We start from the raw sequence: 53,295 nt of genomic DNA on the forward strand, positions 1-53,295 counted from the left end.
TAGATTTCCACTCAGTAATACATCTTTGTCTGGTTAACGGAAATAAACAAAACGTATTACTGTTAATTATTATGTAACAAATTTGATCATTTATTTCCGCATGGTCATACAGAATTCAATACATTCAAAGAGAGAAATTAAATCCCCACCAAAATAAACAAGCATATTCTCAAATTACATTGTCAATTGGTTGAGTGTCATCCAGCACTAGTGTTTGGCAATAGAACCATAGCAAAGTAACAACAGAATCCCACATAGAATATAAATTGGTAGTAAACTTAATTGGTAGCACAGAATAAATTCTGAAGTGATCTTCCTGATTATGTAATACCAAACAGATTATTGAAATAGAAAATAGTATTCCCTCTGAAGTACCATGCATCAAATCAAAGTGTCTGTGGAAATAAATGAAATCATATCTCAGATGGTCCAAAAAGGACCTATTGAGCTCATTGAAACCTGAACAATTCTATCAGTCGCTGATCCTCTTCATCAAAATCATCCTTTGCTTTCTCCAGTTCTTCAAAACTCATACATTTATAACTGTTATCTGTAAATGAAGAAATATAACAATTGTAAGGACATTTTTTACTTGTTAGGTTGGTCAGAAATAACGTTTTCATTCACGCAAGTAATTATGTCTACCAGCATGCATCTCCTTGTGTAAGTCATTCTTGATGTACATGTTGTTATAATTGCAGTTAGCAGGTGGGCCAACATTTTCATTTAATCCCAGCCAAAGTTCACAATTGGTCTGAGTTCTGTGCTTTAGTATTGAATACTAAAGAGTTATGCCAAGAATAACTATGCTGTATACAACAGTTTTTACCAGTATAACTTCCATGGGACTGAACTACAACACTGATAGAGAAGTAACTGCTCTCTCATAGTCACTAGGTGGCACTGAGTTCCCACACCTTTAAGAACTAAAATGTTGCATTTAATACACTGTACTATAAGAGCAATATAAGAGTATCGATTACATAGATCAAAACTTACCTAATTGAACTGTATGTATCTTATAACAAATGTATAATTTGTGCTAGCTTTTACATATTATAGTTCTTACAATTGGAAGATATCAATTGACAAAAAGAGGTTATTTCTGAAGTTAGGATTAATCTAGAATATTTTTTTTTCTATGTTATTTGTAATTATTTTTTACAATGTACCCAAGGCACATAGCAAACAAAATAGGAGGTATCAAAGTATAAGATGTGATACAGTGCAGCCTATACTGTGGTTAATGGTAGTAAATTATCAGACATCTTGATGAAAAGAATGTGACATCTTTGTCCAGCAGAAGCACTTTCACAAGAAAGAGTTTGAAATAGAGACCTACCCTCCTGTTCTTTTTGACACTGTGAAAACAGTTCTTCAGGTTCATCAAAGGGGTCCTCTTCTTTGGTTATTATTTCAAATGCCCTTGGAACATCATTACACTCTGTGACTTCACTGGGGTTCTGTCAAACATATTGCTTTCAGTTTTAGTGTGATCTTTAAAGGCTGCAGTTCACAATCCTCCACAAATGGATACAAATGGTCTGATTTTGTCTAAATGTGTATCCTGTATCCTGAGATGAAAAATCTTGTTTTTGGACACAGTCCATTGCTTAAATTTTGAAGAGGATTTTTATTTCCTGTTTGAAATTTTCATTTCCTATATGCTGACTTTTTCTGAAAATGTTTTTCTTGCTGTTATTTTTCATAAAAACTAGATTGGTGTTTTGAACATGATTTTCCCTGATATAAACTTTGCCAACCGCATATTTGACTTGGGAATTGTAATGCAATGTCATGCTTTCCCATTTGGGAGATCAGAGCTGCAGGACGTCTGATGGCTTCAAAGCAGACAGCAACTGCAATGAACCTGGAATCTGTCACCACAACACTTCTATTATCCGCATCGCTAGCTTTGTATTTCCAGTGAACCTCATGCAACATATTGAAAAAGCCTTCCAGCGCCATCTAGCTCCAGACTGTTTTCAATCACACTTTTCACAGATTCTTTAGGATTCTTTTTCATAAAGGTGTGCATTTTAAATTTGTATTTAACGTTATTATTATGAAGTGTAAAGGACTCCCCTCTATCAATATGCATTTTCAAAATTATAAAGCAATAATCCATCAGGTTAACAGCTAATTATTTCCACAAGGCATGGATTAAAACAAGCACATCTAATTCCTTCCTTTTAAGCAGAACAAGTTGTGTTTTCAGTTGTATTTAAAAGTTAGGGACAAGTATTGCTGTCGTACAAGATATAAAAACATATTTATCCATGAAATGTACACAATGACTACACATTGTATTTACTCATCTCTTCATAGTGTCCAAAGTAATTACTTTTCCCTGTATTTCAAATATAGCCTTTTTATGATTCATATTTGCCATCTTTCTCCGAGCTCACAGATGCTTTACTCCACTGTACAGCCTGTGGTTTATGACAAAGAATATAATTTATGCCTGAGTTGTGGTTAACCGTATGTGTTTTCTCATCCAGCCGCAGGATGTTATTTCACACATCTTTTAAAGCCACATGTGAAATGACAATTGACAATCCTTAATCATAACAGATTGTATTTATACACAACCTGTCACTGTGTGAGGTGTCAACAACGCTCTGATCAAGTTATAAAGAAACAATACCAAAATATTGTCTAGTGTATGTGTTGTATACATTATTGTGTTGGGAATTTTTTAAAATAATAAGCAAGAAAGAAAGAAAGAAAAATAACTTTTTAAAATAAACAATGATTATGCAAACTATTGATATTCTTATCCTAATTTATAGTTTCTAATAAATTACATTAGCAAAGTTAAATCCTAATATTCTTCTCCAATTAAATAAAATCCACCCAGCTGTATATTTCATTGTTTTTCATTATATACTACAAGAGTTTCCAAAAGGTTTCCAATAATAATAGTTTACTCCTTACATTCAATTGTTATAATTTAGCATTTTTTTAGCATTTAGCATTCCATTTTTTTTATTAAATACTTTTTTACCTGCATTCCTTGATAAAACTATTCTGTTTCTTAAATCTAATAAATAAATAAAACTCAAGGAAATAATAAAACACACCCTCCCCATAGAGTTCCTGTTGTTAATAATGCTGATAAAATGTTTACTGCCAAACTTAGATTACATCTGAAAATAAACAATAATTATTTCATAATTTTAATATCCACTAGTTTGCTTATGTAATTATTATGTGATTATGAGTCTTCTGAAGCATGAGGCGTGTGTGTTGACAGAAATGTGCCCTTGGACTCGCTGTTCTTGACCCCCTGTAACAGAATTGAGTTTCTCCTTTTTACAAGCTCAGATACAACACTGCACATAATCCTCAATCTAAGGGGCATTTTTGGTCTATCCAAATCATATCCTATGTTTGTTTAAATATTTATATGTGTATGCAGTGGATCGTGACCGTGGTGTCATGCCATTGAGGCACAGGGAGGGGATGTTTTTTAATAATATTTAACACCAGGTCAGGGAAGTAACATAAAGCAGATGCTGGGGGCAGGCTAAAAAACAAAATCTGTTAGGCTTCATACTTTTATTGCAACCAACTGTAAGCTTTATTTGATTAAAAAAAATAAAAGCACTGACCAGCCTATTACAATTTAACATTTAAGTTTAATTTAATATTTTTGGGGGGAATATGATCAATGTGGTGAAGTTGGAAGATGGTTGCAGACTCTGTTAAGGTATTGATCTGACTTTTGTTTATCCTAATTTGACATATTTTGGGGGGTCCTTAAAAAAGCAGGGATAACTGTCCTTTATAGATTATATTGTGCTGTGAAAATCCCTTCTCTCATTGCTCCTACCTGCAGCTCCTCTGCCTGCATAGACATGGTAACCTGCTGTTCAATGCCTAGTCCTAGTTCCTTTGGCTGTTTAAGAATATGAAAACATGTTAAGTTGAACACTTGACACATTGTATCATGTTTTTTTTAACCAGTACACTACTTCCCTATACCACTGTATACATTAAATCATAGACTTAAATCATAAGTATGTAGTGGCAGAAAGCTTTTGATTAGGTTCCACACCAAAGACTGATCCTCAAATTGGAAGCTGTAGGCATTCAGGGTAATGTAAGTAGATGGATTATGAACAGGTTGATGTCTAGGAAACAGAGGGTGTCGATTAGAGGAGTCGCTTCTAACTGGAGTGAGGTTGTTAGTGGAGTTCCACAGGGATCAGTACTAGGGCCTTTGCTGTTTCTAATCTCTGGGATAGTTAGCAAACTTGTCAAATTTGCAGATGATACTAAAATAGGCGGCTCAACAGATACAATCTTGGCAGCACAGGCTGTTCAAAGGGACTTGGATAATATTCAGTTGTGGGCCGACACCTGGCAGATGAAATTCAATGTGGACAAGTGCAAGGTATTACATGCAGGTAACAAAAATGTCCACTATAATTACACTATGGGAGGAATAGAACTAGATGAAGTAACGCATGAGAAAGACCTAGGAGTCTATGTGGACTCCTCACTTTCTCCATCCAAACAATGTGGGGAAGCAATAAAAAAGGCAAACACAATGTTAGGGTATATTGTCAAAAGTGTAGAATTGAGAACAAGGGCAGTGATGTTCAGACTGTACAATGCACTAGTTAGAGCTCATCTGGATACTGTGGACAGTTCTGGGCTCCACACTTCAAGAAAGATATCGCTGCTCTAGAGGCAGTTCAGAGGAGAGCAACCAGACTCATTCCAGGTCTGAAGGGAATGTCCTACTGAGAGACTGAGGAACTGAACCTTTTCACCCTGGAACAGAGGAGACTACGTGGGGACTTGATCCAAGTCTTCAAAATCATGAAGGGCATCGACCACATCAAACCAGAGGAGCTTTTCCAGATCAGCAGGGACACACGCACCCGGGGACACAAATGGAAATTGGGCTTCAAGGCATTCAAGGCAGAGAACAGGAGACACTTCTTCACACAGAGAGTCGTCACAATCTGAACAAACTCCCCAGCAAAGTGGCTGAAGAGACAATTTGTGAACATTTAAAAACAGACTGGATAGGATCCTTGATCACTGAGTTATTAATGGACACCAAATGCGCACGATGGGGCGAATGGCCTCCTCTCGTTTGGACACTTTCTTATGTTCTTATGTTTTAATCCTCCTCAGTCCCAAACTCACGTTAAATGCCGCAAATGGCAGACATCACTCACCTGGTCGGAGCAGCAGATGTATGTATGTAAGATAATGGCGATCATTTGACTGTTTGCGCTTAAATACAAACACACACACGTACGAATATATACACACAACAACCGTCTTAAAACAAATGACAGTAGAGTAGGGCTGACTTTTTGACAGAATAGAAAAATCCTTACATTTATGTGAATCTTAGCCTTGCCATTTAGTACAATACTATAAATTAAAATGTATGAAGAATTGAATTTGAAGAAAAATGCGTTTAAATGCACACAGTACCTCGGCACACCACGTTCATCGCCTGGGTCAAACCAATACTAAGGGGGAAGCGTGTGGGGGTAAAATGATCATTTGGAAATTGGAAATTTGCACCTGACCTGACTACATTTCGCATATGCACATTTTGAAAATTGTAATGGATAATAATAAATGTAATAAGTCTGTGTTTTTTTTTTTTTTGAGGGGGGTATAGTATGCTCCTTCTAAATTCAAAGTGCCCCCCCCCCCGCATATGTCATATGGGTCAGGCGTCTGTGATATATATCAATCTACACCACTTTTCTACTTCTCCAGGTAATTCAATTAAATGCCTTGTTATTATTCAATTTTGAATATTCAGTTAGTAATTAGGAGAGATGCACAAAAGCACGTTGTATTATTATTATTATTATTATTATTATTATTATTATATTAAAATATTCTCAGCAGTTTTAGATCCACCACATTAATATCAGGTGACTGCTCCCCCGATGGAGTTTGCAATATAGTATTGATTGAATTTCAATTTCACAGGCATAAAAGCCTTTGAGAGTATACTTTTTTTTTCAGACAGGTATCCCCTGACGTAGTAATAAATCAATTCCCAAATGCAAAGTATATTTAATCTCCAGTCACAATTATGGTTCAGATTTCTATGAGCTTGTAAGTGTTGCGAGGTTTCCAAAGTGCTTCTTCATTTTTGGCATATTGTTTCCTTTGTTTATTAAGGTCACAGAACAACCAGACAGCGATAGGACTGCACTGTTCTAATTGAAACAATAAAGCAAAATCAATATATTCCCCCAGATTATCAATATTCCGTTGTTACACTCAGGCATCTCTACGTATACATTGTTGCGTATTTACCTATTATCAGGGGTGTAAAGTAACGAAGTACAAATACTTCGTTTCTGTACTGAAGTACGTTTTTCGAGTATGTGTTATTGGTGGCTACTTTTACTTTTACTCCACTACATTTATGATCAAAATAATGTACTTTTCACGGCACACATTTCCACAGACCACTGCGCTACTGTTACTCATCGCTCACGTCACTCACACGGTCTACCGTTTGGGGAAAAGACGTATTTTGATCGGTCTTCACACGGTAGAAAGGCGGGTCAATTTGACCATTTAGGTTTGCCGTCAATAGTTTGACCACAACGGGAAAAAAGCGTCACCGCGCAGCTGCACGGAAAGACTGTGCGCCGTTAGTAATGGCGCAGCGGAACAGCGGCGCAGGCGCTCACTGCGTGTGAAGTACTATTGTATACGAGAAAAGGTCCCAAAATCATGTCCATGGTGGTGTTTGCACGAATGATTTTAAGATGGCATGCCTAAGTGTAACAGAGGTAAAAATTACATTCATTAAAATGCGAGTTTCACCAAAATTAGTCCAGTATTTGCATTTTGTTTTCTATTGTAAATCTTTTGTTATTAAAGAAAAGGTTTTGGGCGACCTCTTGTGGGTACAAAGGGTAACCGACGGTTTTCTGATGCAACTTCTGGTCTTCAGCAGAAGCATTGCTGTTCTTGCTGGAGGAGAAAACATGCCCCAGCTGGAAGTTGCCTAATTATTATTTTTTGGTATATTTTTACCAGATGCTTCAAAACACGCAAAGAAAAGAAATAATAATAAAAACCAGATAAGGAAAAACAACTCTTCTGGTCTGCAGTGTCGTCCTTTGGTACTGACTGGGCCTACAGAACCATAAAGGCTACATAAGGACTACATCAAATTTTATAATTATAATGAAAAAATGATTTTGTAGCCACACTCTCACTTATTAGGTATTTATAGCCCAGATGAAGACACAGTAGTGTCGAAAGGTGTTGTTATTCAATAAAATGAAACTTTTGTAATACAAGAGTCCTGTCTAATTATCTAGTAAGTGAGAGTGCAGGTACAAAATGAGTTTTTAATTATATATTTTTGTCTTATTTGGCCCAGCACCTCATGAAAGTGAAGACAGATGCTTTTAAGTTATATATATATATATATATATATATATATATATATATATATATATATATATATATATACACTCACCTAAAGGATTATTAGGAACACCAGTTCAATTTCTCATTAATGCAATTATCTAACCAACCAATCACATGGCAGTTGCTTCAATGCATTTAGGGGTGTGGTCCTGGTCAAGACAATCTCCTGAACTCCAAACTGAATGTCTGAATTTGAAAGAAAGGTGATTTAAGCAATTTTGAGCGTGGCATGGTTGTTGGTGCCAGACGGGCCGGTCTGAGTATTTCACAGTCTGCTCAGTTACTGGGATTTTCACGCACAACCATTTCTAGGGTTTACAAAGAATGATGTGAAAAGGGAAAAACATCCAGTATGCGGCAGTCCTGTGGGCGAAAATGCCTTGTTGATGCTAGAGGTCAGAGGAGAATGGGCCGACTGATTCAAGCTGATAGAAGAGCAACTTTGACTGAAATAACCACTCGTTACAACCGAGGTATGCAGCAAAGCATTTGTGAAGCCACAACACGTACAACCTTGAGGCGGATGGGCTACAACAGCAGAAGACCCCACCGGGTACCACTCATCTCCACTACAAATAGGAAAAAGAGGCTACAATTTGCACAAGCTCACCAAAATTGGACAGTTGAAGACTGGAAAAATGTTGCCTGGTCTGATGAGTCTCGATTTCTGTTGAGACATTCAGATGGTAGAGTCAGAATTTGGCGTAAACAGAATGAGAACATGGATCCATCATGCCTTGTTACCACTGTGCAGGCTGGTGGTGGTGGTGTAATGGTGTGGGGGATGTTTTCTTGGCACACTTTAGGCCCCTTAGTGCCAATTGGGCATCGTTTAAATGCCACGGCCTACCTGAGCATTGTTTCTGACCATGTCCATCCCTTTATGACCACCATGTACCCATCCTCTGATGGCTACTTCCAGCAGGATAATGCACCAAGGTCCAATCATTTCAAATTGGTTTCTTGAACATGACAATGAGTTCACTGTACTAAACTGGCCCCCACAGTCACCAGATCTCAACCCAATAGAGCATCTTTGGGATGTGGTGGAACGGGAGCTTCGTGCCCTGGATGTGCATCCCACAAATCTCCATCAACTGCAAGATGCTATCCTATCAATATGGGCCAACATTTCTAAAGAATGCTTTCAGCACCTTGTTGAATCAATGCCACGTAGAATTAAGGCAGTTCTGAAGGCGAAAGGGGGTCAAACACAGTATTAGTATGGTGTTCCTAATAATCCTTTAGGTGAGTGTGTATATATATATATATATATATATATATATATATATATAGTAACATCCTGGGGAGTTTTGAGATTCAAACCCAGTCTCCTGCACCACAGTGCAATAAATTACATTATAACAAATGTGATCACTGCAGGGGTACATATTTTATATTGTTTATTTTGTTGTGTGTTTTATTATACATTTGTGTCTCTGTGTGTGTGAACAGTGCGTTTGCTAAGAAAACTCAAAATAGGCTATTATATAAATCTCCCAATGCTACCCTTTGTTAATATTGAATACAAATGAAAGTAATTTCCAGATTATTTACTTCAAGATAATTTTTTTCTTCAAGATACAATTGAGGAACCATAAAAATAAAATATCTTGATAATTTATGGAAAATTAAATGTTGGATTAAAACATTAAATGAATCTCTTGCGTGCCTCTTCATAAGGCTCACACACAAACACAAGCACATTCACTTTATTACTAAAATCACAATTTACTTTTACTTTTGGTACTTGAGTACTCTTGAAAGTAGCTACTTTTTTTTACTTTTACTCAAGTACTGTTTGAATGGAAGACTTTTTACTTTTACTGGAGCAAGTTTTCTGCTTGTATGAAGCTGGACTGCATCCTCTATTGTAAAATAATAATATTATTTATTAACTCTACTGTAATTTGTCTGAAAACATCTGTAGTCACAATTTTAATACAGCATTGTTTCAGCACACCTTGAAGGAGTTAGCAAAAGACACACAAACAGATTTTGATTTCATATAGAAAGTTGGCACTCTGCCCCATGAGGGCAACATGTTGTTTCCCATGATAGCTGTGTGCAATTACTGATTTTATGGACCAAAGTAAATGCCACACAACATGATTCAGTCTGCCCCTGTGTTACATAAATACTGATTCACTGATCATGTTTGTAATCTAAGCCAAAGAAATGCTAGCATTTGTCAAATTAAAGAAGGGAAAAAGACAAATGCATAATTTGAGAGAATTGTTTTTTTTATAAATGTCTACTGTCTATATAACTGTCTTCGCAGTAAGACAGGTAGTTTAATTTTATTTTCCATTGATGGGTGATGGGTTCCTTGGTTTATTCTATAATTAAGGGAAAATCAGCTGTATAATGAATACTCACAGGTTTCTTATGTATGAGGTGACTGTGAGAAAAACAAGCTATGTCAGAATATGTTGCCTATTCATAAATGTATTAGTTGATCAGACTGATCAGTAGCCCAGAATGTAAGGCAAGGTAACTTTATATATGTGGATATGATACAAAAAGCATAGGAAACAACACAGTGTCCACTCTCCTGAATATTTTAGACTGCAGGGACAAAAAATATAAATTAAAATGTTAAGAAACAAAACAAAAATGCTTTTCTGTTGCTGATTGTGTTTATGTTGTTTGTTATTCTTGTATGAATTCAAAGTCACGCCCATTCTCGGAAACTACACCACTTCTCAATTTTCATTTTTATTATTTCACTGTCTTCCTGGTCAGTAACCCAAACTATTATGTTTGAAATCTCATCACAATATGCATAAATATCGCTTGGGATAGAGGGAATTGCTTGCAATTTCAGACTGTGTTATGCAACTGACAGTGGCAAATGAAACACTAGATACTTATTACCAAGGTTTGAGAAGTCAGTCTCAAGAGTTGGTTGCACTAGTTGCTTGGCAGGCATCAGGCTTTAACTACATATTTGTTTTAAATGATACAGGGAGAAAAGCTGAATGCTGATGGCAGAGATGTGCACAATGTGTTATGGAATGATCCTGTATGTCACATTAGTGTCACAGCATTTACTTCGGTTTTCTCGCAGTGACAATGTTTGTGTTGTAAACAAGCCAATTCAGTATGAAGTCATGCATATGAGCGTTACTCCTCAGATTAATGAGTTTTTTCCCCCTCTTTCAAATGAGACTTCTCCTAAATGACTCTGTAATGACTTCTGTTTCAATTTACAAACTAATACCCTTGAACTCCACTCATGTCAAGGATAATATTGCCTGAAGAACAGTGAAAAGCACATTACTTGAAAATGTCTCCTAGGAACTACTTTGGAACTATCTGATATTTTCTGTGTCTCACTCCCATGTGATGAAGCAGAGGGTCATAATGGAGATCCAACCCCAGTATATGGCCTTTCCAAATCGAGAAAGTAATTTAATGTTTAGAACTGTAAAATTAAAATGATACATTAGTATTTGGGACACATATCATGAGCAATATATCAGACCTTTATCCAACTAATAGGCTGATATAACCTATCTATTGATCAATCTTTAGCATTCACCACATTTTGTTTATTCACCTCAATTTGTCATTCTATTACCACTAAGTACATGCATTAGAATGTTGATTAACAGAAAAGTATATATGGCTAACATTAGTCATGAAATCTTTGTAAGTAATGATTTATTCAATATTATATGTACCAGGAATACAGATACTCTATATATTTCAAGATATATATGTATCACACATCCAAGAATTAATCCCATATCAATTGATGTATATACAAAAATACTAAAATTGAAAAATCTGAGTCATGTATAAACTTCAAGACATATGCATACAATGTTAAGTGAAAATAATAATGAAACGTTGTGCACAAGGAGCACAGAAGTGTTTCATGAAGGAAAAGTTCTACTGCATAACATTTTGCTGTTAAATGTAATGCTCAGATGGTTAGCCCAGAAAGACATAATTTTTTCAACCCTCTCAATTTGTTCTGTGGAAACTTCACAACATGGAGAAACAATTATTATTTCAACCTCTATGTGATTTGGTTATAGCCACTGACAAATATATTTGATCATTTTCAATTTATTGTGCTTTATTTAAAAATTCATTCAAAGACATGCCATTGCTGTTTTCTGTTGCTAAGACAGTTGTCTAATTCCAAAGTGTGGAGAAAAAGGAAGGTAAATATTTGGAGATTTTAAAAAGTTTATTTCTATACTATGCTGGTAGTTCTGTTTTAGTCAGTATTGCTGTGTATACAGTAGATTTGTTGTTATTCTGCTGTCTATGCACCAATTCAGGAGCTTTGGCCACACCTTAATGGTGAGACTGAGATGAGAGGATTTGTAAGGAGTGATTTTGATTTGGCTCAGGGATTGATGACCAGACCATGTGGACAAGGTATCGGAACCCCCCTATTGTATGGAATAGCCAGAGGGTTTGCTACAAAGGTGTTGTTTGGGAAGGACAGAGGAATGAGGAGTGACAAATGCTGGGAAATATTAACGACACCTCTCTCAAAATTTCATTTATAACCAATAATGGTGGCACAATTTTGTATGTAAAACATGGCCAAGTTCTAGAAGCACCGAAGGACAAAATCTCAAATAATTGTTCAGTGCTAATATTTTCCCACTGAGAATTATGTCAACTTGTTTTATATATTTTTGACCAAACATAAAAGGTTAATTATGCAAACATGATTCCCCTTGTAGCTAACAAAGTCAATTTACTTGGACACTGCACGGAATGCAGGTACGTTCAAAGTTTCAGAAGAAGTTTCTGGAGTTTTTCTGCTAAGGGACTCTGTTGAGGACTCTCATTCATCATTCCTAGCATCCCAAGAAAGGGAAGTCCGATTTATTTGAAATAGCAAGATTAAATACATGTACTAGATTTATATGATTTGGAACAACATTGTGCTAAAATCATCTCATTTTTTTTTAAATGGTGGAAACTTGGCAAATGTTTGATGAAAATTCATTTTTAGAAGAGTCTGTAAAAGCACGGAAAGGTGTCATGTTGTTGAAGGAAGAATGTATACTTCTAAAAAACCTTTGAAAACTACATATGACCCACAACTGTTTAAAACACCGCTTTTAATTTCAATAACTTATATATATATATATGTGTGTGTGTGTGTGTGTGTGTGTGTGTGTGTGTGTATTTGTGTGATTGTATTGCATGTGTGTTAAAAAGTAACAGGTTCAGATTGCGGCCAAACATCATCTTGAAATAACAATCCTTTACTATGATCCTTCCCTTGTACAATGAACACAGTTTACAGTAATTACTGCATGCACAGATATGCTGACTGTTTTGGAATTATCTTTAGTTAATTTACTACAGTGTGACAAAAACTACACCAACACAATAACAGAACATTTTGTGATGCTCCTTTTAATTTAAATAATAGATTATAGTTAAACAAATGGTACTTTAAACAAATATATTTATTTGTAGTTGTTTACATTCAAATTTAATAAAGAACAATACTAAAGAATTTTAAAGCTGGTTTGGTCCATTTCAGCTGGGATTTGCTGTGTGGTTGTGAAGCATTCCTTTCCCATTTATTTTATCTACAGGGGTCCAACTGTCAACAGTTCTGGAAAAATAGAACATTAGTCATAGATGGATTGAAATTCAGCAATATTTAATTTCTCAAATATCCTTTACTTATTTTTCATAAAACTATAATTTACTTAAAATAAAAATGCAAAATGGAAAGCATGTGAAAACATATCTATATTTTAATGAACAGCCTTTCTCTCAGTTCTGAAGGTGTAATTACTGCTGTAACTTAAACACAATTAAAGGTAAGTTATTAAAATGACACAAATGCTTCTCACACATACATTTTGCACAGTGTCTTTAACTGTGCCCTTTGACTCAATTGCTATCTTGCTTAATGTAAATTACATTCATGATACAATTGGGAAAAAAAAAAAAAAAAAAACTTTCTTCAGGTCCCTGGCCCCAGGACCATCCTATAATTTGTAATTACTCTTCCTCTATATTCAAAACAGAATATATTTCTTATCCCTCAGAGATGTAATAGATGTAATTCTCCTCCACAACTGCCAAATATTTGACACAAGGGCCACAAATGTCCCATAAATATACTAAATAATAATGAACTCTCAAGCAATATATTAAAGCAGTCTCATTAATGAAAACCCAGGGGTCCATAATGTGTGGCTTTTGAATTTCAAATGTAGCTTGCAACCAGGACTATCAAGATATTCATTATATTACAAACATTGCACACTGTGAAAAAAAATAGTTTAATGTTTTGCATTCAGTGAATACTCATAATAATACCCTAATATCTGTATAGATCTGATATATTATTGGTAATTTGAAGCTGCTGAACTATGTGATTCCCACTGGGACACCTTAAATAAGATGTATTTATTTAATCACATTCACTTTTATTCTGAAACAAACAAACTAAACAAGTAAATACACATTTTCTTGAACAAGCTATTCTAGGGCAGACATGCCTACCTTTTAGACAAAGGAAGTTGATCTTCTTCCGTTTCTTGGCTACAAGTCAAAAACACAATATTATTGTAGATTTGCTCAGTCAGACGGCATACAGATAGATCTCTTAATTGAATATAACTGTAATAAAGGAAAGGGAATTGCAGTTGATGTTCATAACGCATTAAGAAAAACCTATTATTTTGCATTCCTACCCTTTATTTAGAGATTGAAAATTTCCCTGTCGATTTAATTAAACTCCATTCCCTTCTAATTCAAAGTACACAGTGGTAATCAAGTATTGCAATTAGAAGAATATCTCTCTTGCTGTGTATTCAGTTGAGTTGAAACTAACAGGATACAATGGTTGGGTCATTGTCATGTGAATGACAGTGGGAAAAACAAATCTCCACTCATTGGTATTGTACCCATTGCTGTGAATTACATACAGAATAGTTTGTATGGTCACACCATGACTCTGCAGAGTAAAGAAAAACTTGACAGTCCCACCCCTTATGGTCTTATGGTATTGGGATTAGGTATACCAAGATTACTTTGTGATTGTGTGTATAGTGCTTATTTAATTCTCAATGGGGTTCAACCTAGTAGCAATATCTCTACCCCTCTTATCAATGGCATTATGTGCACTCTATAAATGTCAAGTAAATGCATTCAGAAGTTACAGAAATATTATTTTCTGATGTTATTGCAAGATTATATAATTACTTTATGATTCACACCCTGGTTATACAGCATTAATAGCAGTAATGAACATGTTACGACAATGTTATAACATATGTACTTTGAAAGGCATATAGATTGATGGGTGCTAGCATTTGCTTTGGATCACAGTAATACCTCTAGTTAAGATATACTGGTGCAGAGAGTGATAGGTCTTATGGAAACTTCAAAGACTCTATAATATACCTAGTTGCATCTTAACAATCTGTCTAATGTGACAGAAACTCCTGTCTGAAGAACAGCTTATTTGCAAGTATGAGCTAGTTTCTGATCACTGTGACCCGCAGCCCTCTGCCTCCAACAGGCAACAGGTATTTCAGATATGCCTTTAATAATAACATCTACAATTTCATCTATTTGTCACTAAATGGTCTTCATCACTGAGATTTCCCAGGGGATGTCAAGCTTCAGTCTCATTATCCAGTAGATTTCTGTCCACAAGTAGGATTGCTCTCTAGACTCAAACAATGAATTCTGACTTTAATTGCAAGTTAATGAGTTTCTGAAGGATGACATTACTGTATCTACACTGAAAAACAAATTAAGAGTTACAACCAAATGATTACAATCTGAAAATGAAGTGTATGCATCTTAGATGTCTTATAAAGTACAGGATATTCTCATAACCATAAAAATACTTCTACTTATATTAAAAATGCTTTTGACATACTTTGATAGAAATAAGCGTGTAGTAGCATCACACCCACAAGCACAATTTCAAATCGTAGCTGGAATGTGTAGTCATCGAATTGTGTACAGAAACTGGTTCCCCACAAGAGAATATGCCCTCCACTAATTCTTAATACAATTTAATAATGTATTCTCCATTAACATAGCAGCATAATATCCATGGTGTTATCAAACTAATTAAAACCATATTAAATGATTTAAGAATATTGGAGTCACAGTCACGATTTTCATATGTGGTCAATTCAGCCAACACCAGTCTCTTCACAAAAGATTCAACACTCCAGAAAGACATTCAGAAAGCGTAATGTTTTGTAGATAATAATGAAGTAAGGTGAAAAAGATTGTTAATCACTCTATGTTACAAACCCAATGAGGAGTGTAGGCCAGCTGACTACTGACAGCTGATACAAGGGCAGAGAGGGAACTAGGTAGAGCACCTGTCACCTGCAGAGAATTGTGGGAAATATGGTGACTGAAGGAAATTTGCAAAGGGTGGACAAAGTTGAGACAGGTGCAGAACACAAGCCTAGGGATGGAGAAGCAGGGATCATGTGACCAGCTTTAAAAGATTTTAGAAAAGGCAATGGAGACTGGCAGACCACCCGCAGTCAGGAAGTGAAAGAGAAACAGGCGGCCGGACTGAGTGTGGAGGAGCCTATGAATGTGAAGAGGTGTTGAAGAAACAAAGTCAAGCAGGAAGAGGCAGTCTCCAGACAGACAGAGACGTGAGCCTCGAAGGTAATTCATTGAGATACCTGCTAGTGAGGTTTTAGAACATCGACAATAAACTGTGTGTTTGAAAATGGCAAAACAGTCAAGATTTTGGATATCAAAGTAGTGAAGTAGAAACTAATGCTCTGTGGCCTAAAGGAGCCGGTCCAAGGCAGCAGGAGAAGAAACCAACTAACTTAAACATACAAGTTACAAACATAAAATTCCTTCTTGGCTCCGTAAGGCTTAGTAACAAATGGGTGCAATGGTAGAAAAGTCAAGCAAAGACAAATTAAGCAAAACTCTGCACTGAAGCACTGCTGAAGCACAGAGGCCATTTGGAAGTGTGGGCAACTGGAAGAGTGTAAAATGTCAAGGCCTGTCGGGTCATGTCCCTCTTTTGCAGTCGGTTGCATTGACAGAAATGTTCACTGTGACACACATGTGTCATCTCTCTTCCTTAAATTGGAGTCTAATCTTCAAATGTGTCATCTTTTCACTTTTCAAGTCATATTGAAAATGTGCTTGAAAGGGTAATAGAAATATCTGAAAATATCAGACATTTGCCAGGTAAATTTAAAATGTTACTGCTGGCTTTAAATTGAAAGAAATACTGTAGTAAAAATTATCTAAAAAAAATAAATATATATATATATATTATACTAACAATATGATGATGATGATTATTATACCAGCAACATTCTGAAATAAAGCTTTTATGTGAATAATATTGTGTGGAAATAACTATTTTGAAATCAGTCTACATCATTGGAAAATTGGAAAATCATTGGCAATCAGAAACCTTCATCTCAATAAAGATAATTAATTGACCACCTCCTTACCTACTGGATACATTTAAGTTAAGTTAATTAAAATAAATTAAAAAACATAAATGAGAATCACTCTTGGCAACTTGTTGTCCTGGAATTTAATTTAAGTATTGCAGATTGCTGTTCAGATGTATATTTAATTACCTCTCTTGAGAAAAGCAAATAGGAGGAAAGAAATGCCAATGGCCATGTTTAGTAATTGAGAATATGGCATATTAATATAACTTTTTTAAACAACCGTGTGTTCAAAACGGATAACTTTTAAAAGGGAAAGGGATAAAAACTGAGTGTAAAATGTTTTGAGAGTAAACTATCAATGTATTAGACATCTAACCATAATAATAATGATAATAATAAAAGTAATAAAGTACCGTCTCCCTGAGGTGAACTGATTGGCTGATTGAACTACTGAAAGTACAGTCTGCTGCTGCATATTTGCAGCCAGTCAATCAACCAGTCAGTCCTCCCCAGAAATCAGCACTCCAACTGCATAGTCATTAAAAGGCAGAGCAGCCTAGATAGAAACACAGACAGACAGGCAGGCAGACAGGGCAGGCAGTCGGGCGACAGCTAGATATATAGATAAATAAATGTCCCACCCTAAACAAGAAGTATCCTCTGCTTTGAATGCCCCCCGGTCCTTGAAGATCATCCTGAAAAGCAAGAGTACATGTTGATTTCAGCTTTAAAACATCATGTCAGAAGCTCCATAAGAACCTTCTTTACATGTAACCTTTCAGCCTTTGTAAAGTTATCATACTGTTCACAACGTTTATGATTTCTCTGTTTAAACTGAAGAAGAAAACAATCATATTCTGTGTCAGGTGCTTGCTTTGGTCCTATTATATTATAGATGTAGTTGTGGTCGTGTAACAATGACAGGTGTAGTTCATTCATTCAGTAAAGACAAAAATGCAATATCTAAACAGGAAACGTTAAGCAACAAGATAAAACAAGTATAAAACTTATATAAAATTATAAGAATAATTTTCTATAGCTCATAAAATACAATTACCAAAGATGGCACTCTTTTCGGCGAGACATCTTACTACGCCAATATACATTTACATTCTCTATCAATTAGTCATGTTGCTGTTTATAGTTAGTTATACTTATTGAAAAACTGCCAGCATAGTCTTGCTAATTGACAGACCATTGCAAAGAATCTGCCTTTGATTGTGTTGTGATTTCATTCAGGCCTACTTTCTTAATAAAGAAAGTAAATGATCTATTATGGATGTGGAAATACCCTTGACAGAAAATATAAAACACATGCACAAACAATCAAGCTGCTTATAGAAATCTGAAAATGGTGACCACACCAAACCAACTCTGTAGCTCAGATTGAAGTCGACTGAAGACAGATCTCTCACTAAGTGCCCATTATTGATTGAGACACAGTGTGATGCCTGCATGACTAACCACTTGTAATTGACTTTACTGTTTGTGATTTTAAGCCATTCAGAATATCTTAATGAAGACCACATGATACAATTATAATATGATAAAATAATAATTTGTTTACAAAATTCAGTGGAATAACAATGCAAAATAGCATTATTTAAATTATTTACCACTATTGACATCCTGGGGATTATTGATCAGTAATACTAAGGTAATTATTTAAAACCGAAACACTGTGATGCATCTCAGAAGACTTAACATTCTGTTTTTGTGCACCGTTTGGGAAAATTACGTTTCTTAGTTTGGGGTGATTTACAAGTATGCAAATGTATGGGTCTCTTTCAGTGTATTTCCAGTTAACTTGTATCACATGACCAATGACATCACTGCCAGTGCTCTCTGGCACTCTCACTCCCACACCTGACTGGTATTCATGATATGAAGCCACCTCCCCCTTCAAGAATAAAGATAATGTTTAGTTATATGCCTCCATATGTGAACTATATACGTGTGATTAAAATGGAAAAGAAAAACTTAGAGATAGAAAGACACAGTTCCCCTACAAACCACAGGGCAAAAACGCACCAGCCGATTCAATCTCTATCTTGAGTGAAGGTATTGCTCAGCAAGAGTCACACCAGCCACTGTATAAGAGCAACGACTACTCAGTAACTTTCTGATGCAGGTCTAGACAAGAGAAATCTGTGTCTGTGACAGGACACCATAGAGCAGTGGTTTTCAAACTGGTCCTGGAGTACCCCCTGCCCTGCTGGTTTTTGTTCCAACTGAGGTCTTAATTGCTTAATTGAATACTTAATTGACCCAACAAAGCAATATACCATTCAATTAAGTAATTAAGACCTCGGTTGGAACAGAAACCAGCAGGGCAGGGGGTACTCCAGGACCGGTTTGAAAACCACTGCCACAGAGAAAGTTCAAAGCACAGTTACTGAATGGTAAAATCGTTAGGAAAGAAATAACTGGTCCACAATTCGGTCCTCAGATGTATCCTTCAAGCAAACTTTGCCTCAGATTTAATAGTCAAACAGTCAATCCTAACATACCAGCCCATTCACTGTTAGTTAGGCAGACTGACGCCCCACTCCAACAACATGTTCTGACCCAATACTACATTTTGGGTGTATACAATAATACTACAAAACATGTTTGTCATGCCACAGAAAGTCTATAAATATGCCATCAGCATTTGAATTAAAACAAAATAAAGCAAATAGAAAAATGAAGAAGCTTTTATATATACATTATACATTTGTCTTTGGGAGCTACATATCAGAACCTCAATGGAAATGAGAAACAAATATATTTTCACAATTGTGTTCAGTAGATGAGGTATATAATAGTTACAATAAATATTTTTTTATTATAACAATTCCTTAGTTGTAAAGTTCTATAAATTATTAATTTCCATGGGGGAAATTGTCAACAAGATACATGCACATGAAAATCACAGGCTACACATTGGAATTAAAGTAATTAATGACAGTCCCCCTGTACTCTCTTTCAGGTTCCATAACACAAAGACATAAAAAGGCTGATGGTTTAACCATAGGCCATGTGCTGCAAAGACTATCAACTGAATGATCCAGATCATCAAAGATATTCATTAATTTGAGGATTTTTACACTGGAAGACTTCCTGCAGATTGTTAAAATGACAGTTAAATGTATTGACTTATATTGTACTTTCAGATCAATATCTGGCTTTTGCATGAGCACACTTTTCCAGAATTTACCCCCCTTTTTGTAAAAAAATTAATGCAAAAGCTAAAGTTAAAAAAAAAAATCCCCATTTAAAATATGACTAATCATGTTGTCATGGAAGAATATAGTGTGTTCTGTTTGTGTTGGAGCTTCTTACTGCTTTCCTGCCTGCTGGACCAATCTTCGCTAATAATGATGCGTAGAATGGAAATTACAGCTAATGCAGAAGTCCCATTAACGGTTCAGTAACAATGTGAGAAATGCAAGCATGACCTGGTTAAGGACATATACCACCCCTGCTGCTGGTGTGTTACCAACAAGCATTTTACATCACAGCCATGCAAGCATCAACTATGTAACAAAGACTTATATTTTAGGGAATGAAGGACCTACATTGTTTTCACAAGATTCTTATAGGCTTGGTCCACAATTTTATCTGGGAAGCACTGAATATCAGCATTACCAAACATGCATTGGTTTATAAGCACACATTTGCTTTGAGTTGACTAATAGTAACTTCTTCTAAACCTTCAATATTCCTCTCACACTTAAAACACACCGTCTCCTTTCTGGAAAATACTTACACAATACAAAATAATAGATTTTATTATTTACTGCATGTTTACAAATCATTGACAAGGGCATTAAACAATGCAATCTGTGAAATTCTGCCTTTTTCTTTCTATTCTCTTTGCTGCAAGGTTACACTGAATTTGTTTTGAATTGTTATTATTTAGAGTATGTAGGCTACAAGTGTAAAAGTGTTAGATACATAAAAATAATAATAAAATCTGATGACAGAATATGAGTGAGCACAGTTCATATAAATTAATTATTGGCAACCCCTTATTTAGTCATGGTAATATTATGGTATATTCATAAATTAAGTAAAATTAAATGCCATGTTTCATAAATCCACACTTCGGTATGACGCTGTTATTTTATTTTATAGTCTTGTCTCCTTTCCATTTGAAAACAAATCCATAGACAAGTGGTTTTACATTTACTTTAATGCACTACTGTAATGTTTTAGAATCCAAGTCAATGCATTCTGTCAGGGAAAACATTACTGTAGTCCATGAGTTTGGGTGAGAGTTCAGCTCAGTATCGGGGGAAGGGGTAGAAAATGGGAGCATGCATAAAGTTACATACGTCACTTCTGAATCTCTTCAGTCTTCTCACATGGAGCTGAGGAACAAGTTGCAGCAAAGGATGCAGGACAGAGGACTGAGAGGACATGAACAGACACATAAACAGCAATGAACTGCTACCTGAGAGATGGCAGGGCATCTCTCTCTCTGCACTCCAGAGACAAAACAAAGAACAGGACGCAGAGCAGGGACACATTATAACCATCACAGGGTATTATTATCCATAGTCGTACAGGACACATGCTGGTCCTGGGTGCAAGCCACAAACGTTTCAGGATCACTGGCATGCAATACATAAATGCAAAAAAAAGCACAGCACCCTCTTAATAGCTATATGTTCTGGCACACGAAAGGGTAAGGTTCTTTGCAACAGATGTTCTAGATCTTGTGGCCTTTTGTCACCCAAATACGATCTAAAATAAGACAAAATCTATGTAACTAAGCTCAGCTAACTTTGATATTATGTAAACGTCATATCCTGAAATTCTGATCTTGTTGTTTTCAAAGGGAATTTCAGCTGACTACCGATGGATTCTCCTTTGATCTTCAATGCAATTTGAATGCCTCAATTCCTTTTGAACTAATTTTAGACCTAATTATACCAATTTACAGATATACATTAATGACCAGGAGTAAAAATGAATAAATCACAACATTTAGAGAAAGGCCACAGGCAATTTAATTGATATTCTCCTGGTATCACGTTGTCATTCATTAGTATGTGTTGGGCATTTTAAAGGGCCGACAATGTTGAATTTTGACCTAAATTAAAAAGAAAATATTTGTTCATTTTAATTGGATGGCAGCAGTGATTGTACCCTGCACCTTTACACAATCTAACTGTCTTCTGATCTGTTCAGTGTTCGTAGTCTCTAGGCGGAGAAACACAGGGTTTTATTACAATTCTAAGGAAAAAGAAACACCTTTGAAAGAACAATCTTGACCCTTTCACACTGTCATACAGAGCTCAAACAAGTCAACGCCAAGCATGCAGATTAGGATTTCATGCTTCATGGGGCAGTTGGAGCAAGGAAAATCCCAGCATATGGCAATGCATTACAATACTAAGGATCACACATACTAACATGCAGAATAAAAGAGAAGCATATTAGAAGGGGGGAATGGTAATCTTGAAGTACAAAAATAAATTAATAGATGAATGCTGGGAGTACTTTGAAACAAACACAGTGACTGGCATTAAACCGTGAAATTGTGAATTGCATGTATTTGTTTCAGTTTAAATTTACTTAAAAATTTAAACTTTTTGTATTTGACATAAAATGCCACAAATACAAGTCACACTTTAAACTCTGCTCTAAAAATATCCCTATTTAATGTTTATCAACTTTACAGGAAACAGAATACGGCTTTCAAGATGATACCAACAAATCTGTCGCTCAAAAGAAAAAACCTGAATTTGAGCTAAGGACCACCGAGCTTGGTTGTACAGATAATGATTGATTCCTGGGATCAAAATGGTTCAAAGACTGGGGTTGAAATGTTTTGTATCTGGTAACTACCCTGATAAACAATGGTAGCACTGCCAACTTGATAAGATTGACTAAAACATGTTTCATCAGTGGAACTATAATCCTTTATTACATTATTTTAATATTACATTTCCAGTTAAATACTTAGGCTTTTGTTTTATTATGATTATTATAATTATTATACAATGGAAAAGGGTAGTACACCTTTTTCACACAAAAAGCATTTACCAACCATAATATATTATAAATGTAGTCTCCACCAACAACAAAAATTCTAAACATATTTGTTTATTACATAAACAAACCAGTGAAACTAGATATATTCAATTGTTTAATTAAGCAAAACACAAGCTGATAAAACCACCCACTATGCTGCTTTGGCTGTGTAGATAGAATATGCTTATCCTTTTGATCTTAAATATCAGAGAAACAACCCGCAAAAAGATACTGCAGCTTTCTACATAAGCGAACACACAATTGATAGCATGGGCTTCGTAACTTACCACAATGTCTGAGTTTCCTGAGTTGAGGGTCTTAGTATAATGAAATAAGAACTGCACAAAAAAGTTGAAAATGTGGTTTGTTTGTGTCTTGTATTGACAGAAGGGTGTGCACCGGTTTAAACGTTATTAACTCAGAAAGGACACAGTACATAATGGCTTTGAACCTGCTCACCCTTTTAGTGTGGTCCCTTGCTTTTAAATCCTGCAAAGAAAAAAAAAAATGTCTCAAAAATATTCTCTGTATTATTTTCTAGCAAATTCAAGCATATAAGAAATAGACACATATCTATACATTTGTCCAATTGTATGCTACTTCTGCACTATGCTTGGGCTCCATGTATCCATGTTTATGGTATGTCTTTTAGGGTTGCCTGATCATCAGTTTTTTCTTTCTAGACACAGCCTGCATCTTTAGCAAGCAAGCCAAAGCAATGTACATATTAGCAGCCATTTCAATCATGTAACATAATGGATATGACTGAGTGCTACAAACCCAGCAAGCGTCAATGACAGTCTAGTGTAAAGTAGATCTGTTTGTATGTGCACTTGCCCTTATTAACAAATTAAGAAGCGTAATTACACAATATAGGATTACCCAAAGGCACACTCATCCTTAGTAATGAGTTATTGCTTGCTTTGTAAGTCACATTTATATAAACCTGCATAAGCTCGGAGGATTTAATTAGCTGAGAAATAATAATTATGATGCAGTGTAGAATTAGAGGCATGCTGACCAAATATTGCAAATTCTCAATTAATTGTGTTTTTTTATAAATAAACATTGTTGCTGTGAAGATCCCTCGCAGTTTATTGCTTTGAAGAAAAGGGAGACAAATTAGTACTGAAATATTATTTATTTGTTATTGATAAAGCAGTAAGCTACAGCTCTTATTTATATATATACCCCCCTGCATTACTTCTGCTCATAACACTTTACAGCTGCAAGCAGTGTCAACTCTGTTTTCTCTGTGAAAGTGCCAGTCATGGATGTCCAAAAACAGATTTTCCCAATCATCTGTCAACATGATAACCTAAAGCTGGAGATTTAGAGTAGGGGCACTATGGGGATGCTAATTAGCCTTCCCTATCTGTGGAGCTGCCAATTACAGATCTGCCTGTATGCAGGTCTCCTCTCAATCTTTACTAAGTGGTGAATGTAAGTGGTCAGCCAGAAGAAAATAATTGCCGCTGTTAAACTGTAAGGAACTTTCATGGATATTTCTGTTCCAGGATTTCAATATTATTTCTGTAATAACAACATCTGTTTCCACATGACCAGAAATTATATGAATGTGCAAAACAAATGCATAACAATATTTTTAGTTCTTTGTTTGTTGGTTTGATTCTTTAATATGAATCTACACATGTTTTTTTTTTAATAATTCCTTGGAAAAGTGTCAGCTGAGTACAAACAGTTTACAAAGTCTCTCGGACCTGGTTATGCTAAGATGTTGTTCCTCCAGCCAATACTGTCGTTCAAATAGCAAGTGAACAAAAATCAATAATAGTGGGTGTAACAGGTTCATTCAGATGCACAGAAAGAAAAATAAAGAGAAGAAGGAGAGGGAGAGATGGAACACCCAAGATTGTTCCCACAATGATTATTCTGAATGGTGAATGTATTCCTCTTTGAATGTATCTGTACAAACTCCAACTTAATTCTTTTACATTTCTACTGTGGCGGTGTATACCTGAGATTTATGAATTCCCATAACCAAGTAGCAAAGTTCTTCCAATGCACTGGACGCCTAGCAACAAGACACAAACCACAAAAGGGATTTAACAAAATAGTTTCATTGACTGTATTCTCTCCAAACTGGAAATAGAAGTTTTCCATGACCAAACCAAACTGCCACTCACCTGAGACTGGAGGTCTGTAGAGAGGAAAGGTGAACACACATCATCTATCTACGAAAGAAATGAGCTGTTGAAATTCTCACAAGGTTTAAAGTGATTAAACAACTGCTGCTGCAGACAATAAGACATTTCATACAGGTGGAACAAGCAATCATTATTTGTAATTAGCTTCTGTCTGTTTGGAACAAGCAGAAAAATATATAATTCACTACTTCCCCTATAATTGTCCACTAATGGAAATGCTTTTTATGCCTCTCTTAATGTGGAAGTCAGCCCATGGATAAGGTCACTGGTGTTTGGGCAGATATGTGGAATAAAGTCTGGATCAAATCTTTTAAAAACATCCATAATACAATATTAATACCTTTATTCTTTAAGTATTTTAAGTACTTTATTGAAAACATTTACCATCTCCGTAGAGTGTAATAAATGTCCGTTGCTGGAAGCTGACATCAAAAAATAAATGAGTTACATTATAAGGTTAAGTGTACTGAAAGCATTAAAGCTAGGGAAAATACATTAATTTCTGCAGCATCTGTGAAATGTGTGATTTTGTCTCAAAGTGGATGAACTTTCCACTAGATCCCTGAGCACCAGACGGAAGAACAAGGAGACAACTGTCAAGGAAACATCTTTAGTTCAAGCACTAAGCTCTCAGGCAAATGGAGCCTTTAATCTGAGGATACTACTTTTGTCACTTAAAGTACTGCATTGAATGTACACCGATCAGCCATAACATTATGACCACCTGCCTAATATTGTGTAGGTCCCCCTTTTGCCACCAAAACAGCCCTGACCCGTCGAGGCATGGACTCCACTAGACCTCTGAAGGTGTGCTGTGGTATCTGGCACCAAGACATTAGCAGCAGATCCTTTAAGTCCTGTAAGTTGCGAGGTGGGGCCTCCATGGATCGGACTTTTTTATCCAGCACAGGGGTGTCAGACTCCAGTCCTGGGGGGCCGCTGTGTCTACTGGTTTTTGTTCCAACAGGAGAATCCAATTACTTAATTAATGTCATTATTTACTGAGGCAGGCTTATCTAAAACTTACATATTGTATTTTTATAGCCGATACCTTACAATTTGTTGATTACTCAAAACATTGAATCCAGAGTCTGGAGAGAAGTGTTAAATTAATTAAGTTAATTGTTTAATTAGACCAATTAAGGAGCCAAGACCTGGGCTGGAGCAAAACCCAGCAGACACTGCAGCCCTCCAGGACTGGAGTCTGACACCCCTGGTCCAGCACATCCCACAGATGCTCGATTGGATTGAGATCTGGGGAATTTGGAGGCCAAATCAACACCTTGAACTCGTGATTCATCAGACCAGGCCACCTTCTTCCATTGCTCTGTGGTCCAGTTCCGATGCTCATGTGCCCATTGTAGGTGCTTTCGGCAGTGGACAGGGGTCAGCATGGGCACCCTGACTGGTCTGCGGCTACGCAGCCCCATACGCAACAAACTGTGATGCACTGTGTGTTCTGACACCTTTCTATCAGAACCAGCATTAACTTTTTCAGGAATTTGAGCTACAGTAGCTCGTCTGTTGGATCAGACCACACGGGCCAGCCTTCGCTCCCCACGTGCATTAATGAGCTGCCCATGACCCTGTAGCCGGTTCACCGCTTTTCCTTCCTTAGACCACTTTTGATGGTTACTGACCACTGCAGACCGGGAACACCCCACAAGAGCTGCAGTTTTGGAGATGCTCTGACCCAGTCGTCTAGCCATCACAATGTGGCCCTTGCCAAAGTCGCTCAGATCCTTACGCTGCCCATTTTTCCTGCTTCTAACACATCAAGTTTGAGGACAAAATGTTCACTTGCTGCCTAATATATCCCACCCACTGACAGGTGCCATGATAACGAGATTATCAGTGTTATTCACTTCACCTGTCAGTGGTCATAATGTTATGGCTGATCGGTGTATATGCTGCTAATAGACAGTGCTGCAGAATTTCTTTCCAAATTCATTCTCTTTTAGTTGCTACCCATGTCTTCATAATCCCCATTTTAACAGGTCCCTCCTCTATATCTCATCATGACCACTATGGTGAACATCCTACACACTCTCTGGCAACATAGTTCGGCTCTCCTATAGCTCGAGGATGCTTGTGTCTGGTGCACCAGCGAGAAATCAAATAAATCATATTTAATCTATTTAACTGAATGTATTATGTTGTATTTAGCTTTTATTTAAACAGGAAGAAACTTGAGATTTAAATCTATTCAAAAGGGACCATGCCAAGTAGGAAGCAATACAAAAAACAATCACATTATCTACATATTAAGCAACATTAACAAAGACAACAACATTAATAGGATTAAACCATATTTAAAACAAAAACAATGGTGGTCCAACAACAACCTTGAGAGCATTGAAATGCATTGAAAACATGGCATATATTCAGAGCTCTCACTTGATTTGGATAGGTACAGCCTACCATAGTGAACTGTTTTCATTTTACACATTGAAGGGTAGCCCAGGAGATTTACACTCACCTCATTCCAAAGCTGTAATTCATTTTCTGCCTGTGGAGCTTTCAGTAGTGCTGGAGCACCTACAATTACAAACAGCCAAAACAAAAGAACTGTTAATGTTCAACATCTTAAAGATCACCAAAGCATCATGGTCAACGGATGGATGGGTGGATGAATGGATATATAGATAGATAGATAGATAGATAACATCTACGCTACCATTCAAAATTTTCACCTTTTGTTGCCTTATAGCATGATATTAAAATGCATAAAATAGTTTTTATTTTTCATTAAACTACACATCCTACGCCACAATGTCAAAGTGACACACAACAAAATGTAAATAAAGTTCAAGGCGGTGTAGACTTTCTATAGGCACTGTATATATAGATATATTATGTAAAGTAATGTCAAATATATAATACATTCCAACTGGTAAACTAATTATTACTTAGGTCAAAAGCACAATTGGCTCTGTAATAGCTGTGAGGGTAAGAAGCATGGTGGAGTGAGGCTGCAACGCACTTGATCCTGACATTTTCATGAGGGTTTCATTAGATCTCTGCTGACACTAATTGGACAGTAACAACCAAGAAAACAGAATAAGTGAATCCTCACTCTCTTTTACAAGCCCTGTTACTTCATCGTTAAACCCTGAAGTACCCATTTACATCTCAGTTTGTGCACTGACAATGTCAGCAAATTAATCAATCTTTATGTTCTAAGCCATCCATGACTCAACGATAATATGCTAGTTAACTCATACTTAAATCACAGTTTTTGCATTTGAAATATATTTAACATGTCTATATTGGCAGGCTGTGCTATATCATAAAATGGATATAACCCCTAATGTCTATTTTGTGGTCATTTAGCCAATAATGCTAAATACAGCTGTTCATTCAATTTTTGGCTTTTTAAATAAATGTAGTACTATATTAAATGTTGTTACTAATTATATAATGTTATCTGTCTTTAAAAAATAGTTCTGAAAAAACATCTCATGTCTCATTACATATGCATGTCTATATCAACCTATAGGCATCCACACCAACAATATGCATATAGAATAACCTGATACTGAAAAATTACATTACAACTAGACATTTTCATAGAAATACTGGGCAAACACAAGTTTCAACATAAATACAGTATACAAAATGTTGCACTGAAATTGCTAATCCATAATAAGATATTCTTCCTATTAAGGTGTTATGATAATTAACAACAACAAGATGTGGGTAGTTCAACTTCACGTAAAGGCAAAACAAATGTACTGAAATCAATGTCAGAAGAAGCCAGACGTGTTTATTTTGTATGTGATAATGACTCCAAACATGTTGTCACCTTTAACATGAATTGTTTCAAACATAAAGGAGAACAAGAGGTTCTAAACTGATCAATGGCCGTGCCAGTCACCTGAGCTCAGTCAAAATGAGAGAGAGAGAAAAACAACCATAAAAGAGATGACAGACTGATTATTAATTCAAAGAATAATAATTTCATCCTCACCTTTCAGCCAACTACTATGGAATCCAGTTCCAGTTCCAGTTCCAGTTCCAGAAAGCATTAAAGATATAGCTTACTTATATAACTGGGAGAACTTAAAAATAAACGAATGATTGTTGTCCTTTTCTCATGAAATAGTACAGACAAAGTAGAGTAAAAGTTCAAAGTAGAGGCAAAGCTTTACTAAAAAAAACTATATTTTGTATATCTCAACATGCAAACACTTATGGCCCATTACATTACAAATGTTTGCCTCATTGCACCTGTTCAGATTATTGGTATCATTGCAGTCCAACATCAATCATCGCTGTCTGTTGTCCCATCTCTATTTCCATTTCCTTACTGACGGGTCTTACTACAATTTGAGGGATCTTACTGTGACTTTTGCTGAAGATTACAGTATCTGTCTGAAATTGAGAGAGGCTCTCTTTTAAAATAGCTTAAACGGAATACATTTCTTTCAAATCACTCCTGCACCCCATTTTCTGCTTGGTCCAACTAAATATCAATACAGTGCAGCCAGATAAGTTATTTTTTCTTCAGAAGTAGTGTTGCAATGAACATGAAATAGTCTTCTGGTTGAGAATGAACGTGGTGCATTAAAATGGTTTTACCGCAATGATTAGTCATGAGATTATATTGGCACAACAACTACACGTTACCAGAAAGTTCAAGAAAATCAATCCCATTAAATTGAAGAAAGGTAGAGTGTGCTGACATTGGTGTATTTTAGTTTACATGTTATAATTATGCTTATACAAAATATCATATTAAATCCTTACAAGGATTATAATTTTTAGAATAACAATTCTCTGTGCAGAAATATTCTGAAATGTCAAATAGTTTCACATTTTAAAGTTGAAAGATTAGACAAACTAGAAATGTGTAATAAAGCAATAGACACAAAGAATCAATTCACCTTAACTAGATTACGTATTCCAAAAGTCATAGAAGATTAATAGTACAGATGTATATCTGAAAAATAGTTAAGTCAAACACTTAGGTACAAAACAACAGAGTGAAAACAATATAACAAAATTCAAGAAATATGTCTTTAGTATGATCTGGGTGGTGACTTCTAAAAAAGTGTAGAATCAAGGATGACAGTATTGTAACCTTGGAAATTACACCTATTTATAATGACCAAACTAATGCTTTAAATCCCAAGGACAATGAAAAATAAATATGCAATTGCAAAGATCAGTATAATCTCTCCTTATGCTCTTATGCTCCTTCATCTTGCTAGCTGCAATTCATGTATATTTTATATGCGGAAACTGAATCTACATTTTTTCATGGTTGTGGATCATGGCTTACAAAACATGTTAACCTTCTGCATTTCCTTCAAGGCTGATGTTTATTGCATTGGTGAGTTCCAAGGTTGTGTAACTTATACTGGTAACTGTGTATGAGGCTTGGTAGCAGAATTCAATGTTTAATTATTATGCTGTGAAGCGCTAGTGTCCAAACATTTCAACATTCCAAGGAAGCATGATTGTGAATTCAAACAACAGGCATTTTACTAGGCTTTTGACAGCTTAACAGATAATTGACAGGCTTTTGGTATGTCTATAAATGAACCATATATTTTCACTGATATATTGCATTTCCCATGTTTTAATATTCATACATATACACATACACAATTATATACATATAATTTACAGATAATCTATGTGTATTTTGGTGCATTTTATATATATGAACGTTCTTTGTTGATGGAATTGTCTTGGATGGAATTGAAGATTTAAACATATACTTCTGATTATGATTGTACTAGTTTTTCGTTTCTTTTCTCACTGAGGAATTGTACTTTCTCCTCATAAATTATCATATATATATAAACACACACACACACACACAGATATACAGGGGCAAGACCAAATCAAAACTTTGACGCACATATTACAAACTTGTACACTACCGCGTTTTTATGTATATATAGTAGAAAAGCATTTCTTACAATACATTAAATAGACAGGGTACAGGTAGGTAAGTCAAACCTTTGATTTGGACTAACCCTAGCTCCGGATTAAATCAAAACTTTGACTGACAACATACATTTTAGCGGCTGCATGTATGAGACATTTGCATATATTCACAGCAGCATCTTATACAAAATAAAGCTGCCAATCAGAACAGGTTTGTAGTTTTCTATTAGCAGGTGTGTCTATTTATAAAAAGTTAAATTTTTAAGTCACAATATATTACAATTCCCAGCAAACACAGTATCTGTTAAATATAAATATTGTTTAAGCATTAAGGCCATTCTAGTTTAAGTAGCCAAATTGAATTTACCTATAGAACGTCAACAATGAAATACATAATTACATTAGGCATGAATAAAATATCTTCTACATAATAATAAATCCTTAAATATGACTTAATATCATTTGGATCAATTAATTACAAAAGTTAGCATGTAGTGCATTTCATATATCTTGAAGTGCTGTACCTGGATTATACAACCTATACACCCCTATTGGAGCAGCACACCAGGATGCAAAAAATACAAACTCTCATTACTCCCCTCACAAACGTCTACAAAAAAGCAACACCTAGATGCACCTGTGTTGCTGTGCGGTGCCCATATAAATCCTCCAACCTTACACTTTCACTTTTGCGCACAGCGAATGGAGGACGCAACACCCAATACAATGCACAAACTTCGTGCTTCAGTAATTACTCGCTTTCACAACTGTACATTGCACTGGGACTCACTTTTGCAGGCTGGTATCGTCGAGACGAGCAGGAGCAGCAGGGTCAGGCCGGCGGTGCAGGGGGGGCTCCTCATTGCGCGGCTGCTGGCGCTCTTGCAGCCGCTGCTCGCCGCCTCGCCGCTGTGGAGAGGCTTGTGTTGGCAGAGAGTTGGCTTCATGCTCAGTCGCTAACAGATAGTTTTCCCAGTCGCTGCTGGTGCCGTTGCGTTGCTCTCACAGTCTCTGAGGCTCCTGTCCGCCTCTCCGAACAATTTTAAAGCTTTTGGCCACACCTTTCTTTCGGCACCAGGAGCACCAAGCGCGTCACCATTACAGCCAAACTCCCCGAGGAGCCCAGGCTTTATTAAAGACCTAATTTAGGCGGCTGATGTAGTGTGATGTCTCCCATTTCCCTATTAAACTTTGGCACCTTCAAAAGTTAAAATAAGATCACGACTTTCTCCTTTTGGGTTTGAGGTTTGCTGACAGTTTCACAGGTATGTTACGCACGAGTTTTTTGATTGGTACTTTTCCTGTTTAAATTCATTACATTAATTTGTGAACAGGCGTCTAACGGTTAGAGGATTCGTTTCTAAGCATTTATGTGAACTATTCAATATATCAGTATAACTCACGTTTTATTCGTTTGTTAAAGTGTATTCTTATTAAATTACATTTGCAACTGAATTGCTAACATGTAATTGTGGTAACTTTTTTATTTATGCAAGCTTTTTGTGTGACTGTTAAACATTAACAAGAAAAACTATATATGAAATGAACTATGGGGAAGCGCAGTATTAGCATAATCTATTTGGCATTTAGTGTACAATTTAACCAAGTGTTGCAGTGCAATTGTTAGCATGCAGATATTGAAAGTTTCTTTTCACAATCCAGTAACTGATTCTTTACATAAGATTTCAGCACTTTTGGCTTGTGGAGAGCTCCTGTTCTGCACAAGATGCACGATTCTGTGAAATGCCAGCAACAGCTTGTACAAACTGTCTTAAGACATCTAGTAAAATTACTTGTGAAACTCCAATATTTCAGTTTTGAAGCAGTAAAATCAGATATTAACACGGGCATGATAAAAACAAACCTCTTTTTGTCTATATGGGGATGCGTGTGTTTGTACTGGTGCTGCACCTGCATTAGTGGAGAAGGTGCAGGCAAGGACACACAGCCCTGATACCAGCATGACAAGGAGTTGGTGAAAGCTGTGCAATGCTAAATTATTACAGATCGAGCTGCAAGCTTTAAACAAATGCACACGAAAACCAACCAGGAAAATGGGATGCAAATAATGATATAGATTTGATCCGGTAGTATGACAACATGACCTTGAGTACAGAACACCTTGCCATGATGAGTAAGCTACTTTGAATTGCCTCCCACTGTATTCCACCAATATCATATCCAACATAATAAATATTCAGATATTTGAACTCACATACATTGGCTCATTAAGCAGCCGAGGAAAAGCGAGGAATGGAGGCCCAGGCGAACCACAAACTTTGCAACTTGCGTAAGAAACCTGAGGGCGAAGTGAGACCTTCATTAGCATCCTCTTATTTTGCAGTATTGCAGGTCTTTGGTTTCTACTGTCACGGTTCTCTGTCCAGACCGTTCTATTTTAAGGGACCCAAACACATACCAAAAGTGTAATCTAAGCCTAAGATTATAGGCTATTTGTTTAATTGCGGACCAGATATTGTGGTTGTTATTATTATTATTACTCCCCAGATGACTGGTGATCCGCAGTATGTGAATGAAAATATATATCTTGAGAATATGTATGACTGTAGCATACAAAGAGAATGTCAAAACCATTGGGGTTTCACATAGTACTTTCAAAAGGAATAATACAAGTGGGCACAGCATGCACACCTCACAGATGCTTAAAAATGCTTTGAAGGATCTGGAAAAAGTCCTACATTGTTTTATGTTTCATGTCTCTTGATGGATCTAGAAATTAGACCAGATTTCTGGTTTGGTGTAGTCTGTGTTACTCCCAGGTGTGTAGAAAGAATGGAACATGTCTGAATTTCAACAATAGGCAGGGCCTCAAGAGAGACCTACTATCAATATACGTATATAACAGGGTGTTCCTGGTACTATAGAATCCCTTGTTTGTAGGAGTACCTTGCCATTTCTGCAATTGTCTCATGGTAAGAATATGTTACATCATACATTTGGATTCAAATTTAAATCAATTTCTCTTGTTCAGTTCCAGTTCCACCTCAATTCAATCTGGTCAAATCCACTTTCGGCAATGAATATAAAATTTCTATTCACTTCCAGTTCCAATTAATTAAAGAATACAAATTGTGAAGTGAAATATAATAATAAAACCCTATATTCAAAAAAGTCTCTTATACAGTAGTACAGCAATAAGCACTGTTACTTTGTGATAGTGTTGTAATATTACATGGTGGCAAACAAAAAATGTATTTGTGGTCTAAAAGTTGTGAACTCATTGGTATGGGAAATGCATGTATAAGAAGAAGCATGTATAATTTTGACCAATCAACATCAACACAGAAGGACACCTCACTATTGAGATTGATATTGAAATGTCACGATGCCCCTTTGAATTAACAATTGAAGCTACACATTAGTACTGTGATGGATTATTAAAGCTGCTGCATTTTTTAAAAAACCTATTTTTTAAAATGCACTAACCCCTTTCAATAATTTATAAAATGTGCGTTCACAGTATTTAAAGTTGAGTATAGTCCAGTTTAAATGACTGAGTTGTCAGAAGACTGCCGAGAATATTATGTACTGTCAATGTTTGTACATATTTACACCCCAGTGTCTTTTCTCAGTGTCAATTTGTAAGCAAAAAATGAATAAATTAGCATTTTTAAAGTAATATTTCATACATTTGTAGCATCGCAGATGACAGCATATATATATATATATATAATTTTTTATATATATATATATATATATATATATAATTTTTTATATGTATATATATATATATATATATATATATATATATATATATATTATTTTTTTATTTTTTTTAAAATCCATTTTCAGTATCCATACTCCTCCATGGATCTTTCATTTGAATCAAGATCTCTTTATAACACCAGGCCCCCAGTTCTCCATGGTGGTGCCAACTAAATCTTAACTACATTTCCTACTACTACTATCCCAGTGTATTGACATATGCTGATACACACAACAGGCAGGGTGAGGTGATGCTATTGGATCAAGACAAGTCACTGTTGTGTTCAATTCTAATCAGTTTAAGAAATATATGGCATGGGAATCCACTATTAAGCTTCTTTCATTTTGCATAATCTAAGGCAATTCATTTACAGCTTTATGAAGTGTCTGAAATCCTCATCTGTCACAAATTGGTTTCAGTCAGAATTTGCCTTTCCTGTCTGGGTGATTATCTCTTTATTGCCATTGTACATTTTGAAGCCCATGTTGAAAAATATGACTAGATCTTACTTCAGAATAGTTGTGCTTCACATTATAATAAAATATCTCTGCTTTACAATTCATCCAGAATTACTCAGGAACAGAATAGCCACTGAACTGAGTTTAATGAATTTCAGACACCAGCTGTCTCGTACCATTAACATAATACTGATGTTTTGTTTCTCGTGAGTATGAGTTCAGGGTGTCTGAGGAAAGGGATGTGACCCTTATCATATTAGACAGAAAACAAAAACAAAAACATCTAAAGGTGTTTGACATCTAATTTTGCAAGGAAGAACAATGATAAACATTTTTGGTTAGTTTCTCTAGGCTCCCAGCTGGGACGTGGCATGCTTGAAGTGAAAGACTTTAAAGAGGTAGAGGTAAAGGTGCTAATATGATTAAGGCTGACAGAACTAGGACATCACTCTCATCTCTGTTTGCAACTTGTAATGATTTCAGAGATCTTAATGAAGGGATGTATTACAAACATATGTTACCATAACAATTGTAATTCACTTTCAGGTCTTTGTGCGTCTCTGAAAGGAGACTGCTATAAAAGATGTAGATACAGAAAATACTTATTAACGTAGAATTGACAACACAGCCCAATACAGAGATACCTTACTTGGTAATGAAGGCAGAAGATGTGTAACAGTTAGTAATTAAGGTTGCTCCCTCACTACTCCTGTCAGCTGTGGAGTCCTCTGAAAGTCTACTCTGTGAAATACAGAAGGGCTCTTTGGTATCTTGAGCTTGTTTGAGACAATCTTGCACTGACTGAAAATAATTGAGTGAGCCAAGGCATGTCCTAGACACGATGACACCATTTGATGGCAAAAAATAAAATGATATTTATCACATAAAATAGCAAGGCCCAGTGTAACCAGCTGTACAATGACATCTGAGTCACTACATGTCTGTTTTCTGCAGTTTGAGTCTGAGATAGGAATATTTTCTTCACATTCAAATGAAGTAGCAATTACTCTATATTTTATTTCAGGGAAATCCATGTATGCTTAAATAAGCATATTTAAGGACCTTTGCATATTTTGTATTTAAATGGAAGTGAAAAAAAAAAAAGCCCATGTAAAGTCCCACTTGAAACTTGCTAAAAATGTATGGCGAAACATTTTGTGGTAGGTGAAACATAAATTTAATTAAATGGCGTAAATGCAAAGCGTTGCAAACACAAAACAACACATCACCCTGGTAGCACCATCCCTACTATGAAGAATGGCGGTGGCAGCATCATGTTTGCAGTGGCAGGGACTGGGAAGCACATCCTTAAGGAAAACCTGCTTCAGTCTGCAAAAGACCTAAGACTGGGATGTAGATTTACCTGTCAGCAGGACAATGACCCCAAGCACACAGCCAAAGCGACACTGGAGTGAATTAGAAACAAGAAAGTGTACTGTGTTCACAGTGTCCTTGTTAAAGCAGTTTACAGAATGTCCTAAAGTGGTCCAGTGAAAGAGCAGACTTGAATCTTATTGAAAATCTGTGGCAAAACTGTCCACCAACAATCCCCAACCAACAATTTTGCCAGATGTGCAAATCTGTTAGAGACTTACCCCAAAAAGAGTCACAGCTGTAATTGCTGTATGGTGGTTCTACATAGTATTGCCTCAGAAGGGTGAATACTTCTGTAACCAAGACATTTCAGTTTGTGTTTTCATTAATTGTTGTTTTATAATAAAACAAATTGTGGCTCTTCAAAGTGTTGAATAGGTTATGTAAATCAAAGGGAAAAATCCCAATTTAAATACATCTAAATTTCAGTTTGTAACAACAAAATGTGAAAAAGTCCAATGGTGAATGCTTCCTATAGCCACTGTATTAATATTTTGTTAGATGCATTCAGTGTACTGCACCATTAAAAGTGGAGTACATGCTCTGTGGCACTGAATTGCATGACAGCAGGTTTTGTTATGGTGTTTTCAATAATGACTATATTTACTATGTGCAAAGAGAGCCATCTTGGTATCTTGCTTTTGATAACAGGTGCAAGAATGTGTTCAGATTTACTGATTTAGTTAATTCATGGATTTGACTTCTGCTCATACATTCAGCTACTGATTTGTGACATTCAGAGCCCTCAGGCACTCATGCTAGACTACTTTGACAGGCAGAACCTGAGGCTATAGTCTGACTGGTTATTATTAATTAATTCATTAATTTCTGAGCAGATGCCCTTATCCAGAACGACTTACAGTTTACACAAGAAACATTACAAAGACAAGCATTACAAGTGCATTACAAAAGTGCAGTAAAACAATCAGTACAAAATACAATAAGCATACATCCTAGTACAATGAGCTAATTAGTGCAGACATAATACAGTTAAGTCCTAGATATGTACTTAAGGGAAGGGAAGGTATAGGAGAAGTCACAGTAACAAGTGCTAACAATACATAAATATGCAGGAGCATAAGGAAGCATAGTTTAATAAAGTGAAAAATGGTACGTGTGTTGAGCAGCCCAGGAGATTGGGCTGCTGTCTTACAGGTACAGTCTGTACAAATGTGTCTTGAGTAATCACCAGAAGGTGGTCAGGGACTGAGCAGTCCTGACCTCAGTGGGAAGGTCGTTCCACAACTTAGGGGCAAGGGTAGAAAAGGAGTGGACACGGGGTAAAGGGAGTCTTCTGGAGCAGGAGGACTGGAGAGGTCTGGATGGAGTGTACAGAGAGATGAGAGTCTAAAAGTAGCAAGGAACAGTCTGGTTGAGTTAACGGTAGGTAAGAGTCAAAGTCTGGAGCTGGAAGTGAGCCAGGATCGGGAGACAGTGCAAGGGAGGAGTAGTGGAGTAATGTGTGTGATTCGGGGCAGAGAGAACACCAGATGATCAGCTGAGTTCTGGATGAGCTGGAGCCGGTGGGTAACAGATTCAAGCAAGCCAGCCAGGAGGGATCTGCAGTTACCCAGGTGGGAGAGAACCAGGTTCTGGACGATTAGCTGAGTCAAGTAGTTGGTGAGGAAGTGTATTGTGCATATTTTGCACAGGAAGAATTGTCATGTGCGTGTAATAGTGGAGATGTGCTGGGAGTATGACAGAACAGGGTCAAGGGGGACTCCACGATTCTTAGCAAAAGAAGAGGGGGAGAGTGCAGTACATTGCAGTAGAATTGAAATGGAAGGTCAGTAGAAGGTGAGGAGGAGGGGGGAAAGAAAAGGAGATCAGATTTGGAAAAATTAAGCTTAAGATGGAGGAGATAGCACAGAGACAGGAGGAGATGTGAGTGTGGATAAGAGGACCAGAAGAGGAAAAATAAAGAAAGATCTGGTCATCATCTGTATTAAAGTGGTAAGAGAGCTCATGGGATGTGATGAGGGGGCACAGAGAGAGAGAACAGGAGGAGTCCAATGACAGAGCCTTGGGGGACACCTGCTAGGAAAGGTTGCAGTGTGGACAAAGATCTGGTAGGTGAGGTCGGATAGGCAAGAGCAGTGCCAGAGATTCCAAGATTGGCAATGGTAGAGAGAAGAATGGAGTGAACAACAGAGTGAAAGGTTGCAGAGACATCAAGGAGGATAAAGACAGAGGAGGGGGAGGCTGCACGAGCAGAGTTAATCAAATCAGTGACTGCTAGGAGAACAGTTTCACTGGAGTAAGTGTACAAAAGCTGGATTGCAGAGGATTAAGTAGTGAGTGGTGAGAGAAATGCAGAGAGCAGATGGTGAACAGCCCGCTCAAGGGTTTCAGAGAGAAAAGGGAGAAGTGAGATGGTGATCATTTGGAAAAGAGAGTTAGTGGTCCTCAGCCTTTGGTTGTCCACAGTTTGACTATGCAAATGTATTCATCAAAATTCTGATTCCTGCAACTTTAAATCTGAAATACCCAAATACTGCATATGATAATATGAAGAATACGCATTCACTCTATTTTGGTAAAGTTACCATTGTAAAATGTCATGACCTTTTTCAAACAAGAGAAAGTGCCAAATTCTGGGAAATATCAATGGCTACAATGATTTTGTATAGCTAAAGGTGCAGAACTAGACTGGCATTTATACAGCTTCTAATTAGGTTGCTTATGACCTAATGGTTATCTTTGTGATAATGTGTGTGGAAGGTTATTCGTCACCACACAGATTTTACGAGTCTACAAACTGGAATTAATAAAGTGTATAGACTACACACCAAAAATGTAGTGTATTCTACATACAATAAAATTAAATGTGTTCCAATCCATCTGTCTGGTCAGAGACCCTACCAGGATGGTGTAAAATGATGTGGCAGTTGACAAAAGCCATTAAATAGTACTTCCCAGACATATAAAACTCAGTATCTTCTTTCATACGAACTTAGAGACAAGTAGTTAGAAGAACCTACATACTATCCATCATTTTTCATTGAGAGTAAGTTTGACCTCTGTTTCATCACTGAAAAGAAAGCACTGAAGAATGACTTATTGTTACTATTACACTGCCTGAGGTGGAGGTAACCATTAGGCCTTATCATATTAATACATCTGTTTTACAAGTAAACAAAATAAGGAAGACATAGTGAAATAAAAGTGAAAATCCCATTCTTAAGCAACTAGCAACACATAGGTTAAAGCATATTGATAATGTGTTTTAAACAAAACATGCTGACCACATTGACCTGTTTACACACTAACATATTGAATACATTTCAGCTGTTATAACTGGGCTGTTATGAATGCAACCAAGTTAATCTTGCTTTGAATATGTACAAGTTAAATGTGATAAATGTCTGCTGTGGATGATATGATAATGACAATAATAGTATAATTTATGTAATCTTCTTTAAATGGGTATTTCTGTGCAATATAATCTATTTCATGTTATATCAAGTTTATTTTCTTAAAACCTTTCATGCTTTTAACATAACACACAAATGACTGAATACTACATGGGCAAGCATAATGTTGAATCTCTTTTATATAGCCTAGCTAAACAGTAAAGATGAAACTGACAAATACATCAACAGTACAAGCTGATGTTGAGCAAAGGGTGTTTCATATTAAATGCTGAAGGCAGGCAACTTTGCCTCCCAGTGGTGGCTGTCATGGTGTTTGACTTTGATCTAACGATTCACTACCAACATACATAGAGGACTATAAAAAACCTAACAAATCAAACTGAAAAATCCTTGAATACACCCTTAATGATTCTCTTCTTGGAAACCCTTGTTAATAATAAGCAGCTTTTTCAAATAATTCATTACTATACAGAAACACAAATTGCGGGGAAAATAAATAGTCAGATTTTTTTTTATTAAATCCAGATGCTTTTATAAACATAATTATATGAATGTTCATCAATTCCATTACATGTATAGCAAAACAACAATATATTCATGAGGGGGTACCTATCACATGAGTGTCTTTGGAACAATTTACTCTGGTGGCAAATTGTCATAGAGACAAATTGTTCCCAAGAGCAATTGTCAAGTACAAATTATAGCAATTATCATGGACAACGGTTAAACATTTAATTACTGTTACTACAGGCAAAGGTGTTAGTGATTCCCAATATTATCTCAACAAATATTATTTCAACAAAATGCCCTGAAAAAATATATAATCAAGTGAGAAAGAATGAGAGATAGAAATAAAAAAAATAACAAATGCAGTCTTGTAAAGAATACATACAACAAAATGATCTTATGCAAGCTTATGTGTTGTACAAATACATTTTTAAACAGATTTATTAGCTCATTTCTGAAATAATATACTTTTCTTTGGCTCACTGAGTAGTTCCTGTGGGAAGTGACCCCATGAATCTATTGTCCCCAATCTGCTTCATGGTATTATGAGATCTAATAGTAAGAGGCAGTGCTAAAGTGCTTATTGAGCCAGAGACAATGCGCAAGGTTCATTGGTTTAATTTTCCCTTAGGAATCCTGGAATCTATTAGGATGTTTTTGTCAACATTAATTGTAACGTCTGTGATGCAATTTACATGGTTGTATTTTCTATTTACAGTGAGAGTTTTCTTCCCCAGGAATTAAACTACGTCCACCTTTTGACTACTTACCAAAATTGAAGTTAGGAAGACAATCAGATTTCCCCCAAAAAAACACCTAATTTGAAACAGATGTCTGAAGAAGACTGCAGGTTCTGATCCATTCATGCAACATTCCATGCCTATTACAAATTTACAAATGCGTGTGAGAAAAATGTCATTTTAGCCCATGCAGTTAAGTGGGCATTAGTGGTTAAGGAAGTAAGTCACTTATTTATTTAAAAATCTAGTATGCGAGGGTTGAATGGTATTCAGTTGTTTGTTCAGTTTGTGACCGAAATTACCAAAACACCTGCATAATTGATCCAAATTAAATGTTTCCATGTGTTCATGAACTAAATTGCTAAAACCTGTTGCATTGAAAGGGAAACATGCACGCTAACCAAAAATGATGGTTTAATTGTATTGTTGTGGTGTGCAAGTAAGATATATACCACTCTTTCAGATCGAGTCTATCATATTACCAACTTTTAAAAATGAAAAATGTAAAACTTACCAAATAATGTTGGATGTCAAACTTCAGCATACGCTCTCTCAGTTAGTGTCATGTCATAACATCCTTTGATAACCAGAAAACTATAAAATCGCCAGATTTGTCTTCCCCCAATGTAACTATTGTCAAGCTGTCTGTGAATGGTAAATTAAAAGCAAGAAGTTTGGTATCTGGGTGGATCTAATACCACATCTTTTGTCTGAAATTGTCTTTAGAGATCTCTGTGCTTTGAATAGCAAGTGACTGTTTTGTTGCTTTTTAAAGAAAAAAGACCTTACATACCACTGTGGCGTTCTCTAATTATGACCATTTGAACCATGAGTCATGGTTCCTCCATAGACATCCTGTTCTGTATTAAGTCCCATTAGCCATTTATCTTGACAAATCCATGTCTTATAATAACAGGATAAGTGGCTGTTTTGTATCCTGTGAACCATCCAGAAAGTCTGCACTGACTAAATGGTGAGTGACACCTGCACTTTATATTGACAAATTTAAATTTTCTGAGAACTAAGGTGAAAGCCACCTGTGTATATTGCCTTAACCTGTCTGCATTGCCTTGGACTGATGTCAGGGATCTTTTAGGTTATGCTTGTATCCTTGGTTCTCCTAATGAAATAACAAGTTACATTATGCTGCAAGTGAATAATAAATAAGCTCCCTTCATACAGTGATGCTGTTTTGTTGTGATCTCTATACATGGGGGTTTTATATATAAATATTGTGGTAAATATGTAATCTTTCTAATTTTAATGAAAATATCAAATCCGTTATTTACACCAGCCTGGCACCACACAGGGGTGGGAGAGACAGAAAGTCAATTTAAATGTGCACAGTGAAAGAAACTGGAGAGAAGAGAGAGAGAGAGAGAGAGAGAGAGAGAGAGAGAGAGAGAGAGAGAGAGAGAGAGAGAGAGAGATAGAGAGATAGAGAGAGAGAGAGGGGGGACAGTTATCCATTCTAATTACATTAGGTTGAACTTTGGACAGTGGCTCACTGACTTCCTTGCAATTCATACTCTTCAGCAAACCTTCATTGTTAGGATCATGAATGAGATTTAATTAGACCATATACAACAATAAAACATCCTGAAGAAACCTAATATACGAGTGTCAGACCAAATGAGTCAGTGTGACTGCAGTTCAAGTCCTGTGTTCATTTTCTATAATTTGGGAAATAAGCAGATTTCTGACAGATGGTTGGAGAACTTTTAATTCTTTGCCTGAAACTTTCAGCATAATCAAAACCAGAATGAATACAAAAGGAAGAGAGCACAGAAGAAAAGATACTTGTGACACAATGTCTCTCCCACTGTTTTCATTCTGACAAGTGGAGTATTTATTAAGTTGGATTGAAATGATTTGCTTTATCATTCAGTGCTGGTCCACATATAGATCTGTTTAATGGGCAAGACTAATGTATGTCAAAATGTACTCACAGATATCTAAACAGGCATATACAGACATATTTTTAAGCACACATACAGTGGCTATAGGAAGTATTCACCCCCTTGGACATTTGCACATTTTGATGCAATTAAATTGGATATTTTTCCCTTTGATTTACACAACCTACAGACTTTCTATGTTAGAAAAATGGGTGGGGGTTGAAAAAACAAATTTAAATTCAAAATACAAACCTGAAAAGTTTACATTAGATAAGTATTCACCCCCTTTGCTAAGACTCTCCTCAGATGCAACCAATTGCCTTCAGAATTCATACAACAACTTGAATGGAGTCCAATTGTGTGCAATAAAAGTGGATCCCATGATTTCAGATTAAATACACATGTCTCTGGTCCTACAGTTGGATAGTGCATGCAAAGCAAAGCTACTACCATGAACACCAAGGAGCTTTCAAAACAAATCCAGAATAAAGTTCTTGAAAGTCACAAAAAGTCCAAGGGTGTTGAAAACTTCCTATAGCCACTGTACATAAGCAAATCAGACTGTGGTGTTTCTATTTTTCATTTGTGACCAATACTCAATGGCAGATTTAATAGTCATCATTACCAATACAATATGTGGGAAATATAATAGTGTCAGGTAATGAAACAAGGTATAAGTGTTTATTTTCCTGCCCAGGTAATCAAAAAATGTGATGACTCATTTTGGTTAAGGCATCTACATTGTATTATAATTGTACTTCCTGTTACCAGAATGTATGACACAATACATCATTATTTCAGAATAATTATATATTTCCTGACTTTATTTACAGGATCTGTACCTTTTCCATGCTTTGAGCAGTGGATAAATTATCCATCAGGACAACAGAAGTACATAAATACAATTTGAAAAAATACAAATCTGGACCATTAAGAGCTCAATGACTGGGAAGATGGCTTTTTTCCAACATTGTTGTGAGGACTTCCCGAGGGATTTATGTTTCTGATTGAATATCCATGGAAGAAAAATATAGTGTATACAAATATTTATAAATGTGAAAAAAGGCTCAATCACTTCTTAAATCTTGGACAGAAAAATATTTTAGTGTTGTTTTACATTCGGGGCCCCATTGGTTAGGCTTTCGTTTGTACATTGCCGTTGTTTTTTTACATTTCCTCCTAATTAGGATGTTAGCATTATGGCTGTTGGAGTAAAGAGTTATTATAATTCAAGTCATTAATTACTTTTAAGTTGCATTAACAAAGTCATGTTTTTTGTAGCTCTGGTTATTAATTCACTTTGTTGATCTTCTGTTGAGTGTCACACAAACACAACAGGGCACAGTGGACCCAAGTGTGGAAGAAGGCAAAACCGGGGGATATACAAAGAGTCAGTAGCCAGCAATCAGTACTATAAGGGAAATCAAAAAATCGTGTTCGAAGAAGCAAGTGAAGGACAAAAGATCAGGCAAACAATACAGGGCAGGCAAATCAACACGACAAATAAGATGTTGCATAGAAGGTAGGAACAAAGGGGTTTAAATACAAGGTGCAGAGGAGATTGGGCAACAGGGAACAGGTCTGTGGATTGATTAGGAAACAAGAAGTAGATGAGAGGTGATGATAATCAAAACTAGAATTCAGGAGACTGTGGAAGTTAATCGGGGAAGTAAAAAATGAGCTGCCTTTTTCTAAAAAAAAAAACTCAGTAAATGGGATAAAGTGAGTTTCAATCTTTGAGTGTTGGCTATGACATAATTTTATCATTTAGACATACAATTCTTAAAAAAAAAAAAGAAACAAAGATTTCGTAGGCATATGTGGTAAGAGGAACCAGTCATATGTATGTCTGATACTCCAACATATGTAACCAATACCTGGTATGTGCACCATCAATTGGAAAAGGAGCAGACAACTAGCTTGGTATACACTGACAACCTGTACAGCAGCCTCCAGATTAACCAGGCTGCCTGGTGGTGGTTGGTGGTTGGCATTGTTAGCCAATTCATTCTTAAGCTGCTCAGCCCAGGTGAAATGCCAGTTTGTGACACTGATACCAGACTGCAACGGCATGTCCAGAGACCCTTTACTGTGTGCTGATAATCATTAGGGTGAGAATGAGTAGCTACAGCTAGAGCTGTCCCTGCATGAGATAATGGCTGCTCTAAGTCATCTCATGATGGTTATAGGGTTTATAGATCTTCCATGACACCCAATGGAGTTGGGAATGGAAAATGTACCAATTTCTGTATTGGAATTGACATCATATTACATCTTTGCTCACGACTTCTGTGAAGTTCATTGAGTCATTGTAGGAGTGATGTTTCTGTGAAGATGTGAATATAACTACTTGCATATTTGTAAATCATCTGATACTAAGCTTCAGAAAGTTAAACAGCAAAGAACATAGAATTGTATGTCTTCTAAGATAGCTATTACACTAATAATATTGAAACCTTGAACCTTAACACAATATGAATTCTCTGTGGACAAGAGGCATTGTCTTTTATAAATGTTTTTGTTATTACTGATGATCATTATTTCTAGACCATTTGGAAAAGTCTGTCTGTATGGAAGGCTTTCCAGGAAAGAGCAGAAAACAACAAGAAATATGACCGGGGCTCCACGTCTGAGACACAGTACACAGCAATAATTGGCAACCTGCTACAGGGAGAACAGGAGGCAGGGTTTCTCTGGCATTAGGTTGCAATTACCTGTGTTCCTGCCAATCGTTATGCTGCATGATAAATCATAATCCTGTTGGAAGGAGGAAGAACATGCTTTCTTTTGAATGTCTAACATCCACTTAATAGTTTAAGGTTATACTTGACTGGGAGAGTGTATCTGAAAGGTCAACTTAATTTAGCTTCAAAATTGTCAAACATTTTGGCCCAACTTATGATAAAGGCTCCAGAAGAGTGGGTACAATTCTTCCTCATCCCAATGTAATGATTGGCATTGGAGAAAAGGTTCATAATGAAGGATGCCATTAGACCAGGTTCCTACAAAATATTCTGGCATTGCCTGTCTGTGAAATCCTGGGTTTCGCTTGTTCACAGATTGACTTTGATTGTCATTTGAAAATATTAAATGGCTTTGTTTTTGTAGCCCCTTCTAATCACATCAATCAACTGCAGCAGGCTGTATGAAATTGTTGAGTATCTCAAAGGCACCATGTGACTTCTGCTGATTACAAATTCTACGACAGAATTTAAGCAAGTCACCAGAAAACTGTGCTTTGAATAATATAAGCAGTAAACAGGTCACACCTACAAAAGGGACTACAGCTTCCAAATGCTAGTTCACACTTTACATAGACTGGATGAGCTCTTTATGCTAAATAAGACAAATGCTGATCAAAGCAAGCAATACATCAACATCACTTGCTATGTTACATTAACATCACTTGACCATATCCACATATTTCATGTAACAGACATCCGTATCTTAAATGTTACCTTATTTACAATATGTAGCAGTGGCAGAGGATAATTTTCACATTGGATTGTGTTTAATATTGGTAACGCAAATGATTGTGCCTTTAGTTTTTTATTTTGTTTAACTTTCATAGAATGTCCAAACAGAAATGCTTCACGTCAGACCAGATCTAATGTTTCCTAAAATATTTCCTGTGAAGTTCCATCACAAATTAACTGCTTTAAATAGTATCATGGCTTCCACGTCATAGTAACAGTTTTGCTTTGTACAGTACTTTGCTGAATTTCTTTCTTTTTTATTTATCACATTCCTTTGTAGTTATCAAGTGTCTGCAGTGCTATGATCCTGCTACATCTGTCGTTATGTGGATGAATTTTCATATTGATGAGATCAGAAACACAGAGGGCTGTGTGAGTTTGCCTCCATGTGGAACTGAATTCCCAAACCTGAAATAGAAATGAATGCCAAAGTTGTGAAGTATACCCTGTCTGCAGTGCAACACAATGTCCTGATGAATAACCACTGAAACCACTGTATTTCAAGAAATTACTGCAGGACAAGTGTCCATGAAAGGTGAAAATCATCAAATGTCATTGGATTACTTATTAATTAATATGTGACTGAAGGCTTTATACATTAAAATATATTCTAATAGCAGCTTTGTTAAGAATTTGCCAAGTTCCAAGAGGCCCATAGTGATTTTATTTTTTCCTGCAACATAATGTGACTTCATACAGATAGCGTGTCCTTGGAACACCATTAAGATATTCTTTTTTTGATCACTGTCACCAGTCTCATTAAGGTTTCGCTCCTTTGCGCAATTGGAGAGTTTCCATTCACTCAGGAAGCAGCTGTGGTGTTCACACTCACACATCATTTAATTGGGAAGTGCTTTGACTTCTTTTCTCCTGCATCGGGGAAGGTCCTATGATCATCACGGAGCACTCAGATTGGCACAATGGCCAAATGTACGTGGAAATATCATGGTTATAGATTATGTTGGAGAACCCTGAAGATAATTGTTTTGTGTACTTTAGTGTGTATACTTCAAAGCATTGCAATTCATTGTGTACAATTACAGTTTTTCTCGATTGCTAAGACACTTTTAATGAAACTGGGGTCAACTTGATCTCCATCTTAACCTAATGAGCAAAATAGTATTCATTTTTGCAATTGCTAAAATTCATTTCTCATTGCTTTCACACATAATGCAAATGTTAACACAGTTTTGCAAAACAGTAAACACAACTCTCTACAAAAGGCACAAAACTCAGTTGAGTAAATCATGTCAAACAAAATTAAAACATCTGGTCACATCTACTACAAATTACTGCCATGAATGCGAACCTCTTGTGCACATGTGCAAAACGTCTTTGCACAATTATTCATTCAGCAAGCAGGCCTTATTCATGCATAAAAGGGCTCACATTTGAGCTGTTTGCAAGGATGGATCAAGTAAGAGGCTGAGGGCGAGGGTGAGGGCAAGGACAGGTGCACGCACAAGGGCCAGGACAAAGGAGAGGTAGAGCTGCCTATAAAGGAAGTGGGGATCAGATGTGTGGTGGTGGAGTAGCTCAAAGGGGAATACAAAGAGCTACTATTTCAGATTACATTTGTGCCACAATTATTGACCATTTTGTCAATTATGGCCTTTCCATGAGTGAGGCTGGGCAACGCAACTCCACATACATTACTGCAATGTATGTGAGTGAAGCCACCTTCAACCTTTCAAATGTAAGTCGAGTAAATGGAGGAACCCCATTGGTAAGAGGGCCACTGTGAATGTGCAAAGGGGTGCACACATCACCATGTGTGCTGCTCTCTCTGGCGGTGAGGTTCTTTACCACATCCCTACAACTGGCCCATACAATATAGAACTTCTCCTCACAATGCTTGATGCACCAGAGAGTGGTTCCAGCAGACGAGAGAGGGCTGGTGAGACCTGACATGTTCTGCTTCTTCATCATATGGGACAATGTTGCTTTCCACTTCTCCCATCTGGGTACTAAATGGTTTGCAGCCCACCCAGGAGAAATTCTTCTCTGCTTGGAGGTGGAAAGTTCGTGATTTCTGTCCACATGACCAGATGTTTCTCCTAGATGCAATGAATGCCAGTTGTCTGGAAATCACTGCAGAGGACGGCCAAGCGTGGATGTGCCATGGAAGGATATTTGTTCCTCGCTGCATTGCGAGGGAAAGCATCCAGTGTGATTTTGATGAAAACGTGGCCTGATTGAAAGCAGCGAATGGACTGACTGTGGCGTATAGTCTATTTGTGTTGCCTGTTTTGACATGGCTTTGTTTTGATTGATTTGTCTCCTTGGAGTATTTTATTTGTATTCTCTGTATCTACAGCATCATTGCATTTGTAAAGGACAAAATGAAAAAAGGTCAAATATAGCCTGTTGGTTCTGGATATTCCTGCTCTTGAGTGACATTCTTTCTGCATTGATCATCTTTGGTCAAAACATTTTAGGATAAAAAGGAATATAGCGCATGCTGTGATAACATGTTTACTTTTATGGTATATACTATAATTATAGTATAAATAAATGGCACAGACATGTCAATGTTGGTTAACCATGTTAGGGGATATTGAAAGTTGTAGTTAGTATTTATAGGGCTATTATGTAATGAATGATTGAAATATCTTTCCATTTGATCACAAGTTTGTTTTGATGGAGGTAGTTGATTTGTGTCATGTATTTAATGTTTTGAGAGTCTTAGTGTATTTTGCAAATGAAATGTTTTATTTTGGCCAATGTGTTTCAGTTTGAGGCTGTGTGTTAATTGTTTTGAAAAAGTGAATTCTGTTTGGACAAATGTGCTCAAGCCATCGAGAAAAACTGTAAAATCACACAGCTATGCATACAGTTTCATACTTTCACAACTTCGCACCTTACCCTGGTAACAACAATACTCCTCCACTTCATTAATAGAAACTAAACCCGAATACTGATTCCCAAAATAAAACAATCTCTTATAGCACAGCTCTTAAATAGAGCATGGACTGAGAAAAAAAACTCTCTTTACTGGGGTGGGGCTGGTTTCACAGTGGAAGATGCTCATTTAGAAATTGTTCTGCAGATGTATTTTTAAACAATAGCGCTATTATGCAGGCCAGAGCACACAGCTTAAGAAAATACCAGACCAATTATTTTGGTGTTCCAACAGCAATGTTACATGCGGTTCACAGAAGCTGACTGCATCATTATTACAACTCAGATTTATGTTTTTTTTACACTATGGCTATATCGTCCCTCCACTGTAAATTTGTAGATTGTTGGCTGTATATCCTTACTGGTTCATAGGTTAAATTAGAGCATCACACCTGTGTTTTGATTTATTCATGGTTAAGGTCTAATAGTATGTGTCCATTTCCAAGGTGAACACAATACCATATACAGTCAAACAAATGACTTACAGTGCTGTCCTTCTGCCCTTGTGTGTGCATTTTAATATTGTCAGGGTGTGTCTGCTGACTATATCACCAATGAATCAGCAGCAGGTTTAAATGTTTTGCTTAGTTTCTTGTGTATTTTGTGTACTTGTATTTCAGCTCAAATTAATATGGGGAGATTTCTAAAGAACAAATACAATTAAGAGTTTTAGAATTGTATGGGACCACATAAATGTTTAATCTCTAACAGAAATGTATGATCTTTACATTACTGTATGCCATAATAGGCCTATTTTGTTAGGGGTTTGTTTGTTATTAGTTTCATTTGGTTATTCAGTATAAAGTATTTTTAAAATACATTTTAGACAGTAATCATAAATTTTCATAAAAACGTTTGATAATATATAGAAGATATATGTAAATATAAGATTAATAAATTTTAAATATATTAAAAAGGACAATTTTGGCAATATGATTGATTTAAGGATAATACATTTCGACCTTATATAAAAAGATATGTTTATGCCATATTGGTATGTACATTATCTGATTTTATATGACTAAATATGACTTTTAAACACTCCAGACTCCCAGACTGACCGGACACACTACTCTAGTGATGCTCTCAGTGGAGTTGGTGGTAAAAGTATGTAAAGATCCTGATGCCTGAGCTCAGGCAATGACAATGCTTCTTAATCCCCAAAAGATATAGGAAGGATTTAGTAATCATGTGCCATTTAATTCCCAATAGTGATTCACATATGTACAGAATCTCACTCTGCAATGCAGAACCCATTTTAATTTAAAAAATATATACAATATTATATTAGGATATTATATTAGGAAAGACATTTCAGAATATTTACATATTAAAGCACTTTAAAAGGAGTGTAATATCTCCAGAGTATTAGCCACTGCAGATCACAATTAGTTTTTTATTGGAACCGAATACATATTATTGTAATTAATTTATCTCATAGGGAAACAATTGAAGGCATTAGTTTGGTTCTCTGGAGAATCTGGAGCTCATGTCTGAAAAACAAAGACTTCCAGGATCATATTAATCTTTTCATGGGTGGGTGGGGGGGTACTGACAGACAAATGTACTACTGGCATAGGGGTGTTTAATTAACCTTATCAATATGGTGAGATGTCAGTCACTGACATTACTTTTGCCCATCACAATGCACAAATCAGTAAAATCAATAATTACAAAGCAGCTGTACATGAAGCTTAGTTATTTATAAGTGTTGCATCTCCTGCAATTATTTCACTGAATTTTCACCAAAAGATGCTGTTTATCTCCAGGGAAGTAAAAACTGATATTACAAACTAATAATTACATGCTTTTCCTTTTGGCTTGAAAGGGGGTTATCCATCTTCAGTAAAACAACACTAAACCATTCCGCTTCTTAAAGTCATACCACGCTCCATAAATAGGGTGTTAGAGGGGATAGAGAAGAATAATTTATATTCCACTTAACAGCTAGTTATCACATTGCAAAATTATTTAACCGGTTATAGGTTCCTGTTTACAAGAACAAAAATACTGTATGTATTCATTTAATTTTAGAAATCTTCATTGATTGATAAATATATGGTTTATCAATGGTTTATCTAAGGTTTCATTACAGGTAAATCTGACAGCCTATTTTTTTCTCTCATATAGTATAACTTAGTCATAGAGTCACAGGCTTTTGTTGTCAGCAGCTTGCTCAAGCTCAGGCTCTGTGCCTTGGATTTCTATTTCTTCAGTACATTTCATCCTATGTTCATATATACTCATCCAGATCTTAGAAGGTGACAAACAATTTAAGGCCTGTAGAGACAGTGATGTGTGCTGTAATAAGATGGCCATGCATCTTGACATCCCATTAAACATAAAACACTTTCATTGAATATTTATTACATAATATCACTGGCCTTCACCAAGGGGGTAGCAGTCAATAATAATAACATTGGCTGAAGGATTTGTACACTGAGATGAACATTGATAAAACTGTAACAATTATTGAATATGTGGTACAAGAAAAGGATTATAAGTTGATTTAAAAATAATGTTATGCACATTTATTGCATCTTTTGACAGCTTGTCTTGGGAAAGAGACGTATCATGAAACAGTTTAAACAATTGATTTCCCTAAGGGAAAATCACAGATATAATTATACAGCCACACTTTATCACGTGTTTAAAAATTAACCAATCTTGATACAAAATCAATATGTAAATTTTAAAACACTCTGAGAGACTTCCTTTTTGCCAAGAATACAACTTTCATCTGTGTCATCTGACTGTCTTTACAGAAAAATAAACGAGTAAATTAAGTATTCAAGTGCCTTATATCTTCTTATATTTCCCAAACTGTTCAACATATTTAAAAAGCTCAATTTAGCCAGGTTATTACTTCAGTGAGGGATTCCATTAAGTAATTAAAAGCTTAACTGGAATAAGAAGGAGCAGGACCCCAGAAGTGGGGTTGAGATCTAGAGGCTGCTGTAGGGCTTGAACAGTGATATTAAATCACTATCCTAACTGTATCACAGAGAAGCCACAAATAAGTTTTGTGTAGATACCACAAAAGGTTTCTTTTGTTTTCATATAGAGAAACCTTTTCTTGGAATTTTGCAACATATTCTTGAGTTGAATTACCCCTAGACAGGGAACAGTTTGTTTGTTTTTGAATCAATTACTGCTTTTATACTGTGGTTTTCAAAGCAATACTGCAGGTCTGGTTGTGTTTTAATAACTAAGATTACCTGAATGCCAATGTATATGTGTACCGTAAGTGATGACCGTATCACAGTGATCCAATTTTCTCAGCTCTAAGTGGCAACAATTGTCACCTTCAGGGCCCTGCAATTACTCCCCCTGATTTCAATTTCTGTACAAAGTTCCAATTTATCACCCCGAAGTTTCCAGGAGATATAAGGTTATTGCTCTCTGAAAAGACCCGGCTGACCTTGCACTTGATAGTTGCTCACCTTGAAATCAATATCAATCCCAACCCCCGTGCGGTTCCCAATGTTTGCCCATTGGGTACTCACATGTGATCTGTGATTATTCTATTCAGGAGAGCCTTAGTTGTATTGCAACCCTTAAGCTTAAAGCATCAACCTAATGTTCTCCTCTTATAGAGTGTTGTAGTTAATGACAACATTTACTCTCAACTATGCAAAACCTCAGGAGCATCTACATTTGAATATCTGCAACTACCAGTTCCAGATTTTAGTGAAAATATGCAAAATACACTTCAGTCTCCCTTATTATTAATGTTAGAATGTAACACAGTATAAATACTTTTATAACAAAGTACCAGGGCAACCTGTTGTGCAACAGAAATCTAAATCTAAGTCTAAAATTGAATTGCACAGAATTGCCTGGATTTCAATATTTTGATTTTAATATAATTCTGTCAAAAATTACACACAGTCAGACTTTCTT

At 36.2% G+C, this 53,295-nt stretch overlaps 1 protein-coding gene across 2 annotated transcripts; it reads right to left on the reverse strand.

Moving 5' to 3' along the window:
* Positions 1-12,651: 12,651 nt before the first annotated feature.
* nmu (neuromedin U) lies at positions 12,652-32,059 on the reverse strand. Of its 2 annotated transcripts, XM_066720968.1 has the most exons (10): positions 31,728-32,058; positions 27,519-27,577; positions 25,019-25,066; positions 24,850-24,906; positions 23,331-23,360; positions 23,159-23,209; positions 21,167-21,241; positions 17,489-17,542; positions 13,942-13,980; positions 12,652-13,039 (listed from the first exon to the last, which is right to left on the reverse strand). In XM_066720968.1, the coding sequence occupies exons 1-9, from the start codon at positions 31,882-31,884 to the stop codon at positions 13,945-13,947; spliced, it is 567 nt and encodes a 188-aa protein (XP_066577065.1). In that variant the 5' UTR covers positions 31,885-32,058; the 3' UTR covers positions 12,652-13,039; positions 13,942-13,944. The 2 variants fall into 2 exon arrangements, with proteins under 2 accessions (XP_066577065.1, XP_066577066.1); XM_066720969.1 differs by lacking the exon at positions 23,159-23,209 and having other exon boundaries at positions 31,728-32,059.
* Between the last annotated feature and the right edge of the window lie 21,236 nt (positions 32,060-53,295).

The sequence above is a fragment of the Amia ocellicauda genome, chromosome 13 (genome assembly GCF_036373705.1).
Source record: "Amia ocellicauda isolate fAmiCal2 chromosome 13, fAmiCal2.hap1, whole genome shotgun sequence".
Taxonomy (NCBI): Eukaryota; Metazoa; Chordata; class Actinopteri; order Amiiformes; family Amiidae; genus Amia; species Amia ocellicauda.

Coding starts and splice junctions, on each gene's coding strand:
- nmu (XM_066720968.1), bottom strand. CDS start 31,884: ATGAAGCCAACTCTCTGCCAACACAAGCCTCTCCACAGCGGCGAGGCG. Junction 24,907..25,018: donor CTACAGACCTCCAGTCTCAG/GTGAGTGGCAGT, acceptor TCTTGTTGCTAG/GCGTCCAGTGCATTGGAAGA. Junction 17,543..21,166: donor TGAAGAGATTCAGAAGTGAC/GTATGTAACTTT, acceptor CTTGCTTTTCAG/GATGATCTTCAAGGACCGGG.